At 39.2% G+C, this 72,089-nt stretch overlaps 4 protein-coding genes and 1 long non-coding RNA gene across 11 annotated transcripts; 2 read left to right on the forward strand and 3 right to left on the reverse strand.

The window, feature by feature from the left end:
- The first annotated feature begins 26,012 nt into the window (after positions 1 to 26,012).
- LOC111912897 (DEAD-box ATP-dependent RNA helicase 8) lies at positions 26,013 to 31,118 on the forward strand. 5 transcript variants are annotated; one of them, XR_002857370.2, is made up of 12 exons: positions 26,013 to 26,710; positions 26,819 to 26,879; positions 26,981 to 27,215; positions 27,306 to 27,544; positions 27,759 to 28,010; positions 28,087 to 28,267; positions 28,820 to 28,908; positions 29,000 to 29,073; positions 29,246 to 29,335; positions 29,406 to 29,452; positions 30,319 to 30,461; positions 30,567 to 31,118. XR_002857370.2 is itself a non-coding variant. In XM_023908636.2 (10 exons), exons 1-9 carry the CDS (start codon positions 26,448 to 26,450, stop codon positions 29,322 to 29,324), a joined length of 1,473 nt encoding a protein of 490 aa, XP_023764404.1. In that variant the 5' UTR covers positions 26,013 to 26,447; the 3' UTR covers positions 29,325 to 29,335; positions 29,406 to 29,752. The 5 variants fall into 5 exon arrangements, 2 of the variants coding, with proteins under 2 accessions (XP_023764404.1, XP_023764405.1); XR_002857369.2 differs by lacking the exon at positions 30,567 to 31,118 and having other exon boundaries at positions 30,319 to 30,555; XR_002857371.2 differs by lacking the exon at positions 30,567 to 31,118 and having other exon boundaries at positions 29,411 to 29,452; positions 30,319 to 30,555.
- Positions 31,119 to 32,871: 1,753 nt separating this feature from the next.
- On the forward strand, positions 32,872 to 37,913 carry LOC111912895 (transcription factor MYB17). Of its 2 annotated transcripts, XM_023908632.3 has the most exons (4): positions 32,872 to 33,023; positions 33,161 to 33,322; positions 37,020 to 37,149; positions 37,240 to 37,913. In XM_023908632.3, exons 2-4 carry the CDS (start codon positions 33,190 to 33,192, stop codon positions 37,754 to 37,756), a joined length of 780 nt encoding a protein of 259 aa, XP_023764400.1. In that variant the 5' UTR covers positions 32,872 to 33,023; positions 33,161 to 33,189; the 3' UTR covers positions 37,757 to 37,913. The 2 variants fall into 2 exon arrangements, with proteins under 2 accessions (XP_023764400.1, XP_023764399.1); XM_023908631.3 differs by having other exon boundaries at positions 37,020 to 37,913.
- Positions 34,455 to 36,043, reverse strand: LOC128127289 (uncharacterized). The gene is made up of 2 exons (XR_008225243.1): positions 35,465 to 36,043; positions 34,455 to 34,979 (listed from the first exon to the last, which is right to left on the reverse strand). It is a non-coding gene; the product is annotated as an uncharacterized LOC128127289 (long non-coding RNA).
- Positions 37,914 to 37,945: 32 nt separating the features above from the next.
- On the reverse strand, positions 37,946 to 40,076 carry LOC111912896 (remorin). Of its 2 annotated transcripts, none has more exons than XM_023908633.3 (5): positions 39,744 to 40,076; positions 38,835 to 38,885; positions 38,609 to 38,696; positions 38,387 to 38,468; positions 37,946 to 38,298 (listed from the first exon to the last, which is right to left on the reverse strand). In XM_023908633.3, the coding sequence occupies exons 1-5, from the start codon at positions 39,892 to 39,894 to the stop codon at positions 38,098 to 38,100; spliced, it is 573 nt and encodes a 190-aa protein (XP_023764401.1). In that variant the 5' UTR covers positions 39,895 to 40,076; the 3' UTR covers positions 37,946 to 38,097. The 2 variants fall into 2 exon arrangements, with proteins under 2 accessions (XP_023764401.1, XP_023764403.1); XM_023908635.3 differs by lacking the exon at positions 39,744 to 40,076 and adding an exon at positions 38,988 to 39,690.
- A 3,263-nt stretch (positions 40,077 to 43,339) lies between these two features.
- On the reverse strand, positions 43,340 to 44,247 carry LOC111912845 (uncharacterized). The gene is made up of 2 exons (XM_023908567.1): positions 43,888 to 44,247; positions 43,340 to 43,810 (listed from the first exon to the last, which is right to left on the reverse strand). Exons 1-2 carry the CDS (start codon positions 44,245 to 44,247, stop codon positions 43,340 to 43,342), a joined length of 831 nt encoding a protein of 276 aa, XP_023764335.1.
- Between the last annotated feature and the right edge of the window lie 27,842 nt (positions 44,248 to 72,089).

Raw genomic sequence — 72,089 nt, forward strand, 5'->3', positions numbered from 1 at the left:
AAAAGGCCAAGAGCGTTAAGAATTGAAGTCGTCTCGACGATTGTGGAAAGTATCAGGAAAGCTCAAGAAGAAGCTTTAGAGAAAAATGACCGAAAGGAAGAACGTTAGTGTTTGGTACAAACAATCGAGGACTGAAGGTATTCCAAGATCGAATTTGGGTACCTAAGACGGGAGGAATAAGAGATCTTCTGATGGAAGAAGCACACCAGACCATGTACTCGATTCATCCCGGTAGCACTAAAATGTATAGGGACCTAAAACCCTACTACTGGTGGCCGACGATGAAGCTCGATGTTGCGAAGTATGTGGCCGAGTGCGTAACATGTGCGAGGGTTAAGGCACAACATCAGAAACCGTATGGGAGTTTGGAACCTTTACCTGTACCCATGGGTAAATGGGAAGACATCACCATGGATTTTGTGACTAAACTGCCCAGGACGAAGAACGGTCACGACATGATTTGGGTAGTCGTGGATCGTTTCACCAAGAGTGCACACTTCATAGCAGCCAACGAGAAGTGGTCTATGGATAAGCTCGCAAATGCTTACGTGAAGGAAATTGTAAGACTTCATGGTGTCCCTCTTACGATTGTATCAGATCGTGATAGTCGTTTCACGTCAAGGTTTTGGAGGAGTCTACAAGAGGAGTTAGGTACAAAGTTGTGTTTGAGTACTGCTTATCATCCGCAAACTGATGGTCAGAGCGAAAGAACGATTCAGACGCTGGAAGATATGCTGAGAGCATGTACCCTCGAATTCCAAGGGAATTGGGACGAGCACTTACCTCTGGTAGAATTTTCCTACAACAATAGTTTTCACTCGAGCATCAAGATGGCTCCTTATCAAGCCTTGTATGGGCAGAAGTGTCGTACGCCGTCTTGTTGGCTTGAAGCCGGAGAGAAGCAGTTTATGGGCCCTGAGATAGTCCATGAGACTGTTGAGAAGTTGAAGGTGATTAGGGAAAGTATGTTAGCAGCCCAGGATCGTCAGAAGAGCTATGCTGACAAGAAAAGACGACCGATAACTTTCGAAGTTGGGGATTCCGTTTTGCTTAAAGTCTCACCGTGGAAGGGACTTATACAATTTGGGAAACGAGGAAAGTTGAGTCCAAGGTTTATTGGACCGTTCAAAGTTCTTCAGAAGATAGGGAACCAAGCTTACAAGTTGGATTTGCCCGAAGAACTCAATGGTATTCATAACACCTTCCATGTGTGTTATTTGAGGAAATTCACGGGAGATGTTCCCGACATAATTCTAATCTCAGAGTTAAGGATAGATGAAAATAAAAGGTTGATCGAAGAGCCTGAGGCAATTGTTGACGTAAGACTAATAAGTTACGACGCAAGATGGTCGACTTGGTGCTAGTCCGATGGAAACATTCGAATGGGCCGAATCTCACTTGGGAAACAGAGGATGACATGATGAGTCGCTGTCCACATCTGTTTGCTGATGCATGATTCCGGGACGGAATCATCCTAAAGGGGAGAGAATTGTAACGCCCGGGTTTCAGGGCTAAGCATTTTTGTCAATGTAATAGTCTAGGTCAACTCTTGTAACTCTTTTTGAAGTAATAAAGATGAAATATTTGAGTATTATGTGAATTATATGTGTTTATTATTTAATTATAAATGTATAATTAATAAAGAATAAAAATGAGCGTCAAAATTAAAGTGTGAGATAATCCCGATATCTCTACATAAAGTTGTAGAATATGTCTCAAGGTTTCAGTGCATATAAGGAACGCCGAAATCCGAGTTATAACGAAGAAGTTATGACCCGTCGAAGTTTCACGACAGAACCGGCACGATACCGGGAAGCGTGAATAGTGAATTTACGATAGAGCGAGATTTAGCCTTAGTGATCTAAACGAAATTCGTAGAATATGTTAAACTAAGAACATCGATAAAAAGAACGCCCAAATCTGACTTCGTATGAAGAAGTTATGAGATTTTAAACAGACCAATCCTGTCCCGGCTTGTTAAAAATATAACTTTAAAAATAAAGTCAAAATTAGCCGACGGAGTCTAAACGAAAGTTGTAGAGTACGTCTTCGCCTACACGTGGATATAAAGAACGTCAAAAACGGAGTTCGTATGAACGAGTTACAAATTATAATAGCATATTTACGTATTAAAATAAAGTATAAATCATGTATACGTACACATATATATACATATGTATATATCATTAGAAAGGTATCGACGATGCGGTCATTATAAGACTATTGTTGAGTTCTTTCGACATTAGTTTAGTACATATATCATTAAATCCATTTATAATAGTATTATAGAGGGGTGTTTAGTTGTTTATATAACTAAAAGGTCATTAAGTAATTATGGAGGGTAGTTTTTGAAAATTCAATTAGTATAAATAAGAGCCTTGGGCTCTCATATTTCTTGCACCATTCTCTTGATTCAAGAGTCTTTCTCTCCTTATCCCCCGAGCATTTCGGTCCCTCGTGATTCGACTTCTATTTCTGTAGCTTAGTATAGTAAGGTGAGCGCTGAAGCGCTGCACGAATCTTTCTTAGAAAGATTCAGCGACGAAGTTCTGCCCCTGCAGAGCCCGACTCCTAGCTAAAACCCCCTTGTAAGTAAGTTATGCTTACCTTATTTTAATATAGCTTATATTTAAAATTAGTATTGTTATTATGAACTTATAATAAATATTTGAGCTATTATTATAACTTATATAAGTGTCGTTATAATATTTTTTTTAACTACTCGCGGTACGGGGAATCTGGTTTAAAGGGCTGCATAGGATTGTTGGATTTCAGAAGTGCTATATGCCAAAATGGTCCTGCCCTCCGGTGTTTTATGTCTGGCCCCTGTCTGTACATAGTGGTTGGAAAATATTGTTTAACGCTTATATAATAATAATAATAGTAAGACTAATAGTTGGTCACGGTAAATATTAGACTAAAATTTAGCGATAATAATGCTAGGTTTCGTCGAAGGAAAATAAAATCGTTAGAAGCAAGCGCTGCCCGATTTTGGAATCATCACCATAACAAGTGAGTGCATAGTTACTTTCAACTTACACATAGATATGAAGTATTTTATATAAATTACGTGCTATGTGTGCATATTATCTGAATACTTGCTATCTATGCTAGATGAACGTTGTTATACATGTTTTCAATGATTTAAATTGTATATGTATTTTATATCTACGAAAATGTTGGGGTAAAACATGGGTAGATGCAATAGGTGATGTGTGATAAAATGATGAGAGGCCTCGATGTTGATGTTGTTGATTCTGTCATCTAGCGGAGTATGGATGACGACCACGGACTCTTCTAGACAGTCCAGTGGAACACTAGCAGGCTCGCAACCTGTAGGTGTTTGTGAACGATATGTTCACCGGTGTACTCCATCCCCCACATGGTTGCCTTTAGGACATTTATTGCTGAGGAATCCCCTTAGCAGTAGTGTTCGTCCCGATGATGATCCTTAGGCTAGGTCCCTTATGATAGATGTTTAGGGACGTAAAGTGAGGATAACGGGAACGGGTAATCGGGTTATTGTTGATCGATGAAATTAATAAACTTATTTATTGTGGGTTGAAAACCCTATGTGCTCACCAGGCTCCCAAGCCTGACCCACTCAGTTTTATGTATTACAGGTAGTGGCGCATGAGCATAGGTGATGTTTTGGACGAGGGATTACGGATATAGGCCTGTAGATATGAAATAATGTAGTAAGGCTTATATTGTACTGTTTATGCTTTTGATCTGTACGAACATGACATCCCGAGTCTTTTAATGAAATACATTTCTATGGAAATGCTTTTGATAAATCTTTATCATAATTTTGTTTTGGGACAAATTCCGCAACACTTTCATTTAAAATGTAACTCTGATTTTTAAACAAAGCATAAACAAACCGGTCTTTTCTGGCCGTGATTTTGGGGATGTCACACTGTCTCTCCGGAGGTATTCCAGGAAACTCCTCGGGAAATACGTCTAGGAACTCTTGCACTACTGGCACGTCACTCACGGTTTCCGTGCCCGCCTCTCGGGCATCCATAACATAGGCGACATATCATGCACAACCCTGCTGGAGGTAGCGTCTAGCTCTCGCTGCTGAACATAAAGTTGGTCCACGTTGTGGCCTCTCGCCCTAACTCACCAGCTCTCCCCCACTTGGGGTCCTGACCCATACCAACTGCTGCGCGCAGTCGATCACTTCCCCATTGGAGCTCAACCAATCAATGCCTATAAAAACCTTGTTCCCATGCAACGGAATGGGAACCAGGTCTACTAGGTAGCGCTCCTCATACAATTTCAATACACAATCCTTGAAAACCTCTGTTACTCGTACTGATCCGTCGTCAGCAATCTCGGCCTCTATAGGGCAATCCAACATGCCCGAAGACTCAGGAAACCTCTTGTTAAGGGAAAGAGAGACAAACGATAGGGTAGCACCGGAATCAAACAACATATGAACTGGAATACCATTCACATGGAACAATCCTAAACAAAACACATAATATGGCACATAAATATCCTAAGCAACATATAATAAGAACTAGGGAGAAGAATTCATACCCATCACCACATCGGGTACGACGCATGCCTCCTTGGTAGTCAACTGGAAGGCTCGGCTCCTCAACACTGGAGCCTCTATCTTGCCCTGTCGGCCATCAGAGATTCGCAGGGTCGCTGGAGATGGCGCCGCCACTGGCGCTGTTGCTGCTGCTGTCAACCTTGGGCAATTGGCCTTTTTATAGCCTTGCTGATTGCAGTGGAAACACAACAACTCTAATGTCTGAATAGGGGGTATGGGCGGTACAATCCTTGCTGAAATGCCCAGTATTTCCGCATTTGTAGCAGCCCGATGACCCCAATCTACAAGCTCCCTCATGCGGCCCGCTGCATTTCCTGCAACAACTCTGGCCCGGCTGGCCCTTCGACCTGGTTTCGGATCCCTTGGGTTTCTATCTCGGCCCTCCTTGACTCAAGAATGGATCCTATGCTTTTAGTAGTACGGGCGCATACAACCTTCCACATCTATCCGTACTTTCCTCAAGGATTTCTTCGACTTTACCAAATCCCTTCTACTACTGTTGCACTCTGTGCTAATCTCATCCTAGGCTTACCTTAGGGTAACTCTCCAACACACTCTCCGCCATTAGCTGCAAAAGAAGTCCTTGTCATCTCTCCCTAACCAGCTCATGAATACCATTACATATTACTAAGCCTAGATAATTTTTCGAATGAGATGTCTCTCCCTACAACGGCAAGACTCAAATGAGAGCTGCGAAATAAGGCTAACCCTAACCCTCTGAATTATTTAGTCCTTGTAATATGTAACTTAGTGTATTTGTTTACTAGTTAATTAAAGATAACTAGAACTCCTAATAGCACAAAGCAAGCAACATTCGAGCATTGAGTAACCCAAATCAAGCATATCCTATCCAGGCTATCATATCACTAACTACTCAGTACTATCATGCAACTCAATAAGCACATATAACAGGCATATCAGGCATCTTCCTAGATCCTTAGCCCTATTCCAGCATACAGATCACATACATATACAATATGCATAAAAGGCATCCTTCCTAGATCATTAGCCCCAATCTAGCATGCAGTTCTCATAATCATATCATATCATAACATAAAATGTATGTGTATCTTGGGGAAAACTTACTTGAGCTCGGCCGGGCACGCACATCACACACCTTGTTCTTTCTTAAAAATTTTCACTCTAACTTTTGGAAAACCATTTTCTTGTGAAAAATCTTTCAAACCCTCGATTTGAGTCCAGACACTCCCGAAGGTGTATCCGAATCCCTCAAACCAAGGCTCTGATACCAACTTGTAACATCCCAAATTTCATGACCAATTTTTTAATTAAGTAACTTATAAAATAGTTTACTAAAAAGCATCATCGATTCATATCATTTCATAAACCATAGTCATGTGTCTCAAAACCATGTCATCAAATAATAATAATGTCAGAGTACAATCCCAAGAATCTCATAAAGCGGAAATCTTGTGTGTGTGATGCGTTGCTACCGTGTCGGATCCTTCCCCTTCAAAGAAGAGGTACCTGAAAACTAAACTGAAAACTATAAGCACAAAAATTAGTAAGTTTCCCCATCATACCACATACTATACCGAACACATACTGTCAGCCAATTATGGGGTGCCCGACCTACCCTGCCAGGCAATTCTGGCGTGCCCGACCTACCCATGTCAAACATTTCTAGGGTGCTCGACCTACCCTGTCAGGCCATTATGGGGTGCCCGACCTACCCTGTTTTGCAATTATGGGGCGCCAACCTACCCTCTGGTTTATCTCAATCGGCTATGAGGACTATTTCACCCCTACTACCACATAATAACATAACATACACATATTGTCAGGAATATCTGGGGTGCCTGACCTACCCTTCGGTCCTTACGATCGTAACATAGGGACTATTCCCCATCTATTACCACTATCACATAACAACATATCATAAACATACTGTCAGACATATCTGGGGTGCCTGACCTACCCTTTGGTCCTTACGACCGTAACACGAGGACTATTCCCCCTACTATCTACTATCACATAACATCATATCATGCTAGCACATAATCATAAAAGAGAACAACATGTCATATAGTTATCACGAAGAAAATTATCTCTATTATAACTCTTACTAGTGGGTCGGCCTTGGTGCCTTGGACCTACTTCTACTGGAAGATGAATCACATCAATGTCGTGCCGTAACTAAACTGTCCTCAGCGTTGGAACCGACTCCCCTCAAACTCCTACACATAACAACCTTCCTTAATCACCATTTCATACACATACCCCTTTCAAGGGTCAAATCAGGTAAAAGTCAAAGTCAATGTCAACACCTTGGTCAAAGTCAACTATGGGTCAAAGTCACCATCTGGTTAACTCAACTCGTTGAGTTGACCCAACAACTCGCTGAGTTCCATAATCCTTAGAACGCTAAAACTTCGAACCTACTCGTCAGGACTTTCAAGAGCTTGCTGAGTTCTCCTTTAAACACGGTCGGGACCTTCTACAAATGACTCGTCGAGTTCATCCTTGAAGTTGTCGAGTCCTTCATCATGCAAGATGGCACATCTAGTCCTAGACTCATCGGGTTCTTCATGAACTCGTCGAGTTCTTCTTCATGCTGTTTGGGCTTAGTCTTGAACTCGCTGAGTTTTGTTCTTGAACTCGCTGGGTTCCATGATCTTCAGGTCCACAATGAACCTAACTGGCTGAGTGTCCTTCCACTCAACACATTGTCCATTAACATAAGAGGTTTGGGGGAAACTGCGACCCGACTCGCCGAGTCGTATGAGCGACTCGTCGAGTCCCTCCATGTCCAAAACTATTCAGTCGATTTTCAGTTGGTCTTAATGCATCCAAAACGTAGATCTGACCTCCTACGATCCATATTACATGTAAGATTACAAACTTGACGTTCATGCATGGGGTATTTGGCTCAAATGGTCCTAAAAAGAAGTTTTTATGATGCATGGGACTCCCATGGCCATAAAGTTGGCACCTTTATGCCATGGGAACCCTCAATGGTTCCAGATCTGAAGTCATACCCCCTAGACCTACAAATTCCCGAAAATGGCTCTACTAAAGCTTAGAAAAGGTAGGAACTTGCCCTAATTAGAGATCTAAGAGATAAATGGTCAAGGTTGAAGTTTTTTACCTTAAAAAAGTTGGAAATGTGCCAAAACTTCTGGATCTACTTGCCTTCTCTTGATCTCCCAAGCCTTCTCCTTATTCTCAAGCTTCAAACACACACAAAATGGCACAAAGAGCTTAAAGTCACTCAAAAATCGATTAGGGTTTCTTGAAGAGGGTTTAAGGGTGCTGGAGGCTATAAAGTGTGACAACCCGATATTTCAACTCTTTGTAACGACCATAATAGGTCAAGTATTGTAACCACTTCTGAATAATAAAAAGTTACTTTCATAATAACATGTATAAATAAGTTCTACTTAATTTCCTTCTATGATTAAATGTCTTTGAAACATAATCGTACGTGAAAAGAACGCCCAAATCCGACTTCATATAGCGAAGATGTGATTTTTCCAAGTTCGGCTTAGCAACAGACAGCTAAAAACTCGAATCGGAAATCGAGCGACTTTTGGCCGGAATGACCTAAACGAGAATCAAAGGTCTCGTCAATGGTATTCCAGCGGTAAAAAGTCTGGCAAAAACCGACATCAGATAAAGAAGTTATGAATTTTCTAAGAAATTCCTTAAACACGATGGATTTTTAATAAATAATAAAAATATAATTTTGGAATTTGCCGACGGAGTCTAAACGAAAGTTGTAGAGCGTAGTCTCACCTACGCGAGGATATAAAGACCATCGAAAACGGAGTTCGTATGAAGAAGATATGGATTTTTGAAGTTTATTAAATAAATTAATTATTTATTTAATTCAAAATTCGGATATTATCCGAAGGGGAGTCAGCATCCTCCTCCGAAGTACGCGCTGCGTACTCCTGTACGCCCCGCGTAACCGAGAGGATTGGCCTCGGATCGTCCACGTCGCCATATCCGAGGAATCCGATCCATCCGACCCGTCCGACCCGACGTCCCATCCGACCCGGCGTCCCATCCGACCCACCTCCCCAGCAACCCGTCCCATCCGACCCGAGAACCCAACAACCCGTCCCATCCGAGCCGAGGCAGTCGAGGCTTCGGTCATGCATGACGTACGCGTACGCAGCGCGTACGAGCGTACGCCCCGCGTACCGAAGCAGACCAGCCTTCCTATAAATAGAATGCGAGGGTTTCCAAAGAAAGGGTTCATTTCTCTTCTCTCTCTCTCAACTTTGCCTCGTTTTCCGTGTCCGTTCAAACCCGAAGCTCTGGTCTTTTTGGCTCAAGTCCCGAAGGTCGATTCTACTCCCGAGATTCCCGAGAATCCCGAGGAAAATCCGTTTCCCGAGACGAAACTCTGCCCGGTTTTCCATCTCGCTATCTTCAAACTTTCAAGTGAGTTTCATACCCCTTAATCAACCGTTTTAATTATTCTAAATACTTTTATATGCTTTCAAGGGGGGGATTACAAGTAAAACACACGAGTATTATCGTGTGTTCCATAAGGAAACTCTTTTATATACTGTTATATATTCAAATATCATGCGATTTATAAACATTTAAAGGAACTTTTATATATATATATATATATATAACATATGTCACAATAGCATCTTACCTTTTAAAATATAATGTTGTTGTAATACATGTATAAACTAAACTGTTCTTAGATTTTTCTTGTCTATCCTAGACTCTACACCAAAAATCTATACTTTCATAAACAAGTGATTTCTTTTCTCAATATTTCTAAACAAACAAGACACACTTTTTGGAAACTATAATAGGTATGGTTTTACGAAACAAATTTCTAACTCTTATGTAGTAGAATCACATATTTCAAGAAGTTCACTTTCGTGTACAAGAACAAACGTAACATTTTAACAAGTAGATCTGTTTTTATACCACGGATTTGTGAGACACTAACTTCATGTACGTTCGAGTACACATTTCAAGTCCTGTATTATATACCAGAATCCCTTGGAGGGGGAGCATGGTGTTTGTGTATAGATCTATACGGGCTTGACAAACCCGCGCCCTGACTGTTAGCTGCAGTCCACCGTTTGGGGTGACAAACGTCATAACATTCCAACGCCTGAAGAACGTTGTGTATAGGCATTCAGAGTCAATAGTATGGTTATAAAACTCACAAGGGGTATTAAAATGCATTGATTTACAAGGTTTTCAAATTCATTGGTTCTTTTACATTTACATACATTTTAGAAACAAACATTGGTCTTGAGTGAAGGCTACTTTTATACTAGTAGAAAATATTGGATTTTCTAACCACAAACAAACGAAGATAAAACATTTCAGTTCATTCAAACATTGTCACTTAAATACTTATGAAATTCACCAGCTTAAATGCTGATCTACTCTTTCGAAATTACTTGTATGTCCCAGGGAATCAGTAATTTCAGGTATTCATTTCGCTTTTGATGAAGGGATGCTGCGGCGCCAGTTTAATCTCGTATTTTGACATCATATTGTAATTGAGTTTTGAACATGTAACTTTTGACAAATGTAAACTTTCAATTATATATATGATGGTTGTATTGCTTTCTTTACTATGTATTCATTTGTTACGTTGCCACATGAAGTCATCCGCCCCCGAACGTTTCCGCCGTTCAGGTTTGGGGGTGTGACAGATTGGTATCAGAGCAATGTTTATAGTGAACTAAGTATATCGAACCACATAAGATATACAAACTATAAATGCTTAAGGGACTAATACTCTCTGACAAAACAAATTTCCTTTTTACACTTAAGCAGCATTTCGTTCAATTTAAATTGGTAGTTCATTTAAGTACAAATACATGCATACCACGAACTATTTTCATGTTATACAACTATACAAGTATTTAGACAAGTTGACACTACGATTGAGACTCGATATATGTAATCAGATTTTGGACAAATATAGCGTGATCAACTATATTTGCCCAAGATTGGACCAACGTATATCGAGGAATGATCATAGTAAGCAACAAGTCAAAACTTACCAAACCATTTCAAGAATCAAACACAAGAATTTAAATACTATAGGAGTATTTGCTATCTAAACTAGTTTAACTTACATGTTTTACATGTTCCGACTTTACTCAATTCTTATAACCCTATTTCTCGTACAGCCAAATGGCTGGATTTCACCACCCTGGCGACCCCTACTTTCCCAACCAAGGCAACGGAGGATGGATCGAAGATGATCCCGAAGAGGACGAGGAACCCATAGAAGTGGGTGATGACTCCGGTACCGACTCAGAGCCGGAAGTTATCGATCCACCACCCATTCAACCTCCCGTCTTCGTAAGGAACTTTCAAGGACCGACTCCCGTCTGGGGAAGTCACCTCCACCATTGGAGCCAACAGCAGAACCTACGCCCTCCCTACGGCATGTGCCGGGACTTCTATGATGTCCGCGGTGGAGGTTCGGCTGATCGAGCACTCCCGGTAATGGTGGGTAAGTTAGCCAATCAGTCCTATCAGTCTGGAGTACAAGCTAGCCGACTCCGGGATATCAACGTGGAGGTGCAGGTTCACACTTCTGACATCCGTAGGCTGGACAAGATGCAAGACAACGCTCAATTCCAAACCGAAGCGTTTCAAGCGCAAATGATTGCAGCCCTCGCCGAACTAAGGGAACAACAAGACGCTTTCGATAGGCGTCTAATGGTGTCAAAGCAATCAGATGCGGAGTCAAGCTCCAAGCGCAACCTTCGACGCAAGTAGTGCTTGTCAAGGACTCAAATTTTGTTATAGCTTAGGACCTCGGCTAAAAGTCTTTAAATTTCTTGAACTTTGTAATCGGAGACCCTTATAGGGGTCAAATTTTCATGATCGTTGTAACAACTTTTATATTAATATAAGTGGCACTATTACTACTATGTTGAGTATTTCGTTCGAACCTTGAATGGTCTTTGAGAACCCCAAATACTTGTTTCATACCTTCAGTCTTACAAATAACTTTCATTCTTCTATTGTAAGACTCATACTATCATCTGTTGTTGAACTATAGCGATTTAGTTCATGAGACACATACATTTTCCATTCTATGAAATTCTTATCCTTGTCTTTTCAATCTATAGTTGAAGGATGCCTCCGCGTAGGAATCCGAGGCGAAACAACGGTGAGGAAGCACCTATACCACCACCACCTCCACCACCCCAATTTGATGCTGTTATGTTTCAAGCAGCAGTCACCGCAGCAGTGGCAGCTGCCATGTCTCAGATCAATAACTCAAGTACTAATGGCTCGGGATCTGGCACACACCCATCCAACCATGGCGAGAGTCATGGACCACCTCGGGAATGCACCTATAAGGACTTCACTAATGCCAAGCCCCGAATGTTTTATGGTACTGGTGGTGTGATGGCCCTGAGGCAGTGGATCGAAAGGACGGAGGCAGTCTTTGAAATATGCTCCTGCCCCGAGCACAGCAAGGTCAAATTTGCAACTTTCACCCTTCTCGATAAAGCTTTAACTTGGTGGAATGGCCACATTAAAGTACTTACCCTAATCGTGGCGAACTCCATAAGCTGGGAGAACTTGAAGGCCATGATGATGAGAGAATACTGCCCACGGGGAGAAATTCAAAAGCTTGAACACGAGCTATGGACCCTCGGAATGGTTGGTACCGACATCGCTACTTATACCAACAGATTCTGCGAGCTGGCAATCCTTTGTCCAGATATGATTGCTCCCGAGAGCAAGAAGATAGAAAGGTACATCTGGGGACTGACGCCCCAAATGCGATCAAGCGTGTTAGCTTCTAAACCTGACACCTTTGAAAGTGCTAAGGAACTGGCACAATCTCTGATCGACTACGGAGGTCATCAGAACTCAACCACTTCTGCACCAGCCCCACAGAAAGCAAACAACAACTACAACAACTACAAAAACAACAATGGCAGGAAGAGGGCATGGATTAAAGGGAAGGGTGGATCTTCCCAAGAATCCGCAAAGAAACAGCTGGTGTCAGTAAATGCTGCCACTGTACCTGCTACAGCCCCTACAAATACCTACCCAACAAAGCCTTATATAGGCAACCTCCCAAAATGCACCAAATGCAATTACCACCACCATGGACCTTGTCGAACTATGCAGTGCGCTAACTGCAGCCAGAAAGGGCACACAGCCCGTTTCTGCAAGGAACCCGCGAAGCCGATCACTCAAGTTCCCGGTGCGGGTGTAGGGCAGGCTTGCTACGGTTGTGGCGAGGTGGGCCACTACCAGAGAAACTATCCTAAGGCAGCAGGCACCGGAGGTGTTAGACGAGTTTTGGCAATAGGCCACGACGAAGCTGTAGCTGACCCAACTATTGTTGCTGGTACGTTCCTTCTCGATAATTCATACGCATGCATATTATTCGATAGTGGAGCGGAGAGAAGCTTCGTGAGTCAAAACTTTATTCATTTACTTAAACCTAAACCTAGCAAGTTAGAAAATTCATTCACTATAGAGATGGCCAATGGAAAAACCGAAAACACAAATTGCATATACATGGGCTGTACGTTAACATTAGACGGCCATTCTTTCCCAATCAATCTCATGCCGGTTCAAATTAAAAGTTTCGACGTCATAGTCGGCATGGATTGGTTGAGCCTTCTTCGCGCCGACATCATGTGCTTTGAGAAAGCAGTCCGTCTTAACCTCCCAAACAACGAAACATTAGTTATCTACGGCGACAAATCTAGTGCAAACCTTCGCATCATTTCGTGCATCCAAGCTCGAAAGTGCTTGCGGAAGGATTGTCGAGCATTCCTAGCGCACATCGTCGATACAAGTCAAGAACTGAAGGACATCAAGAGCATCTCGGTAGTACGCGACTTTCCCGATATCTTTCCAGAAGAACTGCCAGGATTACCACCGCAACGCCAAGTCGAGTTTAGAATCGACTTAATTCCAGGAGCTACCCCAGTAGCGAAGTCGCCTTATCGTCTTGCACCAGCAGAGATGCAGGAACTTTCCAGTCAACTTAATGAACTCCTTCACAAAGGATTCATAAGACCAAGTTTCTCACCTTGGGGAGCACCGGTCTTGTTTGTAAAGAAGAAAGACGAATCGTTCCGTATGTGCATCGACTACAGAGAGCTGAACAAACTTACTGTCAAGAACCGCTATCCTCTACCCCGTATCGACGACCTATTCGATCAACTTCAAGGGGCGAACTACTTCTCCAAAATAGACCTGCGATCCGGATATCATCAATTACGAGTTCTAGAGGGGGACATTCCAAAGACAGCCTTCCGAAATCGTTATGGACACTACGAATTCGTAGTGATGCCGTTCGGATTAACCAATGCACCAGCAGTATTTATGGACCTAATGAATAGGGTATGCCGCCCTTACTTGGATCAGTTCGTCATTGTCTTTATCGATGATATACTTATCTACTCTCGAAGTGAGGAAGAGCATAGTCAACACCTACGAAAAGTCCTAGAAACACTGCGAGCGGAGAAACTATATGCGAAGTTCTCTAAATGCGAATTTTGGATTCGAAGAGTCGAATTTTTAGGTCACGTTGTTAGCGAGAAAGGTATACACGTGGACCCCTCCAAAATTAAGGCTATTGAGAACTGGTCTGCACCAAAGACACCTACAGAAATTCGTCAATTTCTAGGTCTAGCTGGCTACTATCGTAGATTCATAAAGAACTTTTCGAGCATTGCGAAACCTCTTACTTCATTAACCCAGAAAGGTGTGGCCTTTGACTGGGAAGCGAAACAAGAGAAGGCATTCCAGACACTAAAGCAGGCCTTGTGCACCGCACCGATACTATCCCTCCCCGAAGGGATAGAAGACTTCATGGTGTATTGCGATGCTTCAAATCAAGGACTTGGTTGTGTTCTTATGCAGAGAGGGAAGGTTATCGCTTATGCCTCCCGACAGCTTAAGACACACGAAGTGAACTATACGACACATGACCTCGAGTTAGGAGCAGTGGTATTTGCTCTGAAGATCTGGAGGCACTACTTATACGGAACAAAGAGTACTATATTCACCGATCACAAGAGCCTTCAACACATTTTCGATCAGAAGGAACTCAACATGCGACAACGACGATGGGTTGAGTTACTGAATGACTACGAATGCGAAATTCGTTATCATCCTGGCAAGGCCAACGTAGTAGCCGACGCCCTCAGTCGAAAGGAATACACTGGTCGGAGGGTCAAATCTCTGACCATGACTATCCATTCCCACCTATCCACACAAATTAAGGAAGCACAAATGGAAGCTTTGCAACCTGAAAATGTGGCGGGTGAATCCCTGCGAGGAATGGAGAAGAAATTAGAAGTCAAGGGTGGCGGAGCCTACTATCTCATGGACCGAATCTGGACCCCAAATCATGGTGGTTTCAGAAACGTAGTCATGACCGAGGCTCACAATTCAAGATATTCCGTTCACCCGGGTTCAGATAAAATGTATCTGGATCTTAAGAAACTATATTGGTGGCCTAACATGAAAGCAGAAATTGCTACCTTCGTGAGTAAATGTCTTACTTGCGCTAAGGTTAAGGTCGAGTATCAGAAACCGTCAGGACTACTACAACAACCAGAGATACCGGAATGGAAATGGGAGCGGATTACTATGGACTTCATAACCAAGTTACCCAAGACGACAAGTGGACTCGATACCATATGGGTCATTGTCGACGGGTTGACCAAATCCGCACATTTCCTACCCATCAAGGAGACTGACAAAATGGAGAAGCTTACAAGAACTTACTTAAGGGAAGTAGTACGACTGCATGGTGTTCCGATATCCATTATCTCCGATCGAGATAGTAGATTCACTTCAAGATTCTGGCAGTCACTACAAAGTTCCCTGGGAACTAGGCTAGACATGAGTACAGCCTACCACCCACAGACAGACGGACAAAGTGAGAGAACAATACAAACTTTAGAAGACATGCTGAGAGCCTGTGTGATTGACTTTGGAAAGGCATGGGATATTCATTTACCCCTTGTCGAATTTTCATACAACAATAGTTATCATACAAGCATAAAGGCTGCTCCGTTTGAAGCCCTTTATGGTCGAAAGTGCAGATCCCCTCTGTGCTGGACTGAAGTTGGCGATACCCAGTTAGCTAGAGGAAGAGTTCCTGAAAGCACTCTCACCGGTCCGGAGATCATACGTGAAACAACAGAGAAGATCGTTCAGATTCGTGAACGATTGAAGGCCTCAAGAGACCGACAGAAAAGCTACGCTGACCAAAGGAGGAAACCTTTAGAATTCCAGGTAGGAGACCACGTCTTATTAAAGGTCTCACCGTGGAAGGGTTTAATACGATTTGGAAAGCGTGGGAAACTAAATCCAAGATACATAGGGCCTTTCGAGATTCTTGCCAGAATCGGCCCTGTGGCTTACAAGCTTAACCTACCGCGCGAACTTAGTAACATCCATCCAACCTTCCACGTCTCAAACTTGAAAAAGTGTCTGTCCGACGAGACTCTTGTTATTCCACTCGACGAGATCGAGATCAACGAGAGCCTCAACTTTGTGGAAGAACCAGTAGAAATCATGGACCGAGAGGTCAAACAAACAAAACAAAGTCGCATACCCATCGTGAAGGTTCGCTGGAACGCCAAGCGGGGACCTGAATTCACATGGGAACGCGAAGATCAGATGAAACAAAAGTACCCTCATCTCTTCCATGTTCACTAGTCCCTTTACTACTTTAAATTTCGGGACGAAATTCTCTCTAACGGGGGGATGATGTGACAACCCGATATTTCAACTCTTTGTAACGACCATAATAGGTCAAGTATTGTAACCACTTCTGAATAATAAAAAGTTACTTTCATAATAACATGTATAAATAAGTTCTACTTAATTTCCTTCTATGATTAAATGTCTTTGAAACATAATCGTACGTGAAAAGAACGCCCAAATCCGACTTCATATAGCGAAGATGTGATTTTTCCAAGTTCGGCTTAGCAACAGACAGCTAAAAACTCGAATCGGAAATCGAGCGACTTTTGGCCGGAATGACCTAAACGAGAATCAAAGGTCTCGTCAATGGTATTCCAGCGGTAAAAAGTCTGGCAAAAACCGACATCAGATAAAGAAGTTATGAATTTTCTAAGAAATTCCTTAAACACGATGGATTTTTAATAAATAATAAAAATATAATTTTGGAATTTGCCGACGGAGTCTAAACGAAAGTTGTAGAGCGTAGTCTCACCTACGCGAGGATATAAAGACCATCGAAAACGGAGTTCGTATGAAGAAGATATGGATTTTTGAAGTTTATTAAATAAATTAATTATTTATTTAATTCAAAATTCGGATATTATCCGAAGGGGAGTCAGCATCCTCCTCCGAAGTACGCGCTGCGTACTCCTGTACGCCCCGCGTAACCGAGAGGATTGGCCTCGGATCGTCCACGTCGCCATATCCGAGGAATCCGATCCATCCGACCCGTCCGACCCGACGTCCCATCCGACCCGGCGTCCCATCCGACCCACCTCCCCAGCAACCCGTCCCATCCGACCCGAGAACCCAACAACCCGTCCCATCCGAGCCGAGGCAGTCGAGGCTTCGGTCATGCATGACGTACGCGTACGCAGCGCGTACGAGCGTACGCCCCGCGTACCGAAGCAGACCAGCCTTCCTATAAATAGAATGCGAGGGTTTCCAAAGAAAGGGTTCATTTCTCTTCTCTCTCTCTCAACTTTGCCTCGTTTTCCGTGTCCGTTCAAACCCGAAGCTCTGGTCTTTTTGGCTCAAGTCCCGAAGGTCGATTCTACTCCCGAGATTCCCGAGAATCCCGAGGAAAATCCGTTTCCCGAGACGAAACTCTGCCCGGTTTTCCATCTCGCTATCTTCAAACTTTCAAGTGAGTTTCATACCCCTTAATCAACCGTTTTAATTATTCTAAATACTTTTATATGCTTTCAAGGGGGGGATTACAAGTAAAACACACGAGTATTATCGTGTGTTCCATAAGGAAACTCTTTTATATACTGTTATATATTCAAATATCATGCGATTTATAAACATTTAAAGGAACTTTTATATATATATATATATATATATAACATATGTCACAATAGCATCTTACCTTTTAAAATATAATGTTGTTGTAATACATGTATAAACTAAACTGTTCTTAGATTTTTCTTGTCTATCCTAGACTCTACACCAAAAATCTATACTTTCATAAACAAGTGATTTCTTTTCTCAATATTTCTAAACAAACAAGACACACTTTTTGGAAACTATAATAGGTATGGTTTTACGAAACAAATTTCTAACTCTTATGTAGTAGAATCACATATTTCAAGAAGTTCACTTTCGTGTACAAGAACAAACGTAACATTTTAACAAGTAGATCTGTTTTTATACCACGGATTTGTGAGACACTAACTTCATGTACGTTCGAGTACACATTTCAAGTCCTGTATTATATACCAGAATCCCTTGGAGGGGGAGCATGGTGTTTGTGTATAGATCTATACGGGCTTGACAAACCCGCGCCCTGACTGTTAGCTGCAGTCCACCGTTTGGGGTGACAAACGTCATAACATTCCAACGCCTGAAGAACGTTGTGTATAGGCATTCAGAGTCAATAGTATGGTTATAAAACTCACAAGGGGTATTAAAATGCATTGATTTACAAGGTTTTCAAATTCATTGGTTCTTTTACATTTACATACATTTTAGAAACAAACATTGGTCTTGAGTGAAGGCTACTTTTATACTAGTAGAAAATATTGGATTTTCTAACCACAAACAAACGAAGATAAAACATTTCAGTTCATTCAAACATTGTCACTTAAATACTTATGAAATTCACCAGCTTAAATGCTGATCTACTCTTTCGAAATTACTTGTATGTCCCAGGGAATCAGTAATTTCAGGTATTCATTTCGCTTTTGATGAAGGGATGCTGCGGCGCCAGTTTAATCTCGTATTTTGACATCATATTGTAATTGAGTTTTGAACATGTAACTTTTGACAAATGTAAACTTTCAATTATATATATGATGGTTGTATTGCTTTCTTTACTATGTATTCATTTGTTACGTTACCACATGAAGTCATCCGCCCCCGAACGTTTCCGCCGTTCAGGTTTGGGGGTGTGACATAAAGGAAGCCAGTTAAGGTGTTTAAATAGGGTGCAAACCCTTAAAATTAGAGTTTCCTTCGGACAGGCCTACTTGTCGAGTCGGGGCATTTGACTCGACGAGTAGGTCCTCTCACCCGCGTCGAAGTTCCACCTCTACTTGACGAGTCCCAAAGTAAATGTGCAAAAAGTCATATTAAAAGTACGTACCAGGAGCCGGACACTACAGACTTGTCGACTCCTTCCAGAACTCGAGAAATCGCGAAAAACCTAATTGACTCGCCGAGTTTCCAAACAACTCGTTGAGTCCATACGTGTCCAAAAGTCGGGAAGAACCCTAACTGACTCGTCGAGTCGTCTCACTGACTCGTTGAGTCCATGTAGAAACTAACAACGACCAATCTTCATTGGACTTGTCGAGTCGACCATGCAACTTGTCGAGTCGCTTCAGTCCATTTATCATACAGATGTTTATACGTGAAACCAAAGCTCAAAATTGTAGATCAAGGCTCCTAGGGTGTGATTATCACGTAAAGTTGCTAACTTTACATGCATGTAAAACTCCATGAAGCTAAAACACTCATAACTAGCCTTAGAAGAAGGTTTTGGACATGAAGGAGAGCCAAAGCTTCATAAAGCTTGAGGCTTTATGTCCATAAGGGCCTATATGAGTCCAGATCTGCAACTATGCCCTTGTGACAAGCTCAAATCCGAAAGTAACTCCATTTTTGCATCAAAATGCCCATATTCTCACTTAAGAATGGATCTATCAAATAGAAGACCAAGATAAATGCTTTTTACCTTAAAATGCAAGCCAAGACAATGTAGATACTGGATTTACCCTCTTATTCTCGTTCTAAGCTTCTAAAACTCCAAGCTTCTTCAATCAAAAGCACAAAAAGCACACTTTAGCCTATCAAACACTCAAGAACAAGGTTTAGACTGATTAGGGTTTCTTCTGGCCTTCAAAAGGTGGTAAGGGGGCTGGAGGAAATGACTTAAGGTCCTTTAAATAGGGTGCAAACCCTAAAATTAGGGTTTCCATGCACAACCTCTACTCGTCGAGTCGGGGTCCTCCGATTCGTCCAGCAGGAGTCAAAAACCACGGGGGATGACTAGGTTCGACACGACGAGGTGGGGCCTCCAACTCGTCGAGTTTCTTCAATAAAATGAATAAAAAGGCTTTTAAAAGTTACCTGGGAGTCGGGGTGTTACACATCCTCACCCATCTTTCGGGTTTCCTTACAGCATCCCAAGCCTTCGTATGATTAAACATCAAACCATTAATTTTTAAGTTTTCCTCAAGCTCGCCTTAAAATTTTCTTAATTATTAGTTTAACCACATCTTCGAGTTGTCACATTGTTGTTGTAAATGTTGCTAAACTTATACATCTTGTGGTGTAAGTCTATCCATGTTTTTGTGTTGAGTTGATAATTTGTGCAATATTTTCCACGAGTCATTATATTGTATCATACTTATGTAACGTGGTCCCAAAAACACTTTAATTTTTTGTGAAATATTGGTTATGAGTTCATTCGAGGTGTCGCTATACAAGGTTGTTAATGTAGCATCTTCCCCACCGAGATACGTTAGAAGGGTTTTCAGGACCAATATGATTATTTGTGCTCTTTCTTTAGGACTTTTTCTTGGGTCAGGATGCTTCAGATTTGTAACATCCATAAAAAAAATCATGCCAAATTTAAACTTTTAAAAACATTTCAAAACTCATGATTATTACAAAACTTGTTTTCAAAATAGTATAACGTTAGAGTATCCCAGAAACATAGTCATAAAATGTGAGGAGTTGTACGATTACGCCTTTGCCTTCCCGCGATCCTCTGAGGTACCTGAAACCAAAATTGAAACCGTAAGCCCGAAGCTTAGTGAGTTCCCCCAATATACCGATACATAACAAATAGTACACATAATAACAACATGTAATGGGTCCACAACTCTACATACCAGATTACCCCATGGGCCCATAGTGTGAGTCTGGATTACCTTCCAGGCCCACAGCTCGCATCCGGCCCACAACATAAGTTTGGTTTGCTTCCAAGCCCACAGCTTATGACTGGCTTGCCCCTCTTCAGTCCTAAAACTGAAACATAATTGATCTGCCCTCAGTACGAGTTTGGGATGCCACTTGGTCCTCACCTCGTATCTAGTATGCTAATGAGTCCTCAGTATGAGTCTGGTATGCCTTCCCGACCCTCAGCTCATATCTAGCATGCTAATGAGTCCTCAGTATGAGTCTGGTATGCCTTCCCGACCCTCAGCTCAAATATGGCATACTCCAGGGTTTGTTGGTCACTGCACGAGACAATACAACCTCAACCCTATCCACACAACATGTCTACATATACAGCTAATTGCACATACAGATAATCAAACGGTAACACAGGTAGTCCAACATATCTACCTAACTGGCATAACAAACTAGTGTGTATAACTATCTCATATTCAACACATCATCAACTACTGGGATATCAAATCCTATGGACCGACCTTAGTGCCTTAGACCCTTAGTATAGTGAGGACAACTCACTTCAAAATGTCGATCTGAACTGAAGAATCGAACTCCCGAATCGCCGTCTCACCAAAAATCCCAAACTATCCAAATAACGAATATTAAGTCAATAAATGAGAATATTAATCTTGACCAAGAGTCCTACAACTATTCATAGTCCATTTTGCCTTTTCCCTAATTTGGGCCAAGGCCTAATTCCAAATACATGATCCATAAGCCCACATATATAAGGCCCATCATTGGCCCAATTTTCCAAATTGGGCCTCTTTCAAAGACTCAATACCAAAGTTGGCCTAAAATACTCTTATCCAGAGACCCCAACAAGGCCCAAGTCCAACTAGTCCAAAAGCAGCCCAATTTGTTATGTAACGACCGAAAAATACAACCAATTTTAAATTTTTCAAAACAATCCGATTTCATTAAAATCACTACAAAACGGTTTTCAATACAAATTATTTAAAGTATTCCCAGAATCACATCACGACCAAAAACATGAGGAGCGGTACGATCACGCATTCGCCTTGCCACAGTCTCCTGAAGAACCTGAAAACATGAAACCACAACTGTAAGCCCAAAAGCTTAGTGAGATATCCCCAAAATACCAACCATAAATACCATACACGCATAACATGCCATAACATATCCGATCACAGAACAGCCATGCACTTCGGGTCTACTTTGTGACTGGTCCGCCGAACCGGGCTATAGTCCACCTGGTCCACCCTCTGAGTCTATCCACATACATCGAGTCTACAGTGTGATTGGTCCGCCCGGTCCCGGGCCTTCAATCCACCTGGTCCACTCTCTGAGTCTACAATATGACTGGTCCGCCCGCACCGGGCCTTCAGTCTATCTGGTCCACTCTCCGAACCTTCGGCACGTCTGGTCCGCCCTTTCGGGGCCTACAGCCTATCCGGACCGCTCGCTGGGCCTTCGAGACAACCGGTCCGCCCTAGGTATCTTGGCCTACCGCACACAGCAGGACCCGCCTCAACCCAACTCCAGTCCAGACAACCATGTGCACATATACATACAATCATATAGCAATTCACAGTCAACAAGCAGATCAAACAGATCACATAACATATCATCCCCCTAACCAGGATACCGACCTAACAGGTCACTACCATAGCATCACCCTGTCTCTCAGGATACCGATCTCAAACAGGTCTCTATATACCATCCTAGCTCTCAGGATGCAAACATAACATAGCAACAACATAACAACAACTACCCGGATCTCAATCCGATAAGGGCCGGACTTGGTGCCTTAGACCATGTTGATATAGTGAGGATAACTCACCTTGCGAATGCCGATACTCTAAACTGAAGAAGCAGACTCTCGAACCACCAACTCACCGCAAATCCCGAACTACCCATCATAACAATAAAACATTAGGTCAAGCATACATCCACATATCGGACCAAGACCAAAATCCAAACCTCATACAAAGTCCAACATTGGCCCAATTTACCAAATTGGGCCCACTTCACCAAATGGGCCTAGAACCAAAGTCCATAACAATAATTGGGCCCAAAACACTCTGTCCATAAATTCCCAGACATGGCCCAACACCCAACTGTCCACCAGCGGCCCAAACTTAAAGCCCAAACATGAAGGTCCAACAGGAGGAGTACGCTGGGCGTACCCTCCTTGGTACGCGGCGCGTACAGCAACGACTCACAAGGGAACCGGGACACTGGCCCGCTACGCGGGGCGTACCACCATGTTACGCGGGGCGTAACTGCGAATTCTATTAAGTCCTTCTTACAGCTTAATGGCTTGAGCCCTTAAGCCCAAACTTTAGATCCATAGGCCAAATATGATTAGAAATCATAAAGTCTCAGACTTTATCACTTGGGACGTCCTTAAGCTCTTAATCCAAGGTCTTAATCCATTAAGACCCACATAACTCATACATGGAATAACTACAGCCCTTGGGACCTCATTTTTATCACTCAAGACTTCTCCAAAGGTCTGAAAGGACAACTACACTTGACCAAATTGGACTATGCAACAAGTTGAGGACTTTTGGGACAAGATTGGGGCAAAGCTTCAAAATACATAGATCTATACAATATGAAGGTCAAGCAAGAAGCTTTATACCTCAAACAAGCTCCAGAGGATGGTATTTCTTCAGATCCACAAGTTCCACACGTTCTTCTTCTTCTTTGACAACTTCCCTTTTCTCCTTCAAGCCCTTCTTTTGCCAATACAAGCTTCTCAAGGTCAAACACACTCAAATATGGAGGGAATACGAGATTAGGGTTTCTCTGAGGTTGAAGATGAGTGTAAGGAGGCTGAGGGGTGAACCATCTTATTCCTTATATAGTGGTTGGCCCTAAAAATAGGGTTTGGGATTCCTGTGAGTACGCGGGGCGTACCTCCCTGGTACGCGGGGAGTACTAACCCGGCCAACGCGCATATCATCCTCCCATTACGCTGGGCGTACGTCCAGCTTACGCTAGGTGTACCCAGCCAGACTCTAAAACTCATGCATGCCATGCATGCATGGGACCCGTCTTCCACTTATACCACAACGAGCTATAAACAATAATCATCTACGAACACCGCAACTCCTCTAATCTAAACCCACTCCCAAATAGTTTACATTCATACGGGGTGACAAGAAACCCAATGCTTCTAACACATACGCCAGCCCGAAACCTTCTCGGATGAAACTCATTTCTCGAAAAGGACCAGAACTACCTTTCTCTTAAACTTCACGGACTCATAGTCACACACTTAAAGAACGGGGTGTTACATGTTAAAAGCCTAACAGAGGACGTACGTGGGGCGTACTCCCCTGGTACGCTGGGCGTACTCTTGCTTGACGTTGACCACCATCGGAGTGGTTGACCCAGTATGCTGGGCATACATAATTTATGCGGGACGTATATGGGGTTTTGCTAGAACCCTAATAAATTCTTAACGGCTTAAGCACTTAAGTCCAAACTTCAGATCCACTGACCAAATATGCCTAAGAATCAGAAAGTCTCGAACTTTAACATTTTGGATGTCCAAAAAAGTTCTTAACACATGGTCTTAATCCATTAAGACCTTCCTACTCCATGCATGAGACACATTTAGTTATTGGGACATCATTTTTATCACTTAGGACCTCTTTAAGGGTCTGAAATGACAACTCATCTCGTCCAAATCATATCATGCACCAACTTGGGACTTTTGGGACAATAAATGGTTCCATCAAGCTAGAATGGCAAGATCTATATCATACAAGCATAAAGTTTGAAGCTTTTTACCTTCTGGAGCTTCTAGGGCACCAAACAACTTCATATCTACAAGCTTGTTCTCCTTCCCCAACTTCTTGATGCAACACCTTCTTCTCCAACCACTTAAAACACCCTCTATAAGCTCACACACTCAAGGAAAGGATTAGGGTTTGGGGAAAACGACTCTAAACTGTGGAGGATGAGGTAAGGGGGGGTTATAAGCTTATAAGGATGTTTATATAGCACTTAAACCTTAAATATTAGGGTTCCTCCTGACGTGAGTACGCTTAGCATACATAAGTGTACGCCAGCGTACTAAGGTGCGCCTAGTACGCTCAACGTACCTTATGTACGCTTGGCGTACTAACCTTGTTCTGAAAGTTGCAACTTTAGCCCTTACGCTTCTTATGGATCGACTCATCTAGCCCTAGGGACTACAAATGACAAATAATAATAATAGAAGAGATGATTCAGAAATACCTGCAAAACCTCATAATGTTACAAGTTTGGGTTTCGAGTATGCCCTCTTCATCGTTGATTCCTTGGGGTTGGGTTTGGGGTTGAGATACTTAAAATACGTTTCATGGATATAGTGTATGAGACGAAAAGTATGATCGGTGCCACCCGATAAGTTGGTATCATGGGGGTGATTCAAATTATGGGAAATATGATGGAGTATCGAGATGAAATATATTATCGACAAACGTTATTTTTGGACTTTGGACCATGAGGCGTGTTATAGTAGATGGATGATGGAGATGTGTTAAATGGATTTTTGGATCCATTGTTGAGAGTGTGATTATATATATATATATATATATATATATATATATATATATATATATATATATATATATATATATATATATATATATATATATATATATATATATATATAAAAGATGGTTAAAAGTAAAGGAAAAACATCTAATTTAAAAAATTAACATGTAAAAGTTTTTTTTTGGAAAAGAGAAAAGCTCACGGGTTTTTGTTGACGAATTTATGGTTTTTCACACACAACCACATAAAGGCGTGGTGTAGTCATGCCTGACTTAATGCCACCGGCACACCACATATTCATGATATTGTTAGGGCATGTTGTCTACCTTTTTTATTGTCACAATACACCACTCTCTTTGTTTGAAAATAAGTGACCGAGATAGAACTTTTAGTTTTTATTGTATTTTTTAAGAATTTTACTTTTAGTCATATATTATCAACTTCCATCTACGTGTTATCGGCTTTTAATTTGTAACTTTCAACTATTATCTAGTTTTGACGAACCGTTTTAGATTAAAATTATATATTTTGCTTTCATGGCTTCCATGTGAACTTTTTTATTTGAATTTTCTATTTCTTGCTTAAAACTATTTTATTGTATAATACATTATTGTATTTTATTTATAACTATATCCTTTATATTCGTTTCCTATATAATATTATGTAAGGTCTTTGTTTTTGTTTTTTTTGAAAGTTGTTTGGATAAGAGTTATTTGTTGATTGCGAAACAAAAAACCTACGTTTTATCCATTAAAAAGAGGAGAAATATCATCTATGACTATAACCCAATCATAAAATATAAATTATTATATTAGAAAATGGATTCCATTTGAGCCCTAAATAGAAAGGTCGTATCGCCATTTCTGTTCCCATCAAAAACCGATCAGTGTTCTCTCTCTATCCCGTTTACAAGTTTTTGTCCCACTTAGACTTTAGGTCAAAATGCTAACTTTCTCCATTTGAGTTCTTCAGATCGTTACTCGTAATTGCTTTGCCAAAACTGTTCTCCAATCCCAAATCGCAAAACATTGGCTTATATTTTTTTACGCCAACGATTTTGCTTCTAATTTGTTACCAAAACCAAAACCCCTCAATTCTCTCCTCTTTGCTTGTGATCCATCCTGAAATTTCAAGCTATTGTTGTGTATATTTTTTGTTTATTTTCCTATCGATTGAGAATTTTAGGCTTTTAGATCGGCGGCTAGTTGATTGATTAGTTTTTAGTTAGGGTTGTGGAGATTCTTCGGTAGAGTTGGAAATGAATAACAACTACGCACGAGGAGGTGGGGGAAGGTATCCGCCGGGAATTGGGCGTGGTGGTGGTGGGAATTATCATGGAAACCCTAATCCTAATTTCCAGCAACAGTATGCTCAAAGGAATCCAGCGCACCACCAGCAGTTTCAACAGCAGCAGCAGCAGCAGCAACAACAACAATGGCTGAGAAGAAACCCTGTGGGAAATGATTCGAGTGTGGTTGACGAAGTGGAAAAGACTATACAGTCCGAAGCTGCTGACCCTAGGTACAATTATGGTTTCATTCTCAAAAATTATGTTTAGATTTCTATAAGTATGCCTTGCTTAGTTGTTCCATTATGCTTTTCTAAGTCTAATCGTGTTTCTTCTTGCAGTGGTCAAGATTGGAAGGCACAATTGAGGCTTCCACCAGCTGACACTCGATACAGAACAGAAGTATGCTTGTGATGTTATCTATGTGCTTATGAGTTTAATTTTGGATGCGTTACATGTGACTGTTTTACTTGAACTTTGTTTCTAATTTTGTACCATTTCAGGATGTGACAGCGACCAAAGGAAATGAATTTGAAGATTACTTTCTCAAGCGTGAGTTGCTTATGGGGATATATGAGAAGGGTTTTGAAAGGCCATCTCCAATTCAAGAAGAAAGCATCCCAATTGCCCTCACAGGAAGTGATATTCTTGCAAGAGCTAAAAATGGAACAGGGAAAACTGCTGCCTTCTGCATTCCTGCTTTAGAAAAAATTGATCAAGAGAGCAATGTTATTCAAGGTTCTAAATTTAAACTTTTTTTTTTTTTTTTTTTGGTTTTTAATATCAAAATCTTTTTAGTGTTTTCTCTGAAGTTTCCCATATGTGCAGTGGTTATACTTGTTCCAACTAGAGAATTGGCTCTTCAAACATCTCAAGTCTGCAAAGAACTTGGAAAACACCTAAACATTCAGGTCATGGTTACTACTGGTGGAACCAGCTTAAAAGATGACATCATGCGATTGTATCAGCCTGTTCATTTACTTGTTGGTACTCCTGGAAGAATATTAGATCTTTCAAAGAAGGGAATCTGCGTGTTGAAAGATTGTGCAATGCTTGTCATGGATGAGGTACAGCTATTTACTCTGTATCTAATGCTCTCTAATTACATGATTTCATATAGTGTACATATTATTTCAGGTTTTCATGTATGATAACAAAACAAAGATAGTTCTGTTTAGGCATGATCTTGATTTTTGAAGTTTTTTGTGCGACTCATTACTCACTTTTTTTTTTGTTAACCCAACATGAGATATTAATCAGTGGTTTACTTTTTGTTCCCAGGCTGATAAGCTTTTGTCACCTGAGTTCCAGCCTTCAGTAGAGCAACTAATCCACTTCATGCCTACAAACCGTCAAATTTTAATGTTTTCAGCAACTTTTCCTGTGACAGTGAAGGATTTCAAAGATAGATACCTTCCAAAATCTTATGTTATCAACCTCATGGACGAACTTACCCTCAAGGGAATAACACAGTTCTATGCTTTTGTTGAAGAAAGGCAGAAAGTTCATTGCCTCAATACTCTTTTCTCAAAGGTTTCATCTGAATTTGTTTTATTTATTTATTACTGTAAAGCTGTGAGTTGGAATTTTTGACTTTATTTAATTACAGCTTCAAATCAACCAATCAATAATTTTCTGCAACTCGGTAAATCGGGTTGAACTACTGGCGAAGAAAATAACTGAGCTTGGTTACTCTTGTTTCTACATTCATGCAAAGATGCTTCAAGATCATCGTAATCGAGTTTTTCATGATTTTCGTAATGGTGCTTGCAGGAATCTTGTCTGTACTGGTATATATATTGCTTCCTTTTTTTCTACTTTACATAATATAATAGCTACCACAAGAAATACCAACCTACTTTCATACATGTCTTGCTTTTAAACATTTACGTTATGATAGCATTTTTTTATTCTTATTACAACATTATACGCTGAAAAATCTGCTTAGCTGTAGTTTCAAAAAATGCTTTGTATTTTGATGACATTGCTATAATTGGGTAGTTTGTTTTTTTTTCAAAGTAGAATGTTGTAATACTTAGAGGAAGTAAAATGCTATAATAGATATAAGTCATTGAAAGTTTGTAGTTATATCTTGCATTTAATCTTCTCTTTGAAGTATTATTTCATCAACTCTATTCCATAAAATATCAATCGCATACAATGATTATGGTTGTTTCTACTGCACAAAATAGCCAGGAGAGATAAATGCAATGTGCTTTCATAGTTTCAATGACAATGCTGTTATAAATTGGGTAGATTTTTCAAAGTAGATTGCTGTAATAGGAAAAAAAAATGAGAGTTGGAAGTAGATTGTTAATTTTTTTTTTGGCTCATGATTGCAGATTTATTCACGAGGGGTATTGATATTCAAGCAGTAAACGTCGTTATCAATTTTGACTTCCCGAAAAACTCAGAAACATATCTCCACAGGGTGGGTATAAAAATTATAATTGGAAAAAGTTGCTTCATTATTAAACAACCATAAATGAATGATTCTCAAATAAATTATAATTGATTGATAGGTTGGTCGATCAGGAAGGTTTGGACACCTTGGGTTAGCTGTAAACCTAATCACATATGAAGATCGCTTTAATCTGTATGCATCCCTATATATATATATATATATATATATATATATATATATATATATATATATATATATATATATATATATATTTTAACTTTTTCTTTTTTGGCATATCCTTCCTATTTTCATGAATCAATGTAAATTTGAAAATCTTTATTATTCATCTTTTTTGTTGTTTCAGGTATAGGATTGAACAAGAACTTGGAACTGAGATAAAACAGATCCCTCCATTCATTGATCAAGCTATTTATTGTCGCTGAAAGATTGTTGGGTGAGTTTAATAACCAAAGCTATATTTTAAAATATCATTGATTTTCTAATAATTTTTTGATTTACTGAAGGGAAGGTGTGAGCTGTCTCTCTGTCTGTTTAAGGAAAGGACCCAAAGGTACACACATTTCACTTGGTCTCAACTTTGAAGACAACATGAATTAATTTGTGATTCGGAAAAAAACTAAGGACTTGTTTCTTTAAGAAAGACATTAGAATTTACCCTTTTTTTATATTTTGTGACATGATATGTTTTGTGCTGTGTTGTGTTGTGAGGAAGGAGTTTGGTATGTTGTTAGTCCAGTCAACCCAAGAGAAGACTCGTAGTTTCTTTCTTTAAAGACTTATTGACTTTGTGCATACGTTTGGATTTGGTTGGTTGGTTGTTTTCTGGTCTTAAGATATCTAATTATCCTAATTCCTACCTTTGGGCACTTTTTTTTATATGCTCGACTGTCTGTTTACAAATGATGACCTTGTACTGTGTTTGACATGTTTTGGACGGACTGATAGACTTTGACCCACCAACTGATTTCAATTAGACAAAAATTGCTAACTTTTATTGTGCTCTTAAAAAGTAAAAAACTTGGAAATTAGAGACGAAATTGCTTGTTAAAAGAACTATTAAAACATATTGAAACAAACTGGTTCGGTTCTACTATGAATGAGCGAATAAATTATTATTAATATGTTTCTGCCCTTGCAAATCATGAAGAAGTCATGCAAAACCTTCATACGAACCAAATTCAAGGAAACGTGAGTAATAAATATAGTTGTAAATTTAGTTCTTTTTTTTTCTTTTGATTTATTACGTCATACTGCATTGATTTTATTAAATTGTAGTTGTCATTTTTTTTTGATTTAGCTCTATATTTTATGATTTTCTATATGGTCCAAATCTATAAAATTAAAATGTGAAATTAATAGCAAACATAATTATGTTAAAATAGTATCGCATAATAATCCCTTATTTTCAACTTACAGGCATACATAAACCCTTACAACGCATATGAATGTCTTTGAGACTTTGACTAGTTCTTTGGCTGATGTGCTGCACATGCTCTAGATTTATCAAAAATAATGGAAATTTGTCTATATGTGTAATCTCATACTACTCTATCCAAAAGGTATCTGTGTCACCAAAAAATTGCATTTAATAAAATTTAAATACACTGTAAAATCATAATTTTAATCAACATTACTTGATACTTGATTGCTGAACTGTTCCCCAGTTTAGAGTGTTCGTCATGCACTAGCTGCCTAGAACATATACAATAGACACTTAAAGTGCGTCTTCATCGGATAACTCATTAAACATGTTATTGAAGACATGCTGCAAGTCATCAACTTTAACTGTCTCTTACACCAAGACTAATGGAAATGCATGATTTTTCTCAACTGTATGGACGATAAATGAGCCACGAAATACTCCCCAAAGCGGAAACATGTTACAAGGCAAAAAGTTCTCTTATCAAAAGAGTGATGATAGTCGTCTATCGGAAATAGCAACTCCTCAACATCAGACAATGTATGTGCCATTACCTCCTCACAGAACAAGTAATGATATAATAATGGGCAACCTTCTACACCCATCGGTACAATAACCACCGACCAAACAAGATGTCCTGAAAAATGTCGCGTGTGTCGGGGTAGGCAACAATCTAGCCATAGATTTCAAACCCAATTTAGGTTACATGTTGTAGTGAGAAACGCAACGTAATTATTGTCATGCTGCAAAATTTTCAAAATTAGGATACTTTTCCAAACAAGAGTTTTATGTGTTCTAGACTTGTTCTTCGCGTTCCACATAAGTTCTTCGAATTTTGAACTAGTGACACATATTATATGTTCTGGACAGTGGCGTAGCCACATAGAGGCAAGGGTGGGCCTTGGCCCACCCATAAAATTTTAAGTTTATATATATATATATATATTAAATAAAATGAACTAAGGTTGTGATTTGACGCATCCCATTCTAAATTCTAGATTTTATATATCGTTAATATTTTATAAATTATTGGCCCACCCTAAAATAAAATCCTGGCTACGCCACTAGTTTTGGATATGGTTTTCTAGGTTTCTATTTGTCATAATTGTTCCTAATACAAATATTTATCACACATAATAATGCCAAAATAGCAACAATAAATACTTCAAACAAAATATTTTATCTAACTGCGCACTAATAACACTTCATTCAAGATATTAACCTGATAAAATAATCATGCAAAAATGAAATATGCTTAAAATAATGTAACATCAAGCTCTTACCCGTCAGAAGATATTTTATTCAAATAAATGGAACTCCAAAATATCCGAAAGGAATGAAATCCCTTAAGTCTGAAATACAATCATGATCCCACTTCTCTGAAATGTTGTATGTAGAGGGGACAACAATAATAGATAGGGTTCACCATCCGGGTAACACAGTTATATCAGGTCTGGGATGCGGCGTTCCAAACTTGACGTTTAGTTGCTGAAAATAAAAAAAAAATATTAGTTATTTTCTTTAAGATGTCGTAAATATATGTGGTTAGTTTAGTTAACCCTCCATAATAAATAAAGATTTTTTTGTCACATGTCATATTCTCATTTATTTTGACACATGTAATTTTGTGGTTACTTTAGATTAATTTTTTTATTTCACATGTCATTTTATGGTTTTTTTCATTTTATTAAATTGTAGATAGTATTTATATTCAATAATAAATGCATATCAATTTCATTAATAAACTTTCCTTCTAATTTCAAAATTACCAAATTAAAGATTCATTAATTTTCTTTCTTTATTTATCTAAATTATTTGTTTAAATTTAAAAGAAAAAAAACACTTTAATTTTTATAATTCAATATTGTCTCACTTTTTTTTATAAATTCATACTTTTCAAATGTTTAGAATTTTGCATTTAGTTTTTTTTTTAAATGAACCTATGTAAAGTCTCACATCTAGTCTAGTCCTCTCTAATAAATGAAATTTTTTTTTGCCACTTGTCACACTCTCATTCAATTTGTCAAATGTCATTTTATAGTTATTTTGAATTAATTTTTTACATGTCATTTTATGAGTTTTTCTATTTTATTAAATTTCACATAATATTTTAATATAATAATTGCAATAAATGGATATTAATTTCACTAATAAACCTACCTTTTAATTTCTAAATTTCTAAAATTAAAAATCATTAGTTTCTTTTCTTTATTTAAATTATTTGTTTAAATTTAAAAGATAAAAAAATATTTATATTATAATAAATCTTTATTTTTTTTTTATTTTCTTCTAAATTCAAAGTTATCAAATATATATATATATATATATATATATATATATATATATATATATATATATATATATATATATATATATATATATATATATATATATATATATATATATATATATATATATATATATATATATATATATATATATATATATATTAACCCATATAATCTAGTTTTTATAAAATCATGTAATCTAGTTTCTATAAAAACATGGTTGTGGTATATTTGGCTAACACCCCCTAAATTGGGTTAATGCCTTAATGGGTTTCAAGAGAAAAAAAAAACATTTAAAAGAGTTTCTCCCCGAAATCGATCCATCTTTGGATACATGAATCGCTATATTTTCGTGTAAGCAATTAATGCAAGTTGACTACAGTCCAGTCCAGCTTGCAATTCGCCGATCGCCGGTACACCATTTTCTCTGACATGTCTTTTTACACACACACACACTCTCTCATCTGAATAGCAATTCTCTCTCCATGATTATTGCTCAAAGCCTGTTATTGTTCTTTATTCTTCGATTATACTGTTGTTCTTTTTCTAGGTTTTCCGATTCAGATTTACAGAGAGAAAATGGTGAGAGCGCCATGCTGCGAGAAGATAGGATTGAAGCGAGGACCATGGGCACAGGAAGAAGACGACCTTCTGATCGATTACATCAACAAAAACGGCCATGGAAGCTGGCGATCTCTCCCTAAACTCGCTGGTACGTATCTCGATCTTTCAATCTTTTCGATCGGAGTTCATACCATTTCTTTATGTTGTTGATTTGTTGCGGATTTGATGTCCACCATGGAATCAACGCCATAAAGTTTAGGAAAATCTAGTACGATTTTGATTCATAGTTGATGTGAAATACTTGACATTCAGATTCCTCAAAATGCAAAAGAAAAATTAAAGAGCAAAACAGTTTTACTGAACATTCATGATGAGCATCTTAGTGTTTCACAGTAACATACTCCCCCTGTTCAAGAGCAGTTGGCGCTTAATCATTTGCGCGGGGATTAAGTCATTAAACTGGGCTGAGAAATATATAAAAGTACACTTTTTTTTATTTTTTTTTTTATTTTTTTTTAAAGGTTGCTTAAACATTGGGTTGAAAGTCAGCTAACAATCGAGCTCGATTTGAGAGCCCAAAATCTGAAAATATCCATCAAAACTTGGTTATTAAATAATAGACAAACTCCCTCAAACAATTAAGAAGTGTAAATCCTCTATGTTTTGCTTTTTCTACTCCCCTTAGTTACTTGCAATGTGGTGAGTCTTAAATATAATAATATTATTTGCCCGTTTTCAAAAAAAAAAAAAAAAATGAAAAATGCATCTTAACATTAATTGTTTACGATATTTCTTCTTAGAGTATCTCGAACCCATCCGCAAATACCATTTTTTTCTCCATTTTCTCCTTCATTTTTTCCAACCCCACCCATTTCCCCCCTCATATTTGGAGATATGAATACTATTCATATCTCCAAATATGAGGATGAAGTTTCAGTTGTAGGGTTTAGTTCCTAATTTTATATATTTATACATTTGTAATTTATTTCATCTATTAGATTTAATTTAAATATAATGTTTAATATTTATAATAGTATGAAATATAATAAATTATATTAATTAATCAAAAATATAAAATTTATTTTTATTTGTTAAAACTAAATTAGTAGAGGGGTGTGTTTGACAATCTATCTAAGTTGGAATAATAGAATATACTTGGAATATACTTTTTAGGGTTAAAATAGGGTAAAAAATAGAGTAGGGTTGGAGATGAAACACTATTTACCCCATTTTTTACTCCATTTTTTTGGGGGGGAAATGTGGGTGGATTGGAGATGGTCTTACGTAAAGAAAGTACATATATATTATAAAAAAGCCTCAAGCTATGGATCACATCTTCTTATAATGACGTACATATTATAAAAAAGTTATTTAGCTTGGAATCGGTAGCATCTGGAAGATTCATATCTGAATGATATAGATATCTGGATAATACAGAGGCTCTTTATGAATCTGTATCTGAACGATAAACTGATGTTTGGTTAGGCATCTGAACGTCTACGTCTGCCTCTTAACAAGGAAAATGACCATTTTAACCCTCTAAATTATTTTTTGCATACAAAATAAACACCGTCGTACAACATTCAAATTAGATATCATACAACATTCAAATATGTCATATATAGATCCTTAGATCATACTATAACAAATTTTATAAAAATATCTTGCAATAAATTGGTTCAAACAAATTGGATTGTCGGGTTTCGATTGGAACAAGTTGATTGCGATTCTAAGATAAATCCTCATGATCTTTGTGGTTATTGTTTACATCCAGTGGCATTGCTCCCTACAACACTTGACACGTCCTACAACAGTTGAGAATCAAAAGTAATAAGAAAAAAATGTTGATAGAAGAAAAGCAAACATATAATTTCAGATTTTCAACCAAACACAAGTAACAAACTCCTTAACTTCAATCATCAAACTCTTTAACATACATTTGACAATAAACTCTTAAATTTGAAGGATTTATGGATCCAAGCATCGATCCATATATACCTATTAACTTATTGGATCAGTTCATTGTTATTTAATGAACATCAGACTAATTTCATACAATATTTAGCAGCATGAAAAACGATTTCACAAAAATCGAGTTAACAAAAATTGATCAACCAAACACAATAAAAAATCGATTTCAAAAAATTGTTCAGCCAAACATAAGAACAGGTTTTAGGGCTTTAAAAAATCAATTTCACAAAAATCCATCAGCCACACACAAGAACACAGAAAAATCGACTAGAAGGATGCTTAAAAAATCAACCATAACGAGACAGAGTAGAAGACTTACCAGCGAAGTGGGAGGCGACGAGGAGGGAAGCGAAGAAGGTGGAGGTGGAGCGGGGTTGCCGGAGGTCCGATGGCAAGGTGAGAATCGGCGATGGCAAGTTGATAATCGGCTGAGAAAGAGAGAACGTTGCTCGATGGGAGAAGAAAAGAGAGGCGGACGTTTTATTAGGGCTAAGGGTATTACTTGGAAAATTTTTCATCCAGACTTCTCAAAATATCTGACCGATCAAGACCTATTTCTTTTATGTCTTATAGATTAAGAGGTTAAAAAACCTCCAACCAAACGCTCTGAATCTGAACAATTCAGGGCCAGCCTCTTTATGGGATCATTAAGAGGCCAAACAAACAGCCCCTAAGTGTGATACGCTTTTAACTCAATAAAATATCGAACCAACATAAATAATGAGAAAAACAAATGTTACATGGACCATGAAACAACACGTGATTTAGATGCAATAAATACATTTTATATAATCACACAAATACTCCATTTGTATACCATACCATCATTTGAATACATGTATGTATATAACAAAACAGTGAGGGAAAAACAAGTATGATCACTTAAAAAAAAAATCATTTTGATATGTACCAAATTTTGGAAATCGATGTCAACTCACTTTGTTTGTTCGATGATGGTCCAAAACTCAATGTCAATCATGTGGTTTTTTCCACAAGTTTTTAAATATACATTTATATGTTTGTTTCTATTAATATCTTTTTGCATCATTTTATATTTATCCTCTCGTTAGTTTTTACCAAACAATATTAATTTATTAGTTGGATTATCAGCTACTAGGACCGGTTGTGTTTGACGCATATAAGCTTAATTTCTATTCTCAAGGTTTTTTTTTCTTCTATAAATATTACTAATATATATAAACTTTTGAGTGTTATATGACCCGATCTCTCATAATTTTTTATAGAGCATTTATCATTCATTTTAATTTTGTGAATTTGATGTCTTTTAGACATTCAATATTACGTTACTTTTTGAATATTGTTCTAAATCACTTTACATTTTTTATCTACTTATCAACTAGTTTTTTTAACATACGATATTACTTTATCAACTAGCTTATTATCTATCAACTAGTTAATTAAGTAAAACCTAATTTTTCACCAAAAGCTAGATTTTAGCTGAAACGTCAAGTACAACTTAAAAATGACAATTGATGATTTCAACTGAAGATATCATTCAACAACCAACCAATTTTATTGTATTTCCATATCATTAATAAACATTGAAATATTACCTAAAGTAAAAAACGTTTTTTTATTATGATAACCAAAATGTGAAAATTGCTATATTCAATTACAGAAGAAGGTGTTTTGTTTTCCACTTGAAAATTTATGTGTCTTATCAACTTTAATCAATGATTAATAATGATTAAATAGATAGAGTTGGTTGTATTGGATGTTGCAAAGCCCTATTATAGGAATAGCTTTTTCCATTAATTTAAAGCAAATTTTTAAAATGTGTTTAAGCAATATGTTAATACTAGATATAAGTGCGTTATTTTATTTAAGATAAATAAATAGTTGGATGGTGACAGGTCTTCTCCGTTGCGGGAAGAGTTGTCGTCTCCGGTGGACAAATTACCTCCGGCCAGACATCAAACGCGGTCCCTTCACCCTCGAAGAAGAAAAACTTGTGATCCAGTTACACGCGATACTCGGTAACAGGTGGAGATTTTATATTTTCTTGGTTAATGTTACAAGTCTAAAAGCACAAGGTACAGTACATCAAACCTTAGCATCCTCCTCTCTTTTCAGGTGGGCTGCAATTGCTGCCCAGCTACCCGGAAGAACAGATAACGAGATCAAGAACTTATGGAACACTCACTTGAGAAAGCGTCTCATGTCCACAGGCATCGACCCACAAACACACGAGCCGTATACATCAAAACGACTCCCAGCCGCCTCGCCTTCCACCCGCCACATGGCGCAATGGGAGAGTGCCAGGCTGGAAGCCGAGGCAAGACTCTCAATGGAGTCTTCTTCAATACTCGCATCACCTAAAAAAACCAACACCGACCATTTCCTACGCGTTTGGCAATCAGAAGCCGGTGAATGTTTCAGAAACATTAAGGGGAAGTCGGATTGCTTTAGTCCGACTTCCCAGGCCTATGCCTATGCTTATGCTGAACCAGATTCAAGATTTGAGACCATAACTTTCTATCATGGGTCGAGCCCAAGTGAAGTGGAGGATTCATCTTATACCGCACTTGACTCTCTCTTTGATTTCCATGAGCATAATGATATGAGCTTCTTAGAAGCTCACTTAAATTAAAAATCCCTTTGTATGCTTGCTTGTCTTTGAGGTCTAACATTTATTCCTATAAATCACTTTTTTTTTTTTTGCTCTTGGAAACCTTCCCATGTTGGTTGTGAGACCGATTGGGAGGGCGTAACTTTAGTATATGAAAGCTCAAGTTCTTTTTTCCCAAGTCTTCAATGTATTTTAATGAGTGGTGACATGTTGCAGAAAAAACTTCATATATATATATATAAATGATTATGCAATTCGTTCACAAATTACAGAGCTATGTTCTTCCTATACAACACAACAAACAAAAGGATGATAAATAAAACAACATCAACTTACAAAGTTGTAGGTTTTAGGGGAATAGTTTAGCCACCAAAACAACCAAGGGCCTTTTTTGGAATGGTACCAGTAGCACGATATTTGGCAGCCAACTCCTCTGTTTTCAAGTGATCTTCACTTTTCTTTGCCTCAACCATGGCTCTTTTTTCTTCAGCTTGTTTGTGAATTAAACCCACTTTGTTTTTCATCTTTTCTGCATATTCTGCTTTCTTCTTGTCAAATTTCTCCTGCTCATTCATATAAAACATATGACATCTGGTAAATAACAAGCATTATGGCGGACATTAGTAGCATTAATGAATTGTTAAGGAGTACCTCGATCTGTTTCAACTTAGCTTCTACATCTGCTTTCTTTGTGTTTTCCCATGAAGTTATAGCGGATAGCTCCTTCTGTGATCTGTTCATTCATTCATTCATTTACAAAGTTAGAAAAATTTAGGATTTGGAAAGCTTCATTTTCGTGACTTTTAAGTCATTCTTTATGCATTGAGTAAAAAACACTCATGTATAGCTTATTGGATTAAGTCCTACACTTACTTGTTTTCCACCTTTGACTTTTCACTTTCCTCCCATGCTTTGATGAAAGACAATTTCTTCTCCTTATCAACCCCAGCCAATGCGATATCTAAATCACAACAAAAAAGATCAATACAATCTCATCTAAATAAAACATAAAAATTAACAGATCTGTATAGAAACTTCTTTTTTTTTTTTTTTGAAATCCATGGAGTTTTGAATGGTATTTGATATGGAACATGATTACCTCTATCAAGGGAGTTCTTTGAACTTTTCTTCACCTCAGGAATTGGAGTCTCTGTTGAAATTTAGATTCAAGAAAACAATTACAAACTTAAATATTAATAAAAACTCAGAGCCAGGAACAACAAATCACATAATCATGTTTTGTATTGCCTACCTTTCTTCATTAGAGACATGGCAGATTGAAATCGTGAAACTATAAGTTTCTAGTTCTTTCTCAATATGCTAATACTAAAATGCACAAAGACAATAGGTTCTTAATATGATGCAAGATTATGCTCCAACCTGTAAAGGCAACGTATTCTTTCCATACAGATTTTTTTGACTATTTTATGCAATAAGGACTAATTTGTGGGGTAACAACCACCACCTTTTTAGTTGTCGCATTATTGAAGCAAAATTTAGGTAAAAAAACTTTAGAAACAGAGAATTTATCCTTCTTTTCCAAAAGTTAGGGCATCAAACATATCTGTTTCGAACCCTTAGAAGCACCTTGTGGTTGCCATCGACATATGACAAAGCTACGGGTTATAACTATTGAATCTCAGGTTCAATCAATTTGACAGAATGATTATCAAATTGTAGTTCTCTCTCAACCTGATTAAACATCAACTTAATTCAGTTATAGATGGTGAACCTGATTGTAAAAATCGAGAATTCAGATTCAAAATTTTGACAGAATAATGATTGAATTAGAGATCTCGAGTAGTGTAAACTTGACACTAATTCAGCTGTAAAGCTGATTTTAAAATCGTAAACGATCAAACAAAAAAGCGCGACTCTAGATTCAACAATTTGACGGGATAGTTATAGAACTTATAATTCTTCGAACCTAATTCAACAATAACTGGTTAACCTAATTGAAGAATCGTAATTAATCAACAAAAAAGAAAAAGCGAGAACAAGAGTATACTTTCAGCAACGGCGACTGCCTTGGAATCATCGGCCTTTGTTTCAGGTACAGTTGGAGAATCCACAGGTTTCTCCGGTGCGACGTCAACAGGAGCGTCGACCTTCGCCGGTGCCAATTCCGGTTCGACCTTTGCAGGTAGCTCGGTTGCCATAAATAATAATTGAGCAAAATATCTGGCTCTAACTGTTAGTGGTGAGTGAGTATTTATCGGCGGTGATTAATGAATTGGGTGTATAGGCGGAGTATTATATGGGATGCGAAGGCCGTGTGTGAGCCGTTGAAATGGATAATGATGATCGGAGTATGGAGTAATAGTATGTGTCGCTTTGTATGCACTCTCACTCTGTGTTGTTGCCGACAGGTTAAACGGGTAAATCACGCGGATTAACTCGCCCTACCCACTGTTCCGTTCTACTTTAACTCGTTTTCCCTGTTTTTTCATTTTTATATACGGCTTTACCGACATGAAACATTTTATTATTATTATTATTATTATTATTATTATTAAGCTTATATTTTGAGTTTTTTAAGTGTTTATATTTGACGATCTAAAATATGCTTTTATAAAATATATTTTTAAAACTATTTTGAATATTGTTGCAAAAGTTTATGATTTTTTTTAATTCTCTCAAAAATGCATTTCATTAATTGTAAAAAGCTCATTCCACCATATTCATTCAGCCAAGGTGTAAAATGTGTACCATATTATCTAAACCGGGAAAATTATTCTTTTGGATGTTTAAAGCACCATGTTACATGATTAATAAAACGATGTACATATTTTAACCTTTTTGCAATAAGCTTTTTTAAATACAGATAGATAATTATTAGAGATGTCAGATATGAATAATCTCTCTCTCTCTCTTTGGTACCAAGTTACCAACTACCATATAGGACTGGGTGATGTTCACGTCGGCACTGTCCAAGCCACAACCCTCTTCCCATCTTTACTTCATGCATACCGTCTATGCCGATGTAGGATTGTTTCTGCGTGGGTGTGTTGTAGGAAGGATGTGAAAGTGATAGTTTTGTTGTCTTAATGTAACTTTATTAATTTATATGATACTCGTAGTTGTAGCATAAGTTATTGCAATTGTGTTGGTTGATATGAACAAATAATTAGAGAAAATATTAATTTCAATCAGAAATAAAACAATTAGGAATCTAAGATCAAGTTGTCAATTTAGTCGTGGTCATAGACTCCAACATGTCATCTCATCTTCAAGAGAATAATGACCAAACACACCCATGTCTGCATCATGTATTCTCTTTTTTATTTTATTTAATCATATTTGTCCAAAATGATATATATATATATATATATATATATATATATATATATATATATATATATATATATATATATATATATATATATATATATATATATATATATATATATATATATAACCAATAATAATTGTTTCTTTAATATGTGTGATGTATCATTTATTTCTTCATGTTAAATAAGTTTTTTTAGAACCGATATATAATTACTATAATCTACTTCTTAAATTTATTTATGTCTCCTACAAGATTTGAACCCTCAACTTTATGGAATGAGAGCAACTCACCATTCTCCTAGACCAAAAACATGTTGGTTCATGTCAAATAAGTGATAACTACATTTCCATTCCTTATGTAACACATTTTTCTATATAAATTTGAAACACTACATATTTTCTAATGTGTATAGGTCTGTACCAATCAGGACCAAATTGCATTGGCCACATAGGCCTGGACACACACTAGATTCGTCCTCATCCAGATCAACCATCACCGAAAGACTGACAGCAATGGAGACAACACCAATCAATGCTAGTGTTATATCACACTATTTACTCTCCACCAGCTCCTTAGAAACCCTTTAACTCTTCCTGATCCCCATACAAACCTGTGCTTTCTATAATACGAGTTTATACTACCTTCCACACATATCCGTACGTGTCCCAAGAATTGTCTCAAAGTTCCCAAGTCACTACACACGACCACTGCAAACCGTTCTAATCACATATACCTGCGCCCAAACAAGTACATACCACTAATATTTCTAGATTCTCCTTTTAGGATCTCTCTTACATAAGTGCCCACACTAGCACATTCTAACATTCTTCCTAGGTCACTAGGAATTCCCACCCCACCCTGCTATCAGTTGCAAAAGAAACTTCTATCAGTGCCAACTAAATATCTTATGAATACAATTAAATGCAACAAGGATTAAACAATCCTTCGACTGAAAGATCATGCAATACAACAGTTGGACTCAGACAAGAGTTGCATAATAGGGCCAAATCAAACATTCTAAAACTATTTAATCTCCGTGGCATGCAACTTAACGTATTCGCTTAATAGTTAACTTACATCAATATAGGTTTCACATAACACAAAGTAGGGATGTTATTCGGGTCGGAACTAGACCGAACCCGAATAATAAGGGTAATTGTATGAACCGAAAACCGAACTGATTAACCAATATGAGTTCGGTTTGGGTATTAACCGGCTCAGTTCGGTTATTACCCAAATAACGCGGATAACATGTACAAGATGATTAAGGACCAAATATAACAAAAAAAACGAATAAACCGTATCAGGATTCTATAACCCAAATAATAGAATAACAATGTACTTTTATACATCAACATAAAACATTCAAAGACTAACATAACACAATAACACATTGAAAGGATATCATTTACATAATAGATTAACATAATGATAATTAATTGCTTATTTGAGTTTCTTGAGTTAAAGCTCAATTTTCATGACTAGACAAAGTAGGAATTCATGAATCCTTAAAGGTAATAGGATCAACAAAAGTGATTTCGAGTATCACAGAAGTGATTTCGAGTATGACAATAGTTGAGAAGATTAGCCGATTTCCACATCCATGCGCTAAGTACAACAAGAAAATACCAAAGGACCCTTGAATAAATACATGACGTGATTTCCTTAACCCATAATATGCAACAAGATCCCTACATAACATGTTGAAAACCGGTACTTGTAATTTGAAAAGTTCATAACATCGTCTCTCATGATCGTTAAGTATTTCATTGATAAGCATGTTTCCTGTGCGCGAAGATGAATGGTGACGTCTACGTACGTTTTTCAATTTATGAGGCAGGAGTAACCCTTTGACAACAAGCCCACATCAAAGAAGCATTTGAATCTCTTCATTTTCTTCAATTTCATCACATGAGTAATCACTATCATATAGGTCATCACTTTCACAGTCACTGGCCATGAGTCAACACTAATAGATAAAATCATTGCAAAATCATGGAAAAGAAAATCATGGGGCAAGGATAAAATTGACAACAAAACAAACATGAAACGAATTTGCATTAAAACAAACACCAAACAACTGTTTAAAGTCAATCTAATAGATAAAAGGATAAGTCTAACACATGACAACCATTTAAAGTCAACCTAATAGATAAAAGGATAAGTCTTACACATGACATAAAAGTAGAGTGTGTCTTTAACTACTTCTCTTTCCCTATAAGCCTCTTGAGAAACTCCATCTTTGTTTCATCAGTCTTTGGAACCATAAAATTCTGACAAGCTTGCTTCTTTAGAAAGACCTCTAATGCTTCCTAATATCCTCTTGAGCCTTCTTTAAAACCCGGGAAAATAGACACAATTGCCATGCAATCTTCTGTTGTTGGTGAGTGTGTGGTTTGGCTTGAGGTCTGAGTGCACCTTGTTAACAAAACATCAAAAACAATGTTCATTTTCTCTTCATATGACGAGCTTACCATACTTTTTCCTTCAAAATTTCTTTTGGTTTCACGCCTAGGATTTAACTTCTTTCCCCTCCTTTTCTTACTAGAACTATCATATGTGAGAAAAGGATCAACATCATCAAATAAGAGGACTTCGTCACTAGCTTCTTTTCTATCCGTAATATCCACAAACTGTACATCATTCGGAGTGCTACTGTCGCGAAATTCGCAAGGTACCTTAGCCTTGTCTCTATCAGCTACGATATCTCGAAATAAAGCCTCGTAATATGTCTCATATACCTCCAAATTCTTATCCTTAAACTTAGCAAACTCTTTATCTTCCTATATGTACAAAATGAGGATATCAGGAAAAACGCAATACAAATAATAAATTGCTAGATAAAATTTATAATTATTACCTTTGTTTTCTCATCCCACCACTCATTTGATGCTGAGATTATATTTCTCACGGAATCAATTGAAATTCTCGTTTCTAGTATTGTTAAACGGTCATAATATTTGTACTCTTTTTGCATAATGTCCCATTTGTTTTTCATTTTATTTATGTCCAAGTCTTTACCTATTCGTTCCAAAAGCCTCTTACATATATTTTGGCATGCGGTCTTATTGAAATAAGTACTCGGTCTATTCTCGTTTTTTAGCTTGTTCACACATTCCTCAATAAACACCTTGAATGTATGAGGATCCCAATTAAATCTATTTGCAACTTTCATTTTGGGTGTATCAATACCCACATCATGAATATAGACAATGTCCATTACCTATATTGAATCATGGTAATGAATGAAGAAAATTCTAAATTTTCACCCTAATGTTGTATCAAAACACACAGAGGAATTTGTAGATGCAAACAAGAATCAGTATCATCAATAGCAAAAAATAACAACAAGAATCAAGGACAAAGAAAAAAAGCATCACAGGGGTGATTTGTAGTGGCAAACAGGTAGAAGCAAAGGAAAAAGAAGCATCACAGACATTATATTATGCAAGACTGACAAAAAAATTCAGGATTTCACAAACCTGTATGTGGATCGACGGTGGCTTCGAGGGTTGGCGATGGCAGTTGGTTGTGAGAAGGAAAGAGCGAACGATAGATAAGATTGTGAAGGATCTGGTCGATAATGGGTTTATGGGTTTATGTATCATTATTTTAAAAGGGTAATTCGGTAAATTCTCAAATCACTTAAAATAAGCAATAAGCTTTAATCAAGGGGGTGCTTATTAAAATTAGTTTATTTAGTTTATCCACACCACAATAAGCTAATTTTTAATGTTTCCTATCCAAACACTTAGGCTGTGTTTGACACGTCACAACTAGCTGATAAACTAGCTTATTTTTCGAGTTTTTTTATGTTTTTGTGTTTGGTAAACCAAAAAGTAGCTTATAAGCTAGTTTTTTGAAAAGCTACTTAGACTAGCTTTTTACGATAATTTTTAAAATTTTACAAATATACCTCTTAATTAATTATAGAAACAAATACTCTTAAATGTAAAACAAAACATCATGGTGAACCAAAAAGTCCTTAAGACCAAACCTTTATCGATAATTAACGGACACGCTTGCGTCCCCACAAAGTGGGGATAACTTAATTTCTAGTTCAAAATATCGAATAGCTTATAAGTTATCCTACTACATTTTTTAATAAATTTAGCCGAAAATGTCGTTGTCGGTCTAGATAGGGGCCATGCCCATTCCATGTCTAATAAACTCCAATAATTTTTGGGCATGTTGTTTACCAATCTATGGTATTTAAGTTCGTTAAAAGAAGAATGGAAAGTGGAACAAAAAAAACAGGTGTGTGTGTGTGTGTGTGTGTATATATATATATATATATATATATAGAGAGAGAGAGAGAGAGAGAGAGATTCAAAATTTTCAAACAACTATTATGTGCATGAATGTACCAATAGAAATTTAGGAAAAAATAAATAATTAGATAAAACATTTAAGGGTATTATAGTAATCTTTGCATAGTTAATTATGGTAGATAATTAATATTCCTAATATCACGTAGAAGCAAAGATAAATTTAGAACATTAGCCCTAAATCAAACTCGCCATCCTTTCTCATCCACCGCTTATGTTTCTTCTTCAACAATCGATCGCCGCCAAAACCCTATGGTATGATGTCCATAACCGTCTCCATCCCTCTTTCTCACAAATATACGTTCTCACTGCTCAACCACTGGACAACCACTGAACAACAGGACCACCGGTTCAATTTTTTTTCTTCCTAAATAGTTCTTCTCCTTAAACTCCCTCACCCTCAATGGAGATGTTGAAGATGTTTCAAGAAGAGTACAAGTGCGGTTCGTTACGAAGCTTAAACCGTCGTTCAAAGCTCCGACAACGACCATTGCCCTCCCTTCAATCAGGTTATTCGTCTTTACACTACGTTTCTGCATAACCTGATTTTGCCACCAATAAAACATATGTTCTGCTCGTGTAAAAACAGCATGAACTTCGGTAATAGTTCTATGAAATTATCTACAATTCAAAACCTAGACGCCCATATTAATAACCCTAAGGTATCTTATATGCCTTTAGTTTCATTACTGTTTTTTTAATCTCCAATCCGGTCAAGAAACTAACTGCACAAGCTTGACAAATACTCTTGAACATACAACCTCTTTTTCTTTCATAACGACTATATTTTAAATGTTTCCTTCTGATTTTGCAGGCCTCATCATCAACGTCATTATGGATTGGATATGAAAATTAGGAAATTGGAATAAAAAGACGCAAACATCACTATTCAATCACTCCATTGGCACTGCCACTCACATAGTAATAAGGTATGTTTCTTAATTTTTATTGGAAATTGATATTTGATTTAGTTTGTTTGGTAATATAAACTCCTAATTCTTTTTGGCAATACATTTTCCATTTCTTTTTTGGCATATTTGTTTGACAATTTCTTAAGGAATTTAAAATATTTTGCTGTTTAATCTTTTAATTTGCATTAGATGTCAATATGTGCATATTGAAGTGCTTAAAAAAATTCATCACCAAAAAACATAGCAGATGACCTTCAAAATATATTATTTTTTGATTATATATATATATATATATATATATATATATATATATATATATATATATATATATATATATGTGTGTGTGTGTGTGTGTGTGTGTGAGAGAGAGAGAGAAAGAGAGATTAACGACATGTACTTTTTTAACAATTGATTCTTTATTTAATTTGTAGAAGTGCTTTTGCAACACCATTTTTATCTTAATCTTATATTTTCAAACAAAATGCAAAATTGCTAATTTGATCATTTAGTAGGATACTGATGTTTATACTACTTGCTAATGAATGATGTTTTTTTGGGTAGCAGTAGCAGAATCACCTTAGTATCTAATATGATGAGGGTAATTCTGCCAGAATGAAATCACGAATTCCAATTCTGTTAGAATGAAATCTTGGATTCCAATGCTTAAGTTCCAATTCAACTTAAGCATTGAATTTTGTATGAGCTATCATGTTTAAAACTTGTTATTTTTTCTGCACTTACTCAGTCGTTTGTGCATTTTCTTCAATTTTTACTTATGGGTTTTGGTGCAATTCACAACTTTCATTCTATGAGAATATAAATATTACATAAAACATGTGTTGCTATTAATTCTAACAGAATACATTTATACATGCTTTAGAATGTTTATGCATATAGAAGAAAAGACTATGATTTAAGTGCATTCTGTAATGTATCCTATTAGAATTTATTTATATAAATGCATTCTGTTAGAATGTCTTTGAGAATGTTTTATTAACAACAAGTATATTTGTTTAACTTGTAATACTAACGAGTAATGTATCTTATTCTTTCAGAATTGCATGGAGAAGGAATTCAATATTGATCATACAAGAGAAATATTTGGAATCGAGTTCAACAACAAGTATATATGTGAAGATTAGGGGTGTAAGTGAGCCGAGCTACTCGGGATCGACTCGTTAAAAGCTCGACTCGAGATCGAATTAAACAAGCCCGAGCCGAGCTCGAGCCTAGATATGATGCTCGTTTACTAAACGAGCTCGAGCCGAGCTTCAATTAATGGGGCTCGCGAGCCTAAACGAGCTTAAACGAGCCTCTCTCTCTCTCTATATATATATATATATATATATATATATATACACACACACACACACACACACACACACACACATATATATATATATATATATATATATATATATATATATATATATATATATATATATATATATATATATACATAGAGGCTCGATTAGGCTCGCGAGCGCACTAATTTGTTCATGAGCCGAGCCCGAGCTTCATTTTAAGGCTCGAATCGAGCTCGAGCTTCCTCAAATTAAACGAGCCGAGCTCGAGCTTGGTCAGGCTCGGGCTCGGTTCGGCTCGTTTACACCCCTAGTGAAGATCAAGTTGAATATATGGACTATTGAAGAGGATCAAGTGTATTTGTTCAATAATTTATTTCATTTTTGATGGTTTTATGGACATTATAATGTTGGGCTTTTGTTTTGGATTTCGGCCTTAGTTATGGGATCATACTGGGCCAGGGGTCGAATGGTCATTTTACCCCATGCATGGATTAAGGATTTTGGTATGGGACCCAATTGCTAATTGGGTATATTGATTGGTAGTGACAGCTCAGGAAGCTGGCGGGGCAGCAGCTAAGGAATTCACACAGGAAGCTTCTATAGTGCAAGGAGAGTCTTCTCACCATACCAATGGGTCTAAGGCACCAAGTCCGACCCATTTTATGATAGTTGGTATACTTGTTGTGTAGAGGTGTGTGGCATATTTATGCAAGTAGTAGAGATAGCTTTTACAGCAAATGTTAGAGATAGCCTTTGTGGCTAACGGTAGAGATTGCCTTTGGGGCTAATAGTAGAGATACCCTTTGGGACTAAGGGTAGAGATAACCTTTGTGGCTAATGGTAGAGATAGCTTTATAGTTGATTGATATGTGATATGTGGTAGAGGTAGCTTTTATAGCTAATTGATATGTATTATGTGGTAGAGGTAGCTTTTATAGCTAATTAATATGCAATATGTGGTAGGGATAGCTTGTATAGCTAATATGATACGTGATGTGTTATGTGGATTGTGTGTGGGGTATGCTCTGGCAAAATCACTAAGCTTTGTGCTTACGGTTTACAGTTTATGTTTCAGGTATCATTGTAACGACCCAATTTTCACGTCCAAAAATTTCGTTATAAAACATTACATGAAAGCATTAATAGTTAAAACATTGTTTGATTAAACCATTTCACATCGAAAAACCAAATTGAAAACCACAACATTCGATCAATCAAATATCAGAGTATCAATCCCAGAATAAACTCGTAACTGCGGAAACAAGAGAGTGTGTGTGTGTGTGACATGCTGCTACCGCGCCGGCTCCTTTCCCCTAGCTGAGGAGGTACCTGAAACCAAAACTGAAAACCGTAAGCACGAAGCTTAGTGAGTTCCCCCACTGTACCACATACCATATAATCTCATAACATACATATATTGTCAGGCATATATGGGTGCCCGACCTACCCCTTCGGCCCTCTCGACCGGGTATTGCCTAGCATATCTGGGTGTTGGCCTCCCTTTCGGTCCTCTCGACCGGATATTGCCTAGCATATCTGGGTGCTGGCCTCCCCTTCGGTCCTCTCGACCGGATACCGGGGAACTATTCCTCCCCTCCACTACTACCACATAACAAGTATCACAATATCAGATCTATCTAACATGGCTGGGTATAACTACCCCTTCGGCCCTACCGACCGGATACCTCGGGGACTATCTCCCCCCTACTGTCACTAGCACATAGCATCATATCATACTAGCACATAAACATAACACAGGTAGTAGTAATCCCTAGATGAATATCACGGAGACAATCATCTACATACAACTCCTACTGGTGGGCCGGCATTGTGGCCGTAGGCCCACCGCTACTGGAAGGTAACTCACCTCAAAGTAACTGTTGATCTGATCGTACAACATCTCTGGCCAACCTCACCCCAGCATATCGGGGTCCTGCACCTCCGACCGTACAACATCTCAAATGGGGGATGATCAATACTCGCGTGGTAGCTGTTGTTGTATGAGAACTCAGCCAAGGGAAGATAGGTATCCCAGCTACCACCGAAATCCAAAACGCATGCCCGCAACATATCCTCCAAAGTCTGGATGGTCCGCTCGCTTTGACCATCCGTCTGCGGGTGAAAGGCGGTGCTAAAATGCAAACGAGTGCCCAACTCGTCATGAAATCTCTTCCAAAATCTGGAAGTAAAACGCACATCCCTGTTCGAGATAACCGAAACTGGCACCCCGTGCCGCGCCACGATCTCCCTGATATAGATGTCGGCCAATTTCTCGGCCGATATGCTTTCCTGAATCGGGATAAAGTGAGCACTCTTGGTCAATCGATCCACGATGACCCAAATCGAATCCACTCCACGTGCGGTCCTGGGAAGCTTAGTGATAAAATCAATTGTGATATCTTCCCATTTCCACAGTGGAATATCCAACGGCTGCATCTTGCCATGCGGTCTCTGATGTTCGGCTTTGACCTTCCTGCAGGTCAAGCACCGCTCAACGTACCATGCCACATCCCGCTTCATGCAAGGCCACCAATAATCTAGACGAAGATACCTATACATCTTCGTCGCCCCGGGATGAATAGAGAATCGGGACTTGTGCGCTTCCTCCATCAAGATCTGGCGTACACCCCCGTGGTACAGCACCCACACCCTACGGTGTAGTGTCAAAAGTCCTCGGCTATCATAATCGAAGGAAGAAACCTGACCCACCACACGCTCGCTCTTCCGATGTTCCTCCTTGATAGCCTCCTGTTGAGCCTCCCGAATCTGCTCAAACAGGGGAGTCGCTACGGTCATCCTCATGCAGATATCCCTGATCGGCGCCGCCTTGCGGCTGAGCATATCGGCCACCACGTTGGCCTTCCCCGGGTGGTAGAGGATCTCGCAATCATAATCCTTTACCACGTCTAACCACCGACGCTGCCTCATATTCAGATTCGGCTGATCCATGAGGTACCTCAAACTCTTGTGGTCCGTGTAGATGGTACATCGAACCCCGTAGAGGTAATGCTGCCAAATCTTGAGGGCCAAAACCACCGCCCCCAACTCCAAATCATGCGTCGGTTAGTTCGCCTCGTGAGGCTTGAGCTGCCTCGAAGCGTAGGCAATGACATGCCCCCTCTGCATCAGTACCGCGCCCAACCCAGAAATGGACGCGTCGCAGTATACCACAAAATCCTCTACGCCCTCTAAAATGCAGCATGCTGCTCGGGTCCCCATCGAAAGACCACGACTTTCTTCGTCAGCCGCGTCAGGGGTACGACTATCTTGGAGAAATCCTGAATAAATCTCCGATAGTGGCCTGCTAATCCCAGGAAACTCCGAATCTCAGATGGAGACTTTGGAACCTCCCATCTCATCACGGCCTCGACCTTGGCCGGATCGACCAGAATCCCGTTCTGGTTGACAAGGTGTCCGAGAAATTGCACCTCGCGCAACCAAAACTCACACTTGGAGAACTTGGCATACAAGCTCTCCCTCCTCAAGGTCTCCAACACCTCTCTCAGATGCTCCTCATGCTCCTCCAGAGTCTTGGAATAAACCAAGATGTCATCGATAAAGACTATCACAGACCGATCCAACATCGGTCTGCATACGCGGTTCATGAGGTCCATGAACGCGGCAGGAGCATTGGTGAGCCCAAACGGCATCACCACAAACTCATAGTGGCCATAGCGCGTCCGAAACGCGGTCTTCTGCATATCCTCCTCCCTGACCCTCATCTGATGATAACCCGAACGCAAATCAATCTTGGAGAACCAAGATGCTCCCTGAAGCTGGTCAAAGAGGTCATCAATCCTCGGGAGTGGGTAACGGTTCTTCACCGTTACCTTTATCAGCTCCCGGTAATCTATACACATCCGATGCGACCCATCCTTCTTTTTCACAAACAGGATCGGGGCTCCCCAGGGTGAACTGCTGGGACGAATAAATCCCTTGTCTAGCAGCTCCTGCAGCTGCGTAGACAACTCCTACATCTCGGGAGGAGCCAACCGATACGGTGCCTTGGCTATCGGAGCCGCACCAGGAACGAGGTCAATCCGGAACTCCACCTGTCGTTCCGGAGGTATCCCAGGAAGCTCCTCTGGAAAGACATCTGCAAAATCTCGAACCACCGGAACCTTGCTCACTGTCGCCTTACCCGCCTCCCGGGTATCCATCACATACGCGACATATCCTGCGCATCCCTACTGAAGATAGCGCCTAGCCCTCGCCGCTGAACATACAGTGGGTCCGCAAGGTGGCCTCTCACCATGAATCACTAACTCTCCCCCACCTGGGGTCCTGACTCGCACCAGCTGTTGCGCGCAATCTATCACTGCCCCATTAGGGCTTAGCCAATCCATGCCTATAATCACCTTGTTCCCACGCAGCGGAATAGGAACCAAATCTACCAAGTAGCGCTCCTCAAACAAACGCAGCACGCAATCTCGAAATACCATCGATGCTCGCACTGATCGATCATCAACAATCTCCACCTCCAAAGGGCAATCTAACTCGCCCGATGACTCATGAAACTTCTTGCTAAGCGCAAGGGAAACAAATGATCGGGACGCATCCGAGTCGAACAACACCTGAACTGGAAGGCCGTTCACATGGAACGATCCTAATGCATACATATACATACGGAACACATATCAATATCATAACATCATAAAAATAAAATAAAGGGAAAGAATCATACCCGTCACCACATCGGGTGCGGCGTGTGCCTCCTCGGTAGTCAACTGAAATGCTCGGCTCCTCACCACCGGAGCCTCTGCCTTGCCCTGCCGGCTATCCGTGATCCGCAGGGTCGCTGGGGCTGGCGCCTTCACCGGCACTGAAACTGTCAACTGGGGGCAATTGGCCTTCTTGTGGCCCCTCTGGTTGCAGTGGAAACACAGCAACTCTGATGTCTGAATAACTGCTGTCGGAGCAGTGCAATCCCTGCTAAAGTGCCCAGGCTTGCCGCACTTGTAGCAGCCTGATGATCCCAACCGGCACGCTCCCTCGTGCGTCTTGCCGCATTTCCTGCAGCGTCCCCGTCCCTGTTGGCCTTTCGGCCCCGCATCTGATCCCTTGGGCTTCTTCCCCGAAGCCCCTCCTGACTGACCCTCTTCTGCCTTCCGTTTCCGGATGTGCTCCAAATCTATCTCCCTCTCCCTTGCCCTGGCGATCATGGAGTCCAAGGTGGGCAAGCTGAAAAACTAACATGCTCCCGGATATCAGCCCGAAGCATGTCGTGATAGCGGGTCCTCCTCATATCCTCGTCACCAGCATACTGGGGCACCAACAAAGCCCTCTCCCGGAACTTGGCGGTGATCTCCGCCACAGTCTCCGTCGTCTGCCTCATGTCCAGAAACTCCCTGGCCAACTGCTGAAGCTCGACAGCCAGCGCAAACTCTGCCCTGAACCTGATCACAAAGTCCGACCAAGTCATAGCCTCGATAGCAGAGGCTCCCAACGAGTCACCCACTGACTCCCACCAATCCCGGGCTCGGTCCCCTAAACACCCGGCTGCATACCTCACATTCGACCCCTCGGGGCAGAAGCTAGTCAACTGTGCAGACTCGATGTCCGCAATCCATCACCTGGCAGCAATGGGGTCTTTCACCCCATGGAAATCCGGCGCACCACTGCCCCTGAAGTCCTTGAAGGATAGTGTGCGAGATCCCGACTGGCTAGATGCCATATCACTCCTGAATGCCCGAAGGTGATCCTCCATCATCTCCATGATCCCTTCCTTGATCGACCCAAAGAGGATGGGGTCGTCTCAAGGATGCCTCTGGTGATCTCTGACGCGATGAACTCGCGTAGTCCCTCATCTACCGGCTCGGAACCTGATCCCGAACCTGACCCCTCTCCTGAACCGCCATCTACTGGCCTCGATCGAAGTACCACCATTCTGCAATACATAATACAATCATTAGTGATATTGATACTTCCTGAGGGATCACTGCTACTTACAAGTTCCCTGGTCTTATCTTGGCCCTCCTTGGTTCGGGTACGGATCCTCTGCTTTCAGTAGTACAAGCCCATACTACCTTCCACATCTATCCGTACCTTCTTCAAGGAATTCCTCGACTCCACCAGATCCCTTTCACTACTGCTGATCACTGCTATACTCATCCTAGGCTTGCCCTAGGGAAATCTCTGATTCTACTCTATCCAGCCCTCAGCTGCTGTAGGCCTCCTTGTAATGTCAATTAGCCATTACCCGAGTACCATCACATGTGACGAGGCTCAGATAATCCTTCGAGTACCCGACTCGTCCCTACAACGGTTGGACTCAAACAAGAGCTGCGCAGTAGGATCAATTCCGGCACTCTAAGATTATTCAACCCTGATCACATGTGACGTGACGTATTCGCCTAATGGCTAAATCCCATTATTCAGAGTCCCACATAGCACGAAGCAAGCAGCATTCAGACAAGGGTAACAATCTCAATCAACTCTATCTGCTTACAGGAACTGTACTAGCATAAAGTGCTAAGCTCATACTATCAGGCATAACCTAATCAGGCTATCCTACTTGCTGTCTACTCAATAACTAGCATGCAATTCTCATACAATTGAAACACATAAAGCAGGCACATAAGGCATCACTCCTAGATCCTTAGTCCTATTCTAGCATGCTGTTCTACAAAAGCTGATAAACATAACATAAACTCGTATGGGTACTTTGGGGAATACTTACTTGAGCTCGGCCGGTCGCGCACATCACACACTTCGTTCTTTCTCGAAACTATTTTCTCAGTTTTTAGAAAACATTTTCTTTTAGAAAATCTTTTAATCCCTCGATTTGAGTTCAGACACTCCCGAAGGTGTGTCCGAATCCCTCAAACCAGGGCTCTGATACCAACTTGTAACGACCCAATTTTCACGTCCAAAAATTTCGTTATAAAACATTACATGAAAGCATTAATAGTTAAAACATTGTTTGATTAAACCATTTCACATCGAAAACCAAATTGAAAACCACAACATTCGATCAATCAAATATCAGAGTATCAATCCCAGAATAAACTCGTAACTTCGGAAACAAGAGAGTGTGTGTGTGTGACATGCTGCTACCGCGCCGGCTCCTTTCCCCTAGCTGAGGAGGTACCTAAAACCAAAACTGAAAACCGTAAGCACGAAGCTTAGTGAGTTCCCCCACTGTACCACATACCATATAATCTCATAACATACATATATTGTCAGGCATATATGGGTGCCCGACCTACCCCTTCGGCCCTCTCGACCGGGTATTGCCTAGCATATCTGGGTGTTGGCCTCCCTTTCGGTCCTCTCGACCGGATATTGCCTAGCATATCTGGGTGCTGGCCTCCCCTTCGGTCCTCTCGACCGGATACCGGGGAACTATTCCTCCCCTCCACTACTACCACATAACAAGTATCACAATATCAGATCTATCTAACATGGCTGGGTATAACTACCCCTTCGACCCTACCGACCGGATACCTCGGGGACTATCTCCCCCCTACTGTCACTAGCACATAGCATCATATCATACTAGCACATAAACATAACACAGGTAGTAGTAATCCCTAGATGAATATCACGGAGACAATCATCTACATACAACTCCTACTGGTGGGCCGGCATTGTGGCCGTAGGCCCACCGCTACTGGAAGGTAACTCACCTCAAAGTAGCTGTTGATCTGATCGGGAACTGACTGTCTACTGCTGCTGCTGCTGCTCCGGAAATCCTCCGGCTGAAATTCCCACAACATACTCAATCAAACACTGCTAACTGTCCTTTGGGTAAAATGACCATTTTACCCCTGATCATGCCCTAAGTCAAAGTCAGAGTCAACTTTCAGTTGACCCGACTCGCCGAGTTGGCTTTCCAACTCGCCGAGTCCCTACCCAAACGATTGTCCTGAATCCCATTTCTACTCGTCGAGTTAGGCGACGACTCGACGAGTTCTCCTTCTAAACTGATATTCAAGTCCTTCATCCTACTCGCCGAGTTGTATGAACAACTCGTCGAGTTCATCTTCATCCGATGAACACTTATGCTGCGACTCGCCGAGTTGTATGAACAACTCGATGAGTCTGTTCTTGATCTAAGGAGATTGCCTTGAACTCGCCGAGTCAGGGCATTGACTCGCCGAGTTCCTCCATAGATGAGTTCAGCTTCCGACTCACTGAGTCACACCCCGTGACTCACTGCTCACTCGACACTACGAAAATGGGACAAACTCGGAGACTCGCGAACAGACTCGCCGAGTCACATGAATGACTCGCCGAGTCGTTGCCATGCACCCACTAAATACACATATTTGTTCGATTCCAGTCCATGCCATTCACAGATCTGGACTCCTAGAACACGAATCACACGTAAAGTTTCCAACTTTACGTGTAGATATTCACCAATACGGATTTTTGGGTTCAAAATGTACTTAAAATGGTAGATCCAAGGTCTTCAAGCAATGAGGGTCCATAAAGGCTACATATTCGAGCCCTTAGAGCCCAAACATGCATAGATCCGAAGTCCCTCAACACTATAAGCTCATTACACAAAGGTCAAGACTAGAAGAAGCCTTGAAATGGCTATCACAAGCTCTCCACGAGATAATAATGAAGGGACAGAGAGGGTTTCGAGTCCAATACCTCTAGAAGTTCTAAAATGGCACAAAGATTCTGGATCTTCTTCCTCTCCTCTTGATCTACCTTTTTCTTCTCTCCAAAACTTCAAAGAAATGCACCAAAATCACCCAAATTACCAAAAGAGGAGTTAGAGCTTCGAGAGGGAGTGTTCTGGACGCAACGGGGGCTAATATGAGCACAAAACATCGTTTAAATAAGGTGCAACTCCTGAAACTTAGGGGTTTATCCAACAACGGTGACTCACCGAGTCCGAAATATGGACTCGCCGAGTCGCCAACTTAAACATGTCCCAGGTCCCATCCTTACTCGGCGATTCGGACCTATGACTCGCCGAGTCCAAGGCTAAAAGAAGGAAAAATACTCAATACGATTTACATTCCAGGAACCAGGTGCTACAATCATTGATTTGGAAACGAAGAGCTCGGATTGATCGTAGTGCACACACCTATGATTTCTGTAGTGAATGATTTTGGGATGAACTATGATAAATGTTTTACTTAATGATGATTTGAAATGTTTGACATAAATGGTATCAATGTTTTAGTTACATTAAAGATGAAATTTTTACCCTTGGTTTTTAGGTCGTTACAAGTTGGAATCAGAGCCTTGGTTTGAGGGATTCGGACATACTTTCGGGTATGTCTGAACTCAGACTGAGGATCTGTAAAGCTTTCAAAGAAAAAAATGTTTTTTCAGTAAAGAATTTCTAAGACAAGAAAGGGTGTGGTGCATGCAATTAGCCGAGCTCGAGTAAGTTTCCCCATAATACCCATATTTGTTATCTATTATGATTTGATTATGAATCTGTGAATCGCATGCTAGTTAGGGCCAGGGGAGATGCTTGTATATGTTGTATGAGCTGGTAGACTTGCATGCTAGTGCTGTGTAGTCAGCAATAGGTTGGCCTGATATGTGGTGCTTGTAGCCATGAGGATATTGATGTCATGCTGGAATGAGAATGATAATTGGTATTTGTAACTGCAATGTGTATGTTTTGAAAATTGTATACGGTTAGGATCTTATAGCCTTAGAATAGCTGATTTGACCGTATTTCCTGTGGTCGTAGGGTAGAGTCTATTATTCGAAAGTCTATTAGATCCTGTTCCGTGTATAATTTGCATGCATAAGGCAACCGACAACGAGGGTGGATGTAGACAACATGGGTTGTGGTATATGGGTCGAATGTTCTATGATAGTTTGTGGGTCGGAGATTACCCTTGGGTAAGCCTAGGATGAGGTTAGCGACAGGTGTTACCTGTTTGCAAGATGTATGTGTGGATAAACTAATTTGTCTAGTATATGCTGGTTAGATTTATCGATTACCTGAATGTTGCTTGTTTTGTGTTTTATAGGACTTTTATTAATGTGAGTAAGCTATTAAGTGAATATGCTAAGTCATATGTAGCACATACTGGAGAATCTCATAGTGATGGACTTGACCCTATTGCGCAGCTCTCGCCTGAGGCTAACCGTTCTAGGGATGAGCCTTTTACTTGAAGGATTATCTGATCTCTGCTACATGTGGCTATATTCATGAGGTAGCTAGTTGACATTAATGGGAATCTTTCAGCAGCTGAAGGCAGGGTGAGGTTGGGAACCTAGGAAAGCCTTGGATATGCTCCAGTGAGCTCAGTGGGGCGGTTCAATGAAGTTGGGAACCTAGGAGGAGCCTAGTAGGTGCTACAGTAGAGATCGTCTTGTTGTTTAGCAAACATTTAGTATATCTATGGAGTATGTGACTCAGAGGATTCAGGAGGATTGCTGAGGAAAGTATGGATAGGTGTGGAAGGTGGTATTGGGCCCGTACCACTGAAAGCACAAGATCCATCCTCGAATCGGTGAGAGTCTTAGGGAATTTGATAAGCATATGGGCAGGAGAACTCTTGGTTATGCCTTGATCATGGGAATAGCTGCTTTGCAGAATGAGGATGAGCACGCAGGGATGGGACCATGGTTTGGTCCCGGCTCCGGTGGTAAGCCAGTTAGCGGAAGGACTGTGCGATAAAGTTTTGTTCCAAGGGTTTGGATTGTCATTGGGATCGGAATGAGTTGTTACATCATGTTCTCAGGGTGGTTGAGGTATCACAGGAGGAGGTGGTCAGGATTCCTTCAGATGTTTGCGGATATGCTATCTTCGGCAATTTCCGGTGGATATCGGGTATTTGTATCGCTTGGGAATTGTGATAAGTTGGATATCAGGTCGGTTTTCTGATATTGTCTAGGTTAGCAAGGGTTGTCAGATGACATTCTTGATGTCGAGGAATCTTTGAGAGATCTTTAGACAGATGTATCTCGCGGAGGGGATTCCACGTGTACCATGATTGCTCTGAGTCGTTGTCGGAATCTGTTTAGTGATCTGGCTTGCTAGGGGTGTAGCAGGTTTGGCTACGTCTTCAGGGATTGCCCATAGAGAGCAAGCCCGTTATATTTCTGTTGTGTTCAGGTGGACGGAAAGGACGTCGACTGTCTGACGATCAAGGAGGAGCAGTGAGTGCACCTGCTCCAGTCATCTTCAGGGTTGGTTCAAGGGCTTGAACAAGGGAGTTATGACTAGTTTTCAGTAGCCTTAGTTTTTATGTTTGGAAGAGCCATCGGGATTTCCGAGGGAAGAGAGAGTTGTCGTTGAGGTTTGGTTAGACTATTCGTTCGTTTGACTCCGATATCTAAGCGTGATATCGTTTTTTTAGCGTTTGAAGTCATCGATGTTATTGGGATACAAGAAGTGTTAGCTGAATTTCAGGAGGTGTGCTGTTTGGGCAGGGATATTTTTGGTATGCTAGATTTGGTAAGCACCGATCGTCAGCAAGGTGAGCATGGGAACATAATGAAGATTGGGAATCCTTCAATTTTTTTGTGTCGAGCGGACTTAGTTGAATCTAAGTGGGGGAGAACCGTCCAGGTATCCAGAGCAGAAGCAAGGGTGAAAGTGATGTAAGACTACGGGGGAGCCGTAGCATTCACTAATGGTCAGTTTGGGTATAGTATTGTAAGACTGCAGGGGAGCCGTAGCATTCACTAGCAATAGAGAATTTTGTAAGACTGTGGGGGTGTCGTAGCGTTCACGGATCCTTTCAGGTGATTTGGTATAGGACAGGCTAGTTCACAGGTTTGTGGGGGGAGCCACAGCTTAGTTAAGATCAAGACTAGAGGTGATTGACCGAGCAGTTATTCGGGGGCGAGTCCGGATGGTTATGGGAATTTAGGATGGAACCGATAGAGATGGTTAAGCGAAGGGTTGTACTTTGAGATACATGATCTCGTGGTCGAGTAGTGCATGTTTCTGTAGGGCTACGGCTGGGTAGCCCTGTTATTGGAACTCATAAGAACCTAGTGGTTGGACCGGGTGCGAGACTGGAAATATCAAGGAATCGGCTAAGGGTATTTATTAATAGGTTGAGTAAGTGGTGACGGGAAGTCATGGTGCATTATGCAAGTGCCGATTCGAGGATCTATGGATAAGAGCGGAGTAACAATTCAGATTTGGATAGGAACCTGAATCGGAATTCGTGCAGGATTTTGTTTCAGTGAGATGGGATGTGGGGCATCTATATGTCAAGGGCATTAAGGGCAGAATTCCAGGGTGGTCAACGTGTTGGTTTGATGGTAGTCTAAGCCATATGATGTGTCTCGGGTGGCTCTATCCGTAATAGAGCTACAACATGTCGGAATCAGGGAAACGGTATGAGGTCGGGTAGGATGTAAGACTACAACTATTCTGGTAGTATTCACCTTTTTGCTTCGGATTCAATGGCGAAAAGTTGTCAGCCTATCTCGATCGGATGGACCAAATGGATTTAAGGAGATAGGGCAGTTTTGGTTAGACGAGGTATTCTTCGGAGGTAGCAGGGAGCTGTTGAGTGTATTTTTGGCTCAGCAATCGGGTTGGTGTGCGGTGTTCCGGTCAGTTGGTAGACAGGTTGGGACCAGGGAGGTCCATGGTTGTTCTTCAGGAAAGCAGTCATGTGGCAGCAAGAGGAGTAAGAGCGACTTTAGTGATTTGGGGTCTGTGTGTGGGATTGCTGGTTATTTGGTAGTCGCAGTTGATCAGTGATTTTGTTCTTTAGGAAGCCTCAAGGTATTACGAATGGGAAGTATTCTATCTAGATTGGTTTCTTGAGAAATCAGTTCAATGATGATTCGATGTGGGCAGTCCGTCAGGGAGCCAAACCATCTCAAGACTTCAGATTTCATATGGAGCAGATGTGATCAGGTTGCAAGGAATTCATTCATCTCCGGGTTCTAGAACCCTATGAGGATTGGTTTCAATTGACTTAGGTAGGTTGTGGTATTCACGGGTTGTAACGATGTTGCTCATGTTGTCTGGTATGTCGGGGATGGTGATGCATGATTTCGAGGACGAAATCTAATTTAAGTGGGGGAGAGTTATAACCCTCTGTACCGAATTGACTCCTAGTCTGAGGCTGTGGCTCGAAGGTCGGTCATTATAAGGATTATGGCTCTTGGGAAGGTGAGATCTAGGACCTTTCGGGTGCGGATGATGTATTATAAGTGATCCGGGTGTTCAGTTCGTGTTTTGGAGCCTAGGGGTATTTCGGTAAAGTGGCAGTTCGGGCTTTTGTAGAAAATGGATTTTTTTTCGGAAGGTCTTAAGAAAGGTTTGATTTGTTAGAAGTGTAAGGCTTCTCTTCACCTTTCCGTGGATATAAGGATCGTCAGAATCGGGCTTATAATGAAGAAGTTATGGCCTTCGGAAGTTTTGTGGTTTTCAGGCTTAGCCGAGTACACGGGGCGTACTAGCGAAGAAGGTATTACGCTGGGCGTACCTTGGAGTACGTTGGGTGTACTAACCAGGAGGGTCGCGAATGTTCCCCAGAGTACACTGGGCGTACGCCAGTTAGATCAGAACCCTATTTTAGGGTCATAGACCCTATTTAAACTCCTTATCTCATAGCCTAACCCTAATATGTTCAGCCTCCACCCCTCTAAACCCTAGAAATCGTCTTATATCATCCATGGTGGCATTTTGAGCTTATGGTGTCCATTTTTGGGGTGTTTGATCGATTTTCAAGAAGATGAAGTTTAATGAAAATATAGGAATCCAGGAGGAGCTTATGGATCTGGCTTTTGGGACTCATTCTCAACTTGATGAAGGTATAAAGATTTGAACTTGATAATTCATCTCTTAGATCTACCATTTTTGGGTTTTGGTTCCTTTTTGGTCCCAAGGATGAAGCTTTATGGTTCAAATTCGATTCTTAGACTTGGGGTTGCCACCCTTGATGCTATTTGAGTCCCTAAGACAAAAAGTTGCCATCTTGAAGGTCTTAATGGGTTCATGCATGAGTTAGGGTCACTTTTATGGAAGTAGAATGCCATTTTTAGAGTTTGGGTTTGTTTGGGGCATGAAAAGTCACCAAGTCAACAACTCTATGGTTTTAGACGTTGAAGAGGACTTGGATCTGTAATTGTAGCGTCTGGTGTAGAGTATTAAGCACTTGTTGGAATATTGGCTTAACAGAGGAGTACAATGGGCGTACATACAGGTACGCGCAACATACATCACCTCCATCCAATATGCTTAGCGTATAAAGGAGTACGCCCGCGTACTCACCAGTTATGGGCTTGGAGTGTTTTGGGCCTCCGGTTGGGCCAGTCAGTGGGCTTTAGGCCTTTGGGCATTAGTGGACCAGCAGAAGTCAGATGTTTTGGGCCAGGAATATGTTTGGGCTTTAGTATAAGGTCCATTAGAAAGGTCCGGGCCCAATTTGGAAAATTGGGTCGTTGATGGTTTTATGGACATTATAGTGTTAGGCTTTTGTTTTGGATTTGGGCCATAGTTTTGGGATCATCCTTGGCCAGGGGTAGAATGGTCATTTTACCCCATGCATGGATTAAGGATTTTGGTTTGGAACCCAATTGCTAATTGGGTATATTGATTGGTAGTGACAGCTCGGGAAGCTGGCGGGGCAGCAGCTAAGGAATTCACGCAGGAAGCTTCTGTAGTGCGAGGTGAGTCTTCTCACCATACCTATGGATCTAAGGCACCAAGGCCATCCCATTTTATGATAGTTGGTATGTAGAGGTGTGTGACATATTTATGCAATGATACATGGTAGAGATAGCTTTTACAACTAATGGTAGAGATAACCTTTGTGGCTAACGGTAGAGATGGCCTTTGGGGCTAAGGGTAGAGATAGCCTTTGTGGCTAATGGCAGAGATAGCTTTATAGCTGATTGATATGTGATATGTGGTAGAGGTAGCTTTTATAGCTAATTGATCGGTATTATGTGGTAGAGGTAGCTTTTATAGCTAATTGATATGTGATATGTGTTAGAGATAGCTTGTATAGCTAATATGATATGTGATATGTGTTATGTGGATTGTGTGTGAGGTATGCTCTGGGGAACTCACTAAGCTTTGTGTTTACGGTTTACAGTTTTGGTTTCAGGTATCATTGATTTGGAAACGAAGAGCTCGGATTGATCGCAGTGCACACTCCTATGATTTCCGTAATGAATGATTTTGGGATGAACTCGGATAAATGTTTTACTTAATGATGATTTGAAATGTTTGAAATAATTGGTATCAATGTTTTAGTTAATTTAAAGATGAAATTTTTACCCTTGGTTTTTGGGTCGTTACATTATTGTGTAATATTTTTGATGTGAAAATCATTTGAAAGGGTTTTGGGGGTGAGAGTTAGGCTTTAGGGCTTGCAAATTTTGATTCTTCTTGCGGTTTTCAGCAATCATTATGGCAATGGTGTATTTGAGGTTGGATGTTTTCACGACTTTGTTTGTTACATGAAGAATCCTTGCTTATTGGTTCACATGTTTATTTGGTGTTTACACTTTATAGTTATTTATCTATTGGACATATTTGGTATTCTTTTTAGCTTCTAATGTATATTCGACATTGATCATTAAAAGACACCTAAATTCCGAATTAATATTAGTTAAACATGATGGATATTGGGAGATGTTCTTTCTCATGCTGGGAAAATGAATACGCTGAAGTTGATGCTTTTGTTTTGGATACTTGTAAGTTATGAAGCGGTTCGTACTAGACTTTGCAGCGATTGTTCACCCCAGTATGTGCATTTGTAGCATTTTGTTTAGGTGTCTCCTCTTTAATTCATATAGAGTGGTTTAAGCACACTATGGTTATCAAAAGGCCATTTTGGCATTAGCATTTGGTGTCTATGACATTTTTGTTCACATATATTACAATACATTTGTTATATCCTGACAAGTATTATTTGATGTGCTTGCAGGGAACTTCAGTTTGTAGGTTTTTATTCAAAGGAATTTTTGGATTATGTATGATTTTGATCAATCGTAATGGAACCACCTTTATTGTTTTAAATAGTTTATTAGTCAATATTTGAGTTTTGTATTCATAATTTGTGGGACAACCACTATGTGGTATTCGAGGATGCACTCCCTGGTTGCTTGATCATCATTAGAGGAGAGATTCTTTTGTGGACTTGGAGAAACAAGGAATCATTATTTTTGATGCATACTTCGTGGCGACATTTTGGTTTTGCAATGGTGGTGTTTGTCACTCAGTTCAAGAACGAAAACATGTCCATATCTTGGAAATCTTATATATATTTGCTTTTGTATGTTGAAAAGGTTTGCTATCACTAAAAAGTTCATTTGAGATGCTTCTACAAAATCATTTGAAGATCATTTGGTCTTGTTCAAGCATTTGGTATCGAAAGGTATTTTCCAGTTACGCATTTAATCAAAATGTGTTCGGGCCGAAACATTTGAAGAAGAGACATTTCATTGTGCATTCATGCTTGGTTTAAGATTGATAAATTTAATTTCATAAGGTATGTAAATTGTTTGGCTTCGGCTATTTTAGAACATAATGCATGTGTTTTCCGAGTGATGACTATGTTGAAGCATGGACTAACATTTAGACTATTTTTAGTTTTAGACATATGCTTAATAGAATTTGGGGGGGGGGGGGTATTTTGATTTCCATATTCTTTTGGGTTGTAGGTATGATGGTAGTTTTGTGATACTTTGTTATCTATACACAATCATATGAGAGTCTTCGAATATTTACGTTATTTATTCTTCGAGGTTGTGGGTGCATTAGTATCAATATAAAGTGTTTTTTTAAACACAATGTCTTGTATACACAACCATTTGAGAATTTTGAAAATCATTAGAAAAATTTTAGACAACTCAAAATCAACATGTGTTTGTTATTTCAAGTATTCATAATTTCAATTTGGTGAAGCGGATGAGATCAACCACTTGTTTGCTACTTGAAGTAGCAACTTTTGACTAAAATGACCATTTGGTCGACCCTTGAACTAGCGACCAAATAATCATTTTTTCAGATGACTTTTCTTTAAATAAGTGAATTTAGTCACTTTTATGGCTTTTTTTTTTTCTCTTTCTCCATGCCGATTTTTTAAGACAAAAGGCATTTGTTCTTTATTTTGGTCACTTGTAAATTATTTGTAACACTTGTTTAATTGTTGGTTACTAATATAAGTCCTACGTTTCTCCCCGTGGACGTACACTATCACCCTTATTGTGGAGCCATGTTAAAATATCATGTCTTCTTAAGTTTATTTATTTGCTATTTATATTCTATTTTAAAAAAATAGTAAATCTAACATATTTCTAAATTACACCTTAAATTCATCTATGTCCACGACGGGATTTAAACCCTCAAGCTCAAGGAGGGAGGTCAACACCGGATACCGCTAGGCTATAAGCCCTTTGGTATTTATATTTGATATATATTGGTATGTGTGCCTCCTATTATTAGATATTGTTATCTTATTTCTGCATTGTAGTTCGTTACCCGTGAAATGATTTATACACAACAATTTGTGTATTAAAGTATTGTACTGTACAACTCCATAAAACATTAATTTTTGTATATAGATACAAATTGTTGTGTACGAATCATTTCACGTTTTATTACCTTTGGATGCGTTTTGCGTCAATTGAGATATATTTTGATTACCTTGGTAGAATCCCAACAATACTAATACAATTTTCAATTTTCTAGCGAAAGTTATAGAGAAAATAAATTCGCTTACTAAAAAAAGTTACCTACTTTTGGTGAATGTGGAGCCAACGAATTTTTCATTTTATTTTTTGCTTTTTAATTTTTTTTTAACCGGCAATATATTATAAAAGACTACACTAGCAAGGTGCTAGTAAGCAAAAGAGTACAAAGTACAAGTTAATTTAAACATGATATCTCCTACTAGACATCAATCACATTTTACTAGACATCAATCTCATTTTAGCGGATCATTACACCATAGATTTCAATCCAAAACACGTTTGTTGATTATATGTTTTATCCAAGTGAATAATACCGATTTAATATTGTCCATAATTTTCGCCGGTTGACTTCTAAAATCTCTGAAAACCCATTCGTTTCTTGCTTGGCAAAGGCACCAAATTGTTCTGTATTTTATGGCATCCATAATTTTCTTTTCTTTTGGCCATTGTCTCCCTTTTCTATCTCTCGCAAGCACCTCACTAACTGTTGTGCAGTCATGGATTACATACGGAACCCCACACCATTGTTCCACCTTCGACCAAACTTCTTTTGCCATCATGCACCCAATAAATAAGTGATTCGTTGTTTCCTCATTTGTTTGACATGCACCACAAGTAATGGAGTTGACCGGAACTCCTCTTTTGTTTAGAGCAACCAGTGATGTGATTCGGTTTTGTTTTGCCCGCCTTACGAAGCACGAAACCTTTTTTGGGACCACATTTGACCATGTGAATTCTCCATCGGGGATCGGGTGGGTTGCCCAATCAAGCCTTGTTCTCAACAGTGCCACTGATAGATCACCATTTTCTGTAAAATCTAAAATCCAACTATTGTTTGAGTTCGTCAAGTTCATTACTTCTCTTGTCGACAGGCCCAATTTCTCCATTGCAGTGAGTGATTTAACAATATTCGACCAAACACCATTTAACGACTTCTTTGCGTAGCAGTAATTAAAATTGTTCCCCGGTTTATGCAAGTCCGTGATTATGCAGGCCCATAAATGAGACAGATCAACCTTGAGTTTCCATAGCCACTTCGATAATAGAGCCAAATTTAGAGTTCTTAAGGAACCCAATCCCATACCTCCCACTTGTTTTGGAGCAGTGATTTTTTCCCAGGAAACCCAATGTATACTTGACTTGTTTTCTGTCCCTCTCCAAATAAATTGTCTTTGGATTTTCTCCAATTCGTGAATTACCCCGATTGGAGCTGCAAACAATGATAAATAATAAGTGGGTAGGTTCCCAAGTACTGCTTTTGCTAATGATATCTGACCTCCAGAACTTAATGTTTTTGACTTCCAAATCAACAATTTTGCTTTAGATTTGTCGATTATTGGTTTCCATGCGCTTTTCTGGTTCATATTCTCTCCCACTGGTACTCCTAGATACGTGAAAGGGAGGGATGGTGGTTCACATCCAAGCGGAATGGACCACTCCCTCACCACATTGCATTCTCCTCCTATACCATACACATGTGATTTGTTGAAGTTCACCTTTAATCTAGATACCATAAGGAAGCATCTCAAAATTCGCGCTAGATTTGCAATGTTTCTTTGTGACCAATTTTCTAAAAACAACGCATCGTCTGCATAAAATAAGTGAGAAATATTAACATTCGAGTTTGAAATTTTCACCCCTTCAAATAAGCCCCGTTCCTCAGCGGTTCTCTCTCATCATGACATGTAGTCCTTCCATGGCTAATATGAAAGGAATGGAGACATCGGGTCCCCTTGTCTTACACCTTTCGACATCACAAACTCCTTTGTTGAGGAGTCATTAACCAATACTGAAACGTTCGATGATTTTAAACAACCTGCTATCCACCTATACATGAGTGGTCTTTAACCTTTTACTTAATAAGACCACGGTTATTGATTTATTTCTGTTAAACATAATAAATATGCCTAAAGTTTCGTAGTTCTACAAATCATGCGCTATTCTATTTTAATTTCTGTAATTGGACCTTTAAATTTTGGGTGAACCTATAAAAGTTAGACCCTTTGATAAATGAGGGCCAGCGATTTATAATCTCAAATAAAGTTTGTTATATGATTCCATTACAATTACAATTTTATAATATAACGTTTTATATACTTAAATCAATCAAATATAAGATAACATCGTTATAAAAGAGGAAATATAATTAGTTGTCGAATAATTAGTTGGGCGCTCAAGCACGTCAGGGGGATCCTTGTGAAATTACATGGGTCCATTGCCAGCGAATCCAATGTGTCCCATTTAATACCAACAAATTAAATCCCCCATTATATTGAGACCCACTCCTAAAATTTCGAAAATTTAAATTTGATAAAAAATTGCAAATTTTGAATATTATTTTGCTCAAAAAGAATTTTTATAATTCGTTTCTCCTTTTTAGAAAAAAGTATAATACTATACAGAGTTTAATGTCACTAAAGTGTAAATAGTAAACAAATTTATAATTTGTTCCATCTGGATGATTTCAACTTTTTTGAAAAGTTTTTGTCTTTTAAATTTAATTTTGTTTCACTTCAATACATCAGAATAAATATTGTTCAATCTATATGAAAAGTTGAAAACTAAAATTTAGACCGGTTACATAAGTTGTAAAAGATTAAAAAATTGAAGAATATATATGGAAAAAACTAAAACTTGGTTGCTATTTGGTAGCATTAACAATATCATGAAAAATATTCAAAGTTATTGTTAGTTTATCTCATATCGGCATGATATGGTCCAATATATATATATATATATATATATATATATATATATATATATATATATATATATATATATATATATATTGGAGTCTATCATCTCTCCATAATGACTCTTTTAGAAATACAATTTTATACCACATATATCTTCCGGTTACAAATAGGTTAATAAAGAATGGTTAATTAGACCCGCTCAAAAAATCAAAAGTCAAAATAATCTTTAAATAATAGAGAAAAATATTACTTAGTGTGCGTTTGGGAGCTTTTAATAAAAATATCAGTTTAAACAAAAATTTCTTTTGAGAGTATGAACGTTTAGCTTTTAGTTTAAACAAAAAAGTTCAAATCTAAAAGCTACTTGATGTAGCGTTTAAGAAAAAATCAAAATTCTAAATAACGTTAGGCGTGACTTGATGACGAGTCATGGCAAGTCACGTCGTTTGTGTGTGTGTGTGTGTGTGTGTGTGTGTGTGTGTGTATATATATATATATATATATATATATATATATATATATATATTCAAATATTATTCATTTTTATATACATATATTACTTAAGGCCACATTTTGTTAAAGTTTGGCATCAAATAGAAACCTTGGAGCCATGGTGTGTTATGGCGAAGCTATGACGAGATTTTTAGGACCTTGGAAAAAACTATTAAGTTTTTTAATCAATTTCCACAATTGCTCTTAAAAATATATTTATATATTTATCCATTTTAAACAATTACCATCTTATGTAATTTTACATATTTCAAAAGCTCCCAACTATTTTCGACAAACATTCATATGATAAATAAAAATTAGTACTTTCAGCTTACAACCACCAGTTAATTTTGTCAAGAGACGACCTTAATACAAAACATGGTTAATATAAACTATGTGATCTACATGAAAAACAAAACAAATAACAATCAAATTCCTTTAAAATGATCCAACTATGTTAAATTTGGAGAATTAATAAGTTCTTAGTCTTTTGTCAAAAACAAAATCATATCAGATTGACGTACACATACTTCTTTGTTGCTATTTTTTAACGTGTTACATATAATTAAAAAATGATAATACAACAATAGTAAAACAACTTTTTAAATTAAATGATTTAGGAGCTTTTATACGCTTAAATACACTTTTGGCTCATCGATTTTTTACTCAGTTACATTTTAGGTAAATGTTTTAGTCCAATATAAATTATAAACCAATAGATACGAAAATTTTGGCTCATTAGAAAGCCCACTAAAACTTCTGGACTGGACTCTGCCACACTGGTTATGGCAGTTTATGGGACTTAAATCTCAATGCCAACGATATTATAAATTGATTTAAGTACAAAAATAGCTGACTACGAGAAAAATATAGCATGAATAATTAAATATAGATAATAAATATGTTAAAACGCATTAATGATAATGGTATAGTTACGAATGTCAACATAGTGTAGTGCGAAGAACACTCTAAATAATGGTATAGATAATAAATATGTTAAAATGCATTAACAATAATGACAAAGATTGTGTGAGGCTTCGATTCTCGTGCTTCCTGAGGGTTTGGATGATTTCGTGGTTTATTGCGACCCCTCTATTTCGGGTTTGTAAACAATTCTTATGCAGAGAGGTCACATGATTGACTGATTGCTTATGATTCAAGGCAACTGAAGCCTCATAAGACGAACTACCCCACATATAAATTGGAATTGGGGGTCGTGATTTTTGCCCTAAAGATTTGGAGACGCTATTTGTATGGGGTTCGGTGTACTATCTACACTGACAATAAAAGTATGAGGTATTTGATGGACCAGCCGAATCTTAATATGCGGCAGCGGAGATGGTTGGATGTGGTAAATGATTATCATTACGAGATCATATACCACCATGGGAAGGCCAATGTGGTGGCTGATTCTTTGAGCTACAAGACCATGATTTCATCTATCCGAAATATCTGCTTGAGGATGACTGTTACTTCGTCTTTGATGGATTTGATCAAGAAGGCTCAGGTAGAGGGATTGACAAAGGAAAACTAGAAGATCGAGTGGATGAGAGGATAGGTTCCCTTTTTGTCAGAGACAAATGGTGGTTGTTAACTCAGTGTGGTAGAGTCTGGGTTCCAACATCAGGTGGGGTGAGACAGCCGGTCTTAGAGGAGGCGCATATGTCAAAGTTTTCTATCCATCTAGGGGTCACGAATATGTACAAGGATCTGAGGTTTAGTTATTGGTGGCCCTGTATGGAAGGGAAATATCTTGGTTTGTAGAGCGGTTCTTGACTTGCATGAAATTCAAGACCGAGCATCAGATACCCTACGGCAAGATGCAGCCCTTACCCATTCCCATGTGGAAGTGTGAAGAGATTACCATGGATTCCATTACAAAATTGCCAAGGACGGCACGTAGTGTTGACTCTATTTGGGTCATTATGGATAACTGGATATATTAACCAAGAGTGTGCATTTCATACCGATTACCGATAGTATATCCGCAGAGAAGTAAGTAGACATTTATGTCCGAGAGGTATTAGTTCAGCACGAAGTGTCGGTTTCGGTGGTTTCAGACTGGGATGTTCATTTCACCTCCAGATTTTGGAGGAAGTTTCATAGGGAGTTGGGCACCCAACTGAATTTTAGTACAACATACCACCCTCAGACCGATGGCCAGAGCGAGCGGATGATTCAGACGCTCAAGGATATGCTCCGGACTTGTGTGTTGGATTTTGGAGGGAGTAGGGATACTTACCTTCGACTGGCCGAGTTCTCCTATAACATAGGTTGTGGGCCGCATAAAGCCGACAAAAGAGTTATGTAGATCGGCGACGTTCGAATCTCGAGTTTCAGGTGGGAGACTTGGTGCTTATGAAGGTGTTACCTTGGAAAGATGTCATCCGATTTCGGAAGCGGGGAAAGTTGGGCCCCAAATTCATTGAACTTTTCAGGATTTTGGCCCGGGTGGGCAAGGTTGCATATCGGCTGGATTTTCCTGATGAGCTCAACCAGATCCAGAGCACCTTCCATGTGTCTCGACTTCGGAAGTGTGTGGCCGATGAGTCCGCAGTTTTCCTCTAGATGATATCTAGGTTGATGATCGTCTGAATTATATGGAGAGACCGGTGTTGATCTTAGATCTGAAGACGAAGGATTTGCTCAACAAAAAGTGTCATTGTTCAAGGTCCAATGTCAACATCGGAAGGGCTTCGAGTGGACGTGGGAGCCTGAGGCGGAGATGCGAGAACACTACCTAGATTTATTCGCAACAACAAACTTCGAGGACGGAATCTAGTTCAAGTGGGGGAGATTTCTAACATCTATTATTTATGTATTTGTTTTAACCCTTGAGTTGTACTTTATTTGCAAGATTACTCCTATGTGGCAATTTCGTAATTTCGGTGTTAGCTTGGGTACGCAGTGTAACACTCCAAATCAGGTATTACCTTCGAAGCCCTTGAAATTTTAAATATTGCATAATAAGTCCCTTAAGTATGTTGGGCGTACTTCATGGGTACACTTAGCGTACCATGCATGGATAATCGCGGAGGGCCAATACGAACGTTGGGCGTACCAAAGGGTATGCGGGGTGTACGTGACGGATGTTCAAACCCTAATTTCTGTGCTTGAGACCTATATAAGCATCCTTATCTCATATGAGCTTCACCCTCACCAACATCCTTCACCTTCAAATGTCCCTGAAAACGTTAAAATCATTAGAGAGTGTGTTCTTGAGCTTTTGAGTGTTTAAACACCATCCTTTTGGTGTGTTAGCCACTAAGAAGAATAGGAATCAAACTTAAACGAAGATGAGCTTCTGGATCTTACATTTTGAGCAGTCTAGGAAGCTTAAGGAGGTAAAAAGCTTTCACCTTGGTTATCATTTCCATTTCTAGAGCTAGGGTTTTCTCCTTATTCCCTTTTTATGTTCTTGAACTACCTCTTGAGAGTTTGAGCAACTCCAGAGCTTAAGGAGGATAGACCTGAAGTCATTTGGTCCATTAATAGCATAAAATGGAGTCTTGATGGGTGTTTTGACCTCATGCATGGATTATGTCACACCCCAAAACCGAGAACGGCGGAAACATTCTGGGGCAGAGGACGTCATGTATGTATCGCAACAAATGTAAAGTAGTAAACAAGAAACAACATCATCCATTGCATTAATAGAATAATTCTGCTTAGAAGTGTGTTCTTTCATAGTATAAAACAACATGATGAATACTCAAAATAAAAGACG

The sequence above is a fragment of the Lactuca sativa genome, chromosome 7, assembly GCF_002870075.4.
Source record: "Lactuca sativa cultivar Salinas chromosome 7, Lsat_Salinas_v11, whole genome shotgun sequence".
In the NCBI taxonomy this organism is placed as follows: domain Eukaryota; kingdom Viridiplantae; phylum Streptophyta; class Magnoliopsida; order Asterales; family Asteraceae; genus Lactuca; species Lactuca sativa.

Excerpts from the sequence above, each read along its gene's own strand:
- LOC111912897 (XM_023908636.2), top strand. The coding sequence starts at position 26,448 with ATGAATAACAACTACGCACGAGGAGGTGGGGGAAGGTATCCGCCGGGA. Across the intron at positions 28,011-28,086 it reads TCAATACTCTTTTCTCAAAG|CTTCAAATCAACCAATCAAT; the intron begins GTTTCATCTGAA and ends ATTTAATTACAG. Across the intron at positions 29,074-29,245 it reads TATGAAGATCGCTTTAATCT|GTATAGGATTGAACAAGAAC; the intron begins GTATGCATCCCT and ends TTGTTGTTTCAG.
- LOC111912895 (XM_023908631.3), top strand. The coding sequence starts at position 33,190 with ATGGTGAGAGCGCCATGCTGCGAGAAGATAGGATTGAAGCGAGGACCA. Across the intron at positions 33,323-37,019 it reads ATCTCTCCCTAAACTCGCTG|GTCTTCTCCGTTGCGGGAAG; the intron begins GTACGTATCTCG and ends GGATGGTGACAG.
- LOC111912896 (XM_023908633.3), bottom strand. The coding sequence starts at position 39,894 with ATGGCAACCGAGCTACCTGCAAAGGTCGAACCGGAATTGGCACCGGCG. Across the intron at positions 38,697-38,834 it reads AAAGAACTCCCTTGATAGAG|ATATCGCATTGGCTGGGGTT; the intron begins GTAATCATGTTC and ends GTTGTGATTTAG. Across the intron at positions 38,469-38,608 it reads AAGTCAAAGGTGGAAAACAA|ATCACAGAAGGAGCTATCCG; the intron begins GTAAGTGTAGGA and ends ATGAATGAACAG.
- LOC111912845 (XM_023908567.1), bottom strand. The coding sequence starts at position 44,247 with ATGGACATTGTCTATATTCATGATGTGGGTATTGATACACCCAAAATG. Across the intron at positions 43,811-43,887 it reads GGTGGGATGAGAAAACAAAG|GAAGATAAAGAGTTTGCTAA; the intron begins GTAATAATTATA and ends TTGTACATATAG.